The 60,879-nt window shown below is 32.9% G+C and overlaps 3 protein-coding genes across 4 annotated transcripts; 1 reads left to right on the top strand and 2 right to left on the bottom strand.

The window, feature by feature from the left end:
* The first annotated feature begins 4,390 nt into the window (after positions 1 to 4,390).
* Positions 4,391 to 32,640, top strand: LOC139500785 (hornerin-like). 2 transcript variants are annotated; one of them, XM_071289625.1, is made up of 6 exons: positions 4,391 to 4,506; positions 17,022 to 17,144; positions 18,131 to 21,912; positions 22,792 to 22,961; positions 24,296 to 24,372; positions 26,778 to 32,640. In XM_071289625.1, the coding sequence occupies exons 1-6, from the start codon at positions 4,488 to 4,490 to the stop codon at positions 27,614 to 27,616; spliced, it is 5,010 nt and encodes a 1,669-aa protein (XP_071145726.1). In that variant the 5' UTR covers positions 4,391 to 4,487; the 3' UTR covers positions 27,617 to 32,640. The 2 variants fall into 2 exon arrangements, with proteins under 2 accessions (XP_071145726.1, XP_071145725.1); XM_071289624.1 differs by having other exon boundaries at positions 24,218 to 24,372.
* A 5,662-nt stretch (positions 32,641 to 38,302) lies between these two features.
* Positions 38,303 to 43,124, bottom strand: LOC139501309 (uncharacterized). Its single transcript, XM_071290340.1, has 5 exons — positions 41,770 to 43,124; positions 40,637 to 40,774; positions 39,847 to 39,945; positions 39,235 to 39,326; positions 38,303 to 38,659 (listed from the first exon to the last, which is right to left on the bottom strand). Exons 1-5 carry the CDS (start codon positions 43,079 to 43,081, stop codon positions 38,360 to 38,362), a joined length of 1,941 nt encoding a protein of 646 aa, XP_071146441.1. The 5' UTR covers positions 43,082 to 43,124; the 3' UTR covers positions 38,303 to 38,359.
* Positions 43,125 to 52,535: 9,411 nt separating this feature from the next.
* Positions 52,536 to 58,797, bottom strand: LOC139500812 (uncharacterized). The gene has a single exon (XM_071289681.1). It carries the CDS (start codon positions 58,473 to 58,475, stop codon positions 57,012 to 57,014), a length of 1,464 nt encoding a protein of 487 aa, XP_071145782.1. The 5' UTR covers positions 58,476 to 58,797; the 3' UTR covers positions 52,536 to 57,011.
* Between the last annotated feature and the right edge of the window lie 2,082 nt (positions 58,798 to 60,879).

Here is a 60,879-nt window from a genome sequence, read left to right as displayed (position 1 = left end):
CCTGATGTCTCAAATATAATTCCTATCAAGGACATCAAGAATGCTAGTGTTTCTCAGTCACAATGCACGATATCAACTGGTGACGAAAGTCCAAGCAAATAAAAAGGATGCTTGAGAGTGGGTGCAATAGGATGGGAGGGGCAGCAATGAATAATTAAATGAATATTTGAAAATCTAGTCTACTTATATAATCAGAGACATATATACACGTGTATATATGTCTCTGTTATAATTAATACAATTTTTAAAAGTATAATTCTTTTTATTAAATCTTAAAGTCTCGGTTAATAAATATTCTGTAATTTAACAGATTTAGGGGGGACCCCCTTTTTGGGAAAAAAATTGGTTGCTAATATAGGGAATCACTGAAGCGTGACTCCAGAGGGCCCCTCTTAGACCAGTCAGTGGGCCCCGACTTATGAAAATTTCTGGATCCGCCACTGTTTAACTTTACTCATAATACACAATTTGCCATTTGTTCTAATCAAGGATTTGTATATTGAGAAAATTTTCCCACTGTACAAATCCTTGGTTTTTATGCATTAAGGTGTTAGAGTTGTAAAAAAATCATTTAAAAACGATTTATGTACCCAGACTAATATACCTATATAGGAAATTTTTTACAGCAAAGAAAAAAATACTGTTTTTCATGTCTGTTTAATAAAATGATAAAAATATCAATAAAATATAAAAATAACATGTTTTATAATAAATAAACCATTATACAATAGAAAATGATTTAAAAAAAGGAAAAAATATATAGATTCATTTTATTAAAACTGTATATATATAATCATGGTCTAATCCCACCCATACGAAAAAATACTTCATTTAACATGGAAGGTGGGACTAAACCATGATCATATATAGGATTCATTCTTTAAAAACTGTATATATATAATCATGCATGGTTTAATCCCACCCATACGGAAAAATACTTCATTTAACATAGGAGGTGGGACTAAACCATGATTATATATAGGATTCATTCTTTAAAAACTGTTTATATATAATCATGGTTTAATCCCACCCATACGGAAAAATACTTCATTTAACATGGAAGGTGGGACTAAACCATGATTATATATAGGATTCATTCTTTAAAAACTGTATATATATAATCATGGTTTAATCCCACCCATACGGAAAAATACTTCATTTAACATAGGAGGTGGGACTAAACCATGATTATATACAGGATTCATTCTTTAAAAACTGTATATAATCACGGTTTAATCCCACCCATACGGAAAAATACTTTATTTAACATAGAAGGTGGGACTAAACCATGATTATATATAGGATTCATTCTTTAAAAACTGTTTATATATAATCACGGTTTAATCCCACCCATACGGAAAAATACTTCATTTAACATAGTCCCATGATCTATAGTTTCCTACTAAAGTCCCACCGAATGTTATATATGTGGGAATAAACCATGATTTATAATATCCTACAAAACCATGATCTATAGCATCCTACTATAGTCCCACCGACTGTTATGTATGCCGGATGCGAGGACGGAATAAAGCGCATGACAAGAATACAATTTTCCTTTACTCTGATCATTTTTTTTCTCTCTGTGTATACGTAGTCTTAATTATGTTATGGATAATAGCAAATCTGCACCCTTTTTCAATAAAACCGAAATGCTAGTGAGAGCACAATTTTATATGCATGTGTGTTTATCCATCTTTATTATTGATTCTTTGTTCACATTAAAAAAAAATAAGCATAAAGTGCATATGCTTTACTCCGTCCTCGCATTTATCCCACTGTATAAACAATACATGACAATAAACTATGATCAAATTTATCCCGCTATCGTCCCATTTTATGTAATATATGTCCCACCGAATGATATATATATGTGGGAATAAACCATGATCTATAGTATCCTACTATAGTCCCATCGAATGATATGTATGTGGGAATTAACTATGATCTATAATATCTTACTATAGTTCCACAGAATGATATGTATGTGGGAATAAACCATGATCTATAGCATCTTACTATAGTCCCACCAAATGATATGTATGTGGGAATAAACCATGATCGGTATATTATCATACTATAGTCCCATCGAATGATATGTATGTGGGAATAAACTATGATCTATAGTATCTGACTATAGTCCCACCGAAAGATATGTATGTGGGAATAAACTATGATCTATGGTATCTTACTATAGTCCCACCGAATGATATGTATGTGGGAATTAACTATGATCTATAATATCTTACTATAGTCCCACCAAATGATAATTATGTGGGAATTAACTATGATCTATAATATCTTACTATAGTCCCACCGAATGATATGTATGTGGGAATTAACTATGATCTATAATATCTTACTATAGTCCCACCGAATGTTATGTATACATGGAAATAAACCATGATCTATAGTATCTTACTAAAGTCCCACCGAATGATATGTATGTGGGAATAAACCATGATCTATAATATCATACTATAGTCCCACCGAATGATATGTATGTGGGATTAAATCATGATCGGTAGTATCTTACTATAGTCCCACCGAATGATATGTATGTGGGAATAAACTGAATGATCAAAAGTAAATTACTATAGTCCCACCATATGTTATGTATGTGGGAATAAACCACGATCTATTGCATCCTAAAATAGACACAATGAATTTTATGTATACCGGATGCGACCTTATTTTAGGTAAAAGGTCAAGGTCATACAGTTCAGAGTGTCACATTGATGATTTTATTAACAAAAAGTGAAGCATGACCTATGCAGAGGTTACAGGTCAAGGTCATATAATAAAAAAAATAACTTTTATAATTTTTCACCCCAAAAAAATCCTATGTCACATGTCTGACCCGATATTGACCTTATTTTAGGTAAAAGGTCAAGGTCATACAGTTCAGAGTGTCGCATTCATGATGTTATTCACAATAAAACTGAAGCATAACCTATATACAGGTTAAAGGTCAAGGTCATACAATGATAAAATGCAATTTTAATAATTTTCCCCAAAAAAAATTCCTTGTCCCTTTTTAAAATAATATCCCCAAAATAAAAACCCTTTTCAAGGTGTTGGATTGAAGTAAGTGTCATACATCTGTAAAGTAGATATAGGAAGATGTGGTGTGAGTGCCAATGAGACAACTCTCCATAACCGTAAAGTGTTTGTTTTAAGTAAAAACTATTATGAACAATTATATATAATCATGGTTATATATAAACAGTTTTTAAAGAATGAATCCTATATATAATCATGGTTTAGTCCCACCTCCTATGTTAAATAAAGTATTTTTCCGTATTGGTGGGATTAAACCATGATTATATATAAACAGTTTTTAAAGAATGAATCCTATATATAATCATGGTTTAGTCCCACCTTCCATGTTAAATGAAGTATTTTTCCGTATCGGTGGGATTAAACCATGATTATATATAAACAGTTTTTAAAGAATGAATCCTATATATAATCATGGTTTAGTCCCACCTGGGACTAAACCATGGTTATGCCGAAATCATGTGCATGCCATTAATATTCCTAGGTAAAATTGTCCATGTCCTTTATTTCAAAAGATGAATTATAAAATATAAATGTTATGTCTCTGGTTTTAATTATGTTCAAGAGTTGTATGTGCATGTCATTTGTTTTAATAAGAAACAACGAAACTTTCCAATCTTAACTATAAGAAAATATGTTGTTGCATTATTTCCTATAACTTTTTTTTAATATAATCAAAATTACTAGAAAACAAGTTTTAGGACAAATTTTCCTAGGAAAATAAGTGCCAGACGTATTTTACCAGCTATGGACTTATTTTTGAAGGAAAATATGCCCTGGCCTACGTACATTTCTAGTAAAATAATGGTCATGTACTTGATTTACTAGGGAAAACATAGGCGGATCCAGGGGGGCCTGGGGGCCCCCTCTTCGTGGGAAAAATTTCGTTGATTATCTAGGGAATCATTGAAGCATGACTGGAGCGGGCCCCCCTTAGGAAACGTTCTGGATCCGCCACTGGAAAAAAGTCTGGCGGACAAATTTTACTACCCGCGGACCACTGTTTAATAGTTTATTTCAAACCAAAAGCAATACAGCTTATATGTTAAACTCAACTGACGTAACTAGTCACGCGAGCTAACTCCTTTAAAACTTTCCACAGTTTAACAGTTCACTGCAGAATTTAATAGTTCTATTCAACAACAGTTTGTTGGGAAAAAAAAGTTTTATGTTCATAAATTGCCGTATTTGCTGATAAAAGCTTAGTTTTACAATCAGTATAATCAATAATATGAGCTACCGAAAACATAGTCCCAAAGAATAACTCATTTGTGAAATTTTGTACGTCGTGTCACATGCTTTTAAAGCTTATAGTTTTGGGTCTACGACTAAATTATTTACTGCGAAGTTAAAATTAATGGGGAATTCGACGGCAGCGTTTTGCCGAAATTTGTACCATTAAACCAAGGCATTCTTGTTAAAGCATAATGTCTTCTGGTGCATCAGGTAATAATCCATTGAAAAATCAACAGGAATATGTGTCTCATCTGTCTAAAAACTTTTTAATGCACGCACAACATCAGCCCGATAAAATTACCATGTGGTATCTCAACTTTCTGTTTGCATTGCATTGCCACTAGTGTAACGCGTTCTTGTTAACTTTTGTTTTTGTTAATCTTCAGAATAAAAGTTTTCACATCGAGTTGTGGTAGCTTGTTAAAATTTATATGCTTTTGTATTTCCTATTTGCTCTCTCTCTATATCTTCCCATCGAGGAGTGAACCAATTTTTAAGTGTATACACTCCAGGCTCTAGCATATAATTTCCAGCAAGGCAGCATAGAACATGTCAAGAGTAGCAAAGATTTTAATTGCAATATTGGCATACATAATGATGTTTGTTTCTCATTGAATTACAAATCAATATATGTTAAAGGGGCACTAGCTGTCAAGTTCATGTTCACCGATTCTAATCAAATTCTCATTTGATTTGTAACAATGTAAATCATTTATCCAAACTATTTAAAGTCTAAATAAAACAATAAACAAGGCATATGCATGAAAATACGTTTCGTTTTCGTGTGTATTTGAGTCTACATGCCATCTAATTAATTATCGAGTTGACCTCTATAGTCATCCAATGACCATATGTGCGATGTAATCATAAATATAGATATAAATAGATTAAGCAAGCACATGCTGTTGAATTATTCTAGGTCTATTTAATTTCATATTACAGATAGAAAAATAAATGTTTATCATCGTTTTACCTGTATTAGAATGTTTATTTGTGGATCGAATCAGTCAATCAAATGATTTACCTTTGTTTCACTTTCAATGTTGACATTCTCTTCCTTTAAATAACTTTACACATACAATTCACGTGTAATCCATCTCAAGCTGAGGGGTTAAAGTTCACACGAATACACATGATACAGATTCTTGCAAGTAAATAAGTCATAATTAATGTTTTTTTGCTTATTTTGACAAAATTGAACTTTTTGGCTACTAAAAAAGAATTATTATTTCACTATGTGTATTTCATTACTGATTGAGCCAAAAAAAATCATATATTAGGTTTTTCATATATCTTGTAGCTAGTGCCCCTTTAAAGATGAATGTTGAGTCTGTACACACAGTCAGATTCATGTTTGCCCTTGTTCTTTGGCCCTGTCTTCTACAGGGCTTTTCATTGAAGCCGGTAGCCGGCGGAAATCCACCATTTACGCTGGCTTCAAGTGCCGGCTACTTCACTGACAAAAATATAAATTCAAAAAGAAAAAAATATCTTTTTCAAATGTTTACAGGCAGCCAAGAGACGGTCACGATAAACAAGGGATGAAAAGTCAGTGTTTACCTTGGGCTAAATTTAGTTCACATGAATTCAGGTCACTGATTGGTTGTCTATTTAAAGTCAGAATGCATCGTTTCTTTTCAAAGATAACAAGAGAGACGTTCCAATGGTCATTAAACGATAACAATAGAGACGTTCCAATGTATCATTTACTCGTGGGCTTTTTTTTTTGGCTTTAAAACGTGAAGACAATCAGATAGCTATATATATATAGGATGACAATCTTATGTTATGGAATAATTATAATATCAGTCAAATTAAAGAATGTGTAGTAGATCATATTGTTCAGAATCTGGAAAACAGTAACTTTTGAAGTTCATTTTTAGCCTTGCACAGCCCCCAGACCCCTCTGCCTTAAAGCACCAAGCTGTAATTACAATTACAGCTTGGAGGGCGTTCGGCACAGAATGCATGTTACAGCCACCTATAATTGTAATTAAGCCTACTACTTCAATTTCAAGGGAAAGCCCTGACTATTGTTGTATTGACATCATACAACAATCACTGTTCTATTGTCATGATTGTGGTGTCAGATACATTTTGCATTTCCTTTTATGACATCAAAATTTAATGGGAACTTTTGACATGTCCAGGAAATAAAATGGACTAATAGTGATACAGTGTATTGTTATGTCAATCAAGTGTTATGTTTGACGGGAATTGTAATATATTATGTCCCATATACATGTATAAACATGCAAGATATTAAATTCAACTTGTAAACTCTTTTTTCTTAATTTTATGATACAATCATAACAATGTTGCATGCAGCATGTACCTATCAGTCAGGAGTCTACTTCGTCAAAATTATCTCCCCATTACGCCAGTTCATTTTCATAATCGTAGAAATGGAAGCCATTGTAGGGATGACGCACTACCAATATTGCTCTTGGAAACCGATAAATATATCCACATTGCACCATTACGATCCTTATATGTCAGTTGTATTTTAAAAGACAAATGTATCAACTAGCTAATGAGCATCAGTTAATAATCTTGTCTGAATTGATTCAACTTAAAATTATTGTCTGATCGGTTGTCAGGTGGGATTTTCGAAAATTCATAAACATTTAAAAAAATTGTAATTAAATATTTTGTTGAAGGGCAGACTAGATTTTTTTATACGACCGCAAAATTTGAAAAATTTTTCGTCGTATATTGCTATCACGTTGGCGTCGTCGTCGTCATCGTCCGAATACTTTTAGTTTTCGCACTCTAACTTTAGTAAAAGTGAATGGAAATCTATGAAATTTTAACACAAGGTTTATGACCACAAAAGGAAGGTTGGTATTGATTTTGGGAGTTTTGGTCCCAACATTTTAGGAATAAGGGGCCAAAAAGGGCCCAAATAAGCATTTTCTTGGTTTTCGCACTATAACTTTAGTTTAAGTTAAGAGAAATCTATGAAATTTTGACACAAGGTTTATGACCAGAAAAGAACGGTTGGGATTGATTTTGGGAGTTTTGGTCTCAACAGTTTAGGAATTAGGGGCCAAAAAAGGGCCCAAATAAGCATTATTCTGGGTTTTCGCACAATAACTTTAGTTTAAGTAAATAGAAATCAATGAAATTTAAACACAATGTTAATGACTACAAAAGGAAGGTTGGTATTGATTTTGGGAGTTTAGGTCCCAACAGTTTAGGAATTAGGGGCCAAAAAGGGACCCAAATAAGCATTTTTCTTGGTTTTCGCACCATAACGTTAGTATAAGTAAATAGAAATCTATGAAATTTAAACACAAGGTTTATGACCATAAAAGGAAGGTTGGTATTGATTTTGGGAGTTTTGGTCCCAACAGAATAAGGGGCCCAAAGGGTCCAAAATTAAACTTTGTTTGATTTCATCAAAATTGAATAACTGGGGTTCTTTGATATGCCGAATCTAACTGTCATGACTGTGTATGTAGATTCTTAACTTTTGGTCCCGTTTTCAAATTGGTCTACATTAAGGTCCAAAAGGTCCAAAATTAAACTTAGTTTGATTTTGACAAAAAATGAATCAGTTAGGTTCTTTGATATGCTGAATCTAAAAATGTACTTAGATTCTTGATTATTGGCCCAGTTTTCAAGTTGGTCCAAATCGGGGTCCAAAATTAAACTTTGTTTGATTTCATCAAAAATTTAATAATTGGGGTTCTTTGATATACCAAATCTAACTGTGTATGTAGATTCTTCATTTTTATACGACCGCAAAATTTGAAAAATTTTTCGTCGTATATTGCTATCACGTTGGCGTCAGCGTCGTCGTCGTCGTCGTCGTCGTCGTCGTCGTCGTCGTCGTCGTCGTCGTCGTCGTCGTCGTCGTCGTCCTGCGTCCGAATACTTTTAGTTTTCGCACTCTAACTTGAGTAAAAGTGAATGGAAATCTATGAAATTTTAACACAAGGTTTATGACCACAAAAGGAAGGTTGGTATTGATTTTGGGAGTTTTGGTCCCAACATTTTAGGAATTAGGGGCCAAAAAGGGCCCAAATAAGCATTTTCTTGGTTTTCGCACTATAACTTTAGTTTAAGTTAATAGAAATCTATGAAATTTTGACACAAGGTTTATGATCACAAAAGGAAGGTTGGGATTGATTTTGGGAGTTTTGGTTCCAACAGTTTAGGAATTAAGGGCCAAAAAAGGGCCCAAATAAGCATTATTCTTGGTTTTTGCACCATAACTTTAGTATAAGTAAATAGAAATCTATGAAATTTAAACACAAGGTTTATGACCATAAAAGGAAGGTTGGGTTTGATTTGGGGAGTTTTGGTCCTAACAGTTTAGGAATAAGGGGCCCAAAGGGTCTAAAATTGAACTTTGTGTGATTTCATCAAAAATTGAATAATTGGGGTTCTTTGATATGCCGAATCTAACTATGTATGTAGATTCTTAATTTTTGGTCCCGTTTTCAAATTGGTCTACATTAAGGTCCAAAGGGTCCAAAATTAAACTTAGTTTGATTTTAACAAAAATTAAATCCTTGGGGTTCTTTGATATGCTGAATTTAAAAATGTACTTAGATTTTTAATTATTGGCCTAGTTTTCAAGTTAGTCCAAATTGGGGTCCAAAATTAAACTTTGTTTGTTTTCATTAAAAATTGAATAATTGGGGTTTTTGATATGCCAAATCTAACTGTGTATGTAGATTCTTAATTTTTGGTCCAGTTTTCAAATTGGTCTACATTAAGGTCCAAAGGGTCCAAAATTAAACTAAGTTTGATTTTAACAAAAATTAAATTCTTGGGCTTATTAATATGCTTTATCTAAATATGTACTTTGATTTTTGATTATGGGCCCAGTTTTCAAGTTGGTCCAAATCAGGATTCCATATCAAGTATTGTGCAATAGCAAGAAATTTTCAATTGCACAGTATTGCACAATAGCAAGAAATATCTAATTGCACAATATTGTGCAATAGCAATTAATTTTCAATTAGAGTTATCTTTCTTTGTATAGAATAGTAGTTGATAATATATGTTGGAAATTTGCCAGACATGACTATGATGTCATTTTCTATTTTTATTTGCCAATAACTTTATGTAAATAACTTCATTGGAAATTTGCCAATATAAAATGTTGCTGATGAAGCTTTTTTTCCTTATCTTATCTAAAATGTTTTTAGATAATGTATGTTGGACATTTGCCAGACATGACTATGATGTCATTTTCTATTTTTATTTGCCAATAACTTTATGTAAATAACTTCATTGGAAATTTGCCAATATAAAATGTTGCTGATGAAGTTATTTTTATTGTTTTATACAATAAACAATGTATATTCACTTTTACTACCAACCAATCTTTACCATTCAGTGATAACAAATACTTTATTTTACATTTTAATATTTTATGATGTATTTAAAAGAGTAGTTATTGTTGCAAACTCCATTAGAAATTTGAATTGATATCAGTTTTGGAAAAAGGGAAGCGGGGATGTGAAAAAAAGGGGGGGGGGTTTAAATTTTTCTCATTTCAGATTTCATAAATAAAAAGAAAATTTCTTCAAACATTTTTTTGAGAGGATTAATATTCAACAGCATAGTGAATTGCTCAAAGGCAAAAAAAAAACTTTTAAGTTCATTAGACCACATTCATTCTGTGTCAGAAACCTATGCTGTGTCAACTATTTAATTTTAGATTTAAAAAGTTTGAAGAAGAAATCTTTAATTGATTTGTAAAATCTTGACATTTGTTTTGTGTAAAAAAAAACCATGTAATGTCAAAAATTTGATCACAATCCAAATTCAGAGCTGTATCACGCTTGAATGTTTTGTCCATACTTGCCCCAACTGTTCAGGGTTCGACCTCTGCGGTCGTATAAAGCTGCGCCCTGCGGAGCACCTGGTTGGTCCTGTTTTCAAATTGGTCTACACTAAAGTCCAAAGGGTCCAAAATTAAACTTAGTCTGATTTTAACAAAAATTGAAATCTTGGGGTTCTTTGATATGCTGAATCCAAAAATGTACTTAGATTTTTTATTATGGGCCCAGTTTTCAAGTTGGTCCAAATCAGGATCTAAAATTATTATATTAAGTATTGTGCAATAGCAAGTCTTTTCAATTGCACAGTATTGCGCAATGGCAAGAAATATCTAATTGCACAATATTGTGAAATAGCAAATTTTTTTTTAATTAGAGTTATCTTTCTTTGTCCAGAATAGTAAGCAAGAAATATCTAATTGCAAAATATTGTGCAATAGCAAGATTTTTTTTTTAATTGGAGTTATCTTTCTTTGTCCAGAATCAAATTAAATCTTTGTTATATACAATATACAATGTATATTCACTTTTTACTACCAACTGATAAATTAAAATAATCTTTACCATTCAGTGATAACAAGCAGTTTTTTTTACATCTTAATATTTCATGATGTATTTAAATGAGTAGTTATTGTTGCAAACTCCATTAGAAATTTTAATTGAGATTAGTTTTGGAATAAGGGAAAGGGGGATGTGATTAAAAAAATTGGGTTCAATTTTTCTCATTTGAAATTTCATAAATAAAAAAGAAAATTTCTTCAAACATTTTTTTGAGAGGATTAATATTCAACAGCATAGTGAATTGCTCTAAGAGAAAACAAAAAAATTAAGTTCATTAGAACACATTCATTCTGTGTCAGAAACCTATGCTGTGTCAACTATTTAATCACAATCCAAATTTAGAGCTGAATCCAGCTTGAATGTTGTGTCCATACTTGCCCCAACCGTTCAGGGTTCAACCTCTGCGGTCGTATAAAGCTACGCCCTGCGGAGCATCTGGTTAGTGTATGAAGACTATAAACCCTAGTAATCACACACAAAAATTTAGAATTTTCTGAAGATATGCATTTTCATCATCCAGCTTGAAAGACTGTCGTCAAGTACTTTCAGTAAAAAAATAGCTATTCAAACACACCTTCTCTGTTTTTGTGACTCATTAGATAGGTATTTCACATGACCCATATCTTTCATCTTTTAGTACTGTGATTTTTTTGTGTTATAAAGTCAACCTGTAGCTTTAACTGACTTGGGGTAATTGTAATTGTAATCGTTAATCAGCTGTAATTGATTACAAATTTTCAAGTAATCAGTGTAATCATTAATCAGCCAAAAATCTGATTACATGTAATTTAATTTAATCAATTACTTTTCAAAATACCCTGTAATCATGATTACTTTTTGATTACATTCTCATTACAATGAAAAAAATCTAAAATTGTGTTTTTGGTCATTAAATGAACCTCTTTGTTCATATTTGATAAATTTTTAACATACTAAAATGGTTTGGTTACTTTAAGCTTGTCTACTTCAGTAAAAAATAAACTGTTACAGTATTGAAAAGTTATCATTAGCCTAAGCAGAGACATATAATACAATTATATACCTTTTATCTTGGTAAAAGATATTGTACATACATGTATATTCATCGTTTTATAATGATCTTCATATTAATATTTGATAATAACTGTTATATATTCAAGTAATACTTTTCTTTAACCCTGAATTATAATCTTTTGTTAATTTTTGTGATTTTTGTCAACTTTGAATTGACAGGTAGGAGACTAATTAAGGTTTGTTTTTATTGCAATTACCAATTGAGTATAGCTGTAGGGAAATATATATGATAAAAAATAAATCAGACATGAAAATTTATCTAATTAGCACAAACTAAATTAAAAGTTGGACAAATATGTTGTTTAAACTTTTTTTTGTATTTGGACTGGACGTGTAAAATGCAATGGTTTTTAATACTTTAATACATATTGTTTACAATTTGATTAAACATTTCTATTAAAATTTAACATAGTTTTAACTGGAACAAATGTAACTTTATTTCATCCATATTTAAACTTCCACAAACTGCAACTTGGAATACATATAAATTATGAAAGAGGTCAGAAGACAAACAAAAAAACTCTTGATTATGATATATCTTTATTAAATTTAATTCAAAATAATTTAGAGATCATTGGTGATCAAGTGTAATGTATATATATGTAGTGAAATTTGGTGTTTATTTAAATAGATGATGTTTAATTTGAAGTTATCATTTTATAATTGAACCAAATAAAATACGTTCTCAAAAATGCTATAGTTATATTAAACGTTTATTTATTCACATCATTCAAAATGTTTTGTTTTTAAATTCATTGTAATCAGATGTAATCATGATTACTTTGCCAATGTAATCATTAATTTAATCAGATACTTTCAGAAATGATGTAATCATTAATTTAATTTAATCGTACAAATGACAAAGTAATTGTAATTTAATCAATTACATTGAAAGTAATCGGACCCATCTCTGAAGTCTGCTTTAATATATAAAAATGATAGAATCTGAAGCGAGACGATGTATGAAATATTCTTACTTTGTACGATATCAAGACAAAATACTCAACTCAAACACGCCCTAACATAAAAAGGTGCACTCGATTTTCTCTTTTCGATACAATTGTTACCCATTTTTTGGAATTTTTTCTTCAGTCACATAATGGAAGGGCAGACACGTAAATTACTGAACTAATAGGTTGATATGTTTTCCCTCCGTGGTAATTTTTTCATTAAAATCGGAGGTTATGCATTTTCTTCATCCAACTTGAAAGATACCCATGTCGTCGACTTGATATCTAATTGTTCTGCTTAACTATGTTCTAGATAAATTGAAAACTTATGCAAATGGTGTTTTTAAAATAAAGCACTTCGTAAATGAGAAGAGAATTGCAATTTTGTTTGTTTCTATCAACTTTTAAAAATTTTGTCACTATAGTAAACAATACAGTAAACATTTATCGCCTTCTCTAACAAAGAGCTTCGATTCTTTTGTTCTATTTCAACCTGGTTTCCGACTGCCTATTGCATACATATAGTTTCAAAAACAATCGTTTTTTGACAATTTGATAACATAAACATGATAAAAGGGACCTGACATTTTGAAATTTAGTTATGCAGGCAGTATATTATGCCATAATATACATGAAATATAGCCCAAGTGGATTTTGCTTTTTCCACCTGCCCACCATGGGCAGCCCACCCGTGCCCACTCTAGCTATAATCTCTTTTTTTGTAAAAATATTGATTACAAATGCTTATCTGCTTTTTTCAAGTGATTGTACTTGCAAATCTTTACATTAAACAAAAGAAGTTGCATGCCCACTCCTATGGGTGGGCAGAGTGGACAAGGTAGAAATTTTGTCCACCCGGTGCCCACTCCCATGGTGGGCCGGTGGACAAAGCAAAATCCACCCGAGCTGTAGCTGTATATAAGAAATACAACCATGATTTTGAAAAGTAGTTTCGGTCCCTTGACCCAAAATCACATCTGCTCCCATTCTCTTTCTCACCCTTTCACATTCACACCACACAGGTAGGCACCCTTTTAAAGTTCTTGTGTTGAATAAGTTTTTAATCATGCTTTAGTTTTTTGTTAAGCTTGCTTGCAACTTTAAATTTGTTGCAGAAAACTCGACATCTATAGGGATAGTGATCAAGCGGCGGTGTTGGCTAACTTCTTAAAAGCTTTATATTTTAGAAGGTGAAAGACCTGGGTGCTTCATACATTGTATAAATATGCCTCATGTTACGAAGTTTCCGTCAGTAACATGTCCAATGTCCTTGACCTCATTTTCATGGTACAATGACCACTCGAAAAAAAAGTTCAGATTTTTTGTGATGTTGAATTCTCTCTTATTATAAGTAATAGCATAACTACATTTGATATGTGCGTACCTTGCAAGGTCCTCATGTCTGTCAGACTGTTTTCACTTGACCTCGACCTCATTTCATGGATTAGAGAACAAGGTTTAGTTTTGGTGGTCAAGTCCATATCTCAGATACTATAAGCAATAGGTCTAGTATATTAGGTGTATGGGAGGACTGTAAGGTGTACATGTCCAACTGGGAGACGCATCTGACCTTGACCTCATTTTCATGGTTTAGTGGTTGTAGTTAAATTTTTGTGTTTTGGTCTGTTTTTCTCGTACTAAATGCAATAGGTCGTCTATATTTGTTGTATGAAATGATTGTAAGGTGTACATGTCTAGTGGGCAGATGTCATGTGACCTTGACCTCATTTTCATGGTTCAGTGATCAAAGGTAAGTTTTTGAGTTTTGGTCTTTTTATATTTGGTGTATGGAAATATTTTATGATCTTTATGTCAGTTGCGCAGGTTTTATTTGACCTTGACCTCATTTTCACGTATCATTGCTCAGTATTAAGTTTTTGTGTTTTGGTCTATTTTCTTAAACTATAAGTAATAGGTCAACTACATATGTTGTATAGAAGCATTGTTAGCTGTACATGTCGGCCTGGCATGGTTCATCTGACCTTGACCTCATTTTCAAGGTTTATTGGTCTTTGTTTAGTTATCTTGGTTAATGTTAAGTTTATGAGACAGTTGTAATAAAGCTTTATAGTTAGGACTATCAACATAATATCAATGATTAGTATAGAAGGTGAGACATTTCAGCCTGTGCACTCTTGTTTTATAAAATAAAGAAAATACCCTTTTTATGCCCCACCTACGATAGTAGAGGTGCATTATGTTTTCTGGTCTGTGCCTTCATTCGTCTGTTCGTTCATCCGTTCGTTCGACCATTTGTTCATCCCGCTTCAGGTTAAAGTTTTTGGTCGAGGTAGTTTTTGATGAAGTTAAAGTCCAATCAATTTGAAACTTAGTACACATGTTCCCTATGATATGATCTTTCTAATTTTAATGTCAAATTAAAGAATTGACCCCAATTTCATGATCCACTGAACAAAGAAGAAGATAGTGTGAAGCTCAGGTTAAAGTTTTTGGTCAAGGTAGATTTTGATGAAGTTGAAGTCCAATCAACTTGAAACTTAGTACATATGTTAACTATGATATGATCTTTCTAATTTTAATGCCAAATTAAAGTATTGACCCCAATTTCACGGTCGAGTGAACATGTAAAATGATAGTGCGAGTGGGGCATCCGTGTGCTATGCACACATTCTTGTTTTTTATTGATTTGAAATAAGATAAAGTGCACTGCGTACATGTATGTGACATTCTTAAAACCTAAACATATTTTCTTTTGTGAATTATTTTGACAAAATGGATAAAAATTATTCTCATGATGATCAAAGACTCAGTCATTCGTCTTTAAGACTTTTAAGAGAAAGGCAGAAGATTTAAAACGGCTATCAAAATTGTCACAAACTATTACATGTATTAAAAAATCTTCAAAAATTTCATTCAAGAAAATGCAAATATTGTGATATATGCATCTAAAAATCATCTGCTATTTCAACCAGCATTTAAATAAAAAATTAAGATAAGAAACAAACAGATCTGAGGGGCAAATGTGTGGGGTGTGAAACAGTGATACATTTATACATGTTGAAGCAGGTGCCACTTAAATCTACAACTAGACAACATGAATTCCTCAGGGCTCGACATTAACGTTTGTCCGATTGTCCGGGACAAGTAGACACAGGTGTCGGGCAAGTAGATTCACCATACTACTTGTCCGATGGGACAAGTGAAAAATCAAGGTCAGATAAAAATAGATCAAATTCAAGACTTATACATTCCCAAAAATATGAATGATTGTTTTATTGATCATACTAAATGAAATAATTATTCATTGATTGAACCAGAGACATATAAAACTTGTATAATATGTCTCTGATTTGGAGTATTTGAACATGCTGGCAGCCATTGACCAGGGGGATATAAGTAAGGGGGAAAAAACCAATGTTAATGTATCTTCTTAGTATAAGCTTCTTTGAATTAGGAGCACCTCCATATGGAGTTTTACCTAAACTTTAAAATATTAAATTAAAGTATGTTTCATTTGATTTTGCTTTTATGCATAACAATACATTAAAAGAGGTTTTATTTGATAAGATCTATGATATAAAATTTAAGATAAAAAAAAAAAATCAATCTAAAAAGGCAGATTTTTTAGTGAAATGTGTATGTACTTTATAATCATATATCAATGTATATACAAATCAAAATAAATTGTAAAAGCTTGTTTTGACATCATCAATAAATTAAAAAGGTTTACTCATATACATGTTCAAGATGGCCAAGTGTATTTACATCCTTGGTTTAACCCATACCACTCCTAAAGAATGAATAGGTCCATAGGGGAACGTAGTGGTTTGGGAAGAAATGATGATTTAATGATTGACAAATGATAGTGACATTGAGTCAGAGAACACAGTCTTGCAAAAAATCTTTCATTCTGAAATAATGAAATGTATTTTGATGTGGTATTCATATAACATTACAAAATGCTCCTTTTATTAGGTACAATCAAAGCCCAAGTGTTATTATTGCATAAATCATCAATATGTTAGATTTTCAATTATGAATTCGGGCAAGTGAGTTAAGAGTTCGGACAAGCTGATTTTCTTGCCACTTGTCCGAAGGGACAAGTTAGAAAAAATGTTAATGTAGAGGCCTGTTCCTATAATATTTAAAATTGGTATAGATATAATGACACATTAGTATAATTGTTTTACTACAGTCCTACATTTATTGTATCATATATGATGATTTTTTTCTGTACCTGTAGTAAAACCATTATCTTCAAGACTTTCAGTTAAAATTCAAATGTGTTCAGTTCTATTTCTGTGCATCCTTAATACTTTCATGATCGGTGATTTTTTTGTTATTTATCTATACATGCTATAAATTTTGTATATAGTCTTAATTTTATTATTCTTTTAATTAGGAGGCTATGCAACAGCAGGAGGAGGAGCTGCCCCACCCCCACCACCACCCCAGGGATCTGGAAATTATTCACAATATCAGCAACCAGCTAGTGGATATTCAACTGACAACTATTCATCATCAGGTATAAACATGGCCATGGAGTTTAGAGATTATCATTTTCATTTTCATTAGAGAGTATCATTTTCATTTTGTTTAGAAAAAATCATTTTCATTTTGTTTAGAAAAAAATAATTTTCAATTTGTTTAGAAAAAATAATTTTCATTTTGTTTAGAGAATATTATTTTCATTTTGTTTAGAGAATATCATTTTCATTTCATCATTGTTCATTTTGAAAATACCATTTTCATTTTGTTTAGGTTGTGAATTAACTTTCTTTATCATGTTTATAATGGTTTTTGAAAACCACCTGCTAAAATAACATTCAAATAACAACTCAAAACAAAATATGCACCTTAATTTCATGGATTGATTTTTTTGGGATCACATTTTATATCTGCATTGTACCATGTGATGTCTTCAGGAGCTACATCTTTGTAATACATTTTGTAAACTATGTTTTGCATAATTTATGAATATATACGATTTGATTTTACATTTGATATACTCTACCATTTTACCCTGTCTCTAAATAGATATAATGTTGTATTAAGGTGGTACCTAACACTACAGGGAGATAACTCTTTAAAATCAGCTAAACGTTTTAATTACGTTGTGTTGTGAAGGGAATATTAAGCGTCCCAATGATCAAAATTAGTGTTTGTCAAACTGCTATGTAACCAGTGTAATTTTTCAGATAAATTGGTTGGTTCAAATGTTTCTAAAATTTTATATTTTTATCGAAAAGTAATGGTAAATACTTTGTCAAAATTGTATGAAATTTAAATGAGCCAAATTAATTTTAGTTAAAGTGTTGGGTACCACCTTAAGAGGGATGGTATTAATAATTAGGGCTGGTCAAGAAAATACAATGCTAACCTGTGGATAGCAAATTATATTTTTTTCCTATGGGTAGTCAGTCTTTGACTGATCTTATATATTTCTACAGTACTACAGAAAATAAATGATTTTGCAGTAGTTAGATGATGGCTGATTAATTTATTTTTTAGGATACAATTATTATTCATCTAACCAATATCAAGGACAACAGCAACCACCCGAGCCACCAGTGCCACCCACAACAACACAGAGCCCGTCACAATATTCCACATCAGCAACATCTTACTCAACATCATCATCAGCACCAACAACAACACAGTATTCAACAGCAGCCACACCAACAGACTCACAGTACTCAACATCACAAAGTCAACAGTATTCAACAAGTGGTAGTAACTCACAACCTTACTCTCAGTATAATTATTCTCAATATGGCAATTATACTCCAGAACAATATCAACAGATGTGGGCTAATTATAACCAGTATCAACAAAGCTCAACTACAGGCTATCAACAAGCAGGCCAAACTCAAGCAGTAACGACAAGTAGTACTACTCCTACTCAACAAGCACCTGCCCAGGCTACTGGATACCAGCAACAAAGTCCTGCTAATCCACCCTTACCAACAACGCCAACAACCCCTGGTTACCCACCACCCAGCCCAGCAGGTCAGCCGAGTTCAACTCCAGCAGCTGTTCCTACAACCAATGCAAGTACTACACCAACTAGTGGACAACCATACCAACAAGGCACAGGGTATCAAGGATCAAGCTACCCACCAACGAGCTATCAACAGGGAAGTAACTGGTACCAACAGGGACAAGGCAATTATGGGTACCAGTCTAGTTCAGGCTCTGGTTATCAGCAAAGCTCACAGCAAGGAACAAATCAGCCACCACCACCTCCAGATAAAACAAAAGAATCAACACCAGAAAAAGCTACTTCATCTTATCAAGGATATCAACAGGCAGGAAACAGTTACGGCTATCAACAGTCTGCTCCAGGATACCAGCAGGCAAAAGGCACTGAAAGCTATCCACAGGCAGGAAATTATCAGTCCCAGAGCAGTAGTGGATACCAAACTGCTTCAGCTTCAGGTAATACAGGTTACCAGCAGACACCAGGGGCTTCTGGTTACCAATCAGCACCACCAGTAGCTACAGGATACCAGCAGCCACAAGGTTCCTCTGGATATCAAACAGCTCCAGCCAGTACAGGTTATCAACAGACTCCAACTTCATCTGGTTACCAAACTGGACCTGCAAGTACTGGATACCAGCAGCCACCTAGTGGACCTACAAGTACAGGATACCAACAGCCTCCTAGTGGACCTGCAAGTACTGGATACCAGCAGCCACCTAGTGGACCTGCAAGTACAGGATACCAACAGCCTCCTAGTGGACCTGCCAGTACTGGGTACCAGCCACCTCCTCCAGGACCAACTGGTTACCAAACAGGACCAGGAAGCACTGGATATCAGCAAAGTCAAGGAAGCTCTGGATATCAGCAAGGACAAAGTAACACTGGATATCAGCAAAGTCAAGGAGGAACTGGATACCAACAAGGACCTGGTGGATACCAGCCAGGAGAGGTCAAGGGAAACACAGGATATCAGCAAGGCTCTGATGTCTCTGGCTACCAGCAAGGACCTCCTAGTAAACCTCCATACCAGCAAGGATCTGGTCCTGGAGGCCATAAACAGGACCCTACTGACTATCAGTCCAGTTATCCAAAAGATCCTCAAGGATATGGCACCCAGCCACCAATCAGTGATTATAAGGACAATAGTTCTAGTTACAGGGGTAGCAGTTCAAGTTACCAGCAGGATGCCAGATACCAACAAGGCAGTAACCCACCTGGAAGTAGCTATGACTACCAACAGTCAGGTCCTCCTACTGATTACCAACAAGGACAAAACTGGAACCAAGGTGACACAAAGCCAGGGTCCAGGTGGGGAAGTCAAACTGACACAAAGCCAGCATCTAGATGGGGTGATCAAGGGGAAACAAAGCCAGCGTCGAAATGGGATCAAGTTGATCCAAAGCCAGCGTCTAGATGGGGGAATCAAGGTGATGCAAAGCCAGCATCAAAATGGGATCAAGTTGAACCAAAACCAACATCCAGATGGGGGAATCAACCACCGGAATCAAATTATGACAAACATGGCCCAAGTCCATCAAATTATCCTCCAGGAAACCAAGGACCAACAGTACCACCGAGTACTCAGAAGCCAGGATATGGTGATTATCAACCACCACCACCAGCTAGAGCTACAGGCTTCAAACCAGATAATTTTCCATCTGATGATATGTATGATGATGGTCCACCAGATACAAGTGACAAACCATTTATGACAGGCATGGTCCCTTCACAATATTCAAGAGATGATGATAGATTTGATCGAAGAGGACGGGGAAGAGATTTCAGAGGTGGTCGAGGTGGAAGGGGACGTGGTTATGATGGACCTGATGATCGTGATAGTTTTGGACACAGAGGTGGTGGTCGTGGTGGACGAGGTGGTAGAGATCAAGACGATCGCTTTGATAGAGGCAGAGGCATGGGTGGTGACCGTTTTGCAGGACGTGGTGAAAGAAGGGAATCGGAAGACAGATTTGAAGGTCGAGGCAGAGGAAGAGACTTTGGCGGAGGAGGACGTGGTCGTGGCGGATTTGGACATGATGATGTGGTAAAAGGAGAATTTGATGATAATAGAGGAAGAGGGAAAAGTTTACTTGGTGAGTTTGCAGGTGACAGAGGAAGAGGAAGTGATTTTGGAGAAAACAGAGGGAGAGGTGGAGACTTTTTTGGTGATAACAGGGGAAGAGAAGGCGACCTCATGGGAGATAACAAAGGCAGAGGTGGAGATTTTATGGGAGATGCTAGAGGTAGGGACTTTGGAGATAACAGAGGAAGAGGTGGTTTTGGAGGTGACAGAAGAGGTGACCATAGAGGTGGATTTGGGGGTGACAGAAGAGGTGGTTTTGAAAATGACAGACGAGATGGATTTGAAAATGACAGGAGAGGAGGTTTTGGAGGTGACCACAGAGGTGGGTTTGGAGGTGATAGAAGAGGTGGATTTGACAATGACAGAATGGGTGGATTTGAAAATGATAGGAGAGGTGGATTTGACCCTGACAGGAGAGGTGGATTTGGAGGTGACCGAAGAGGTGGATTTGAAAATGATAGGAGAGGTGGATTTGGAGGTGACAGAAGAGGTGGATTTCATGGTGGAAGAGGGGGCGGAGGAATGAATGAAAGGGAAAGATCTTGGGACAATTCTAGGGACAGAGACAGTTCAAGGGACAGAGAACACTCTAGTTCAGTTAGAGCTTCAAGTAGGTCATTTGGTGGAAGGAAAGACAGTTTTAATGAGAACGAAAATAAGAATAAAATGGACATTGGTAAGGAGGACAGACAAGCTAAACGCAAAACAGAGAATGTGTCTTCTTCTCTTGTTGAAGATAAAAAGTCCCAACCTCCTGTCAAGATAGCTAAAGTTGACCCTCTAAAGCCAGATAAGGAGAAGAAAGATGTTAAGGAAGAAAAGCTGGATGACCTGAAGAAAACAGAAGAAGAATTGAAGAAAATAGATGATGAACCAATGGAAAGCAAGGGCAATTATTCGGATATTGATGAAGCAGAACTTGACAAGAAGATTGAGGCCATGAAACAACCATTGTACTGTAAACTTTGTGAAACAAAATTAAACAATGCAACACAAACAAAACAGCATTACGAGGGCAAACCACACATGAAGAAAGTTAGAGCATACAAAAATCAGGCAGCACTGGATGCCACATTGGCAAAAATAGCAGCAAAGAAAACTGGCGTTCCTACTGATGATAAAAAGACTGTTGAAAGTGGAAAAAAGGGGGATGGAGATAAGAAAGCTGATGAAGTCGCCAAGAAAGATGAGAAAGACGAGAAAAAGGATGCTGATACAAAACCAGGGGTATGTCTTGAATTTATTTTGTTAAAAGTTATATCTCAAGATTTCAAAGTTTGATTTGGTAAATTGTATATTAGAAAATAACAGAATATGAATAATAAGACACATAGGGTGGATACAATTCAGACAACAACTGTTCAATAAAAGACAACAAAAAAGAGCATCAAATGGTCACAGTATTGTTCCAGATGACATCACTGCTAGTTTCAAAGATTTAAGAAAATATCAAATTATTTAAAAAAAAAAAATGGCATTTTATTATCTTAGTTTGATCTAAACCTGTAATTAATTAAGGCTTGTAACCATAATTTCTATATTGACTCTCTACTGTAAGCCAAAAAATCAGCATAGATAATTAATTAATTGAAGATGTCACCTTTAGTGAGCTAAGGATTTACATGAGATATTACTTGTCCAATTCTTTTATAAAACTGTTGCCTCACTTGAGGCTGTGGTTTTAAAGAACTGCAATAAAATTGAGAATGGAAATTGGGAATGTGTCAAAGAGACAACAACCCGACCATAGAGCAGAATTGGTCTTCCATGCAGCTAGAAACTCCTGCACCCGGAGGCATGCTTCAGCTGACCCCTAAACAAATAGGTATACTAGTTCAATGATAATGGACGTCATACTAAACTCCAAATTATACACAAGAAACTAAAATTAAATATCATACAAGACTTACAAAGGCCAGAGGCTCCTGACAGGCGCAAAATTAGGGCAGGGTTAAACATGTTTTATGAGATCTCAACCCTCCCCCTATACCTCTAGCCAATGTAGAAAAAAAACAAACGCACAACAATACACATTGTATAACTAATAGTTTAAGAGAAGGATGAGTCTGATGAAAGTTTGATGATTAATACTATATGTTTTTGTAGGATATAGACTTTCCAGATACTTGTGATATATGTGAGATGGCATTCCAGCACCCCTCAATGGCAGAGGCCCATTTCAAGGGTAAAAATCATAAAAAGAAGATGTTAAAGTTAGAAGGCAAACAAGATGTAGGATTTGAACTTCTTGAGGAAGATGCACCACATATTTCCAAGTAAGAATATTAAAAGAAATGTAGAGACAATAAAATGGTAAATATAGCCAAATGAAAATGGTTGTAATGTCTCGCACTCAAGAAAATAATGAAGAGCAGAACCCATACTATATACTAAGTAAAGTCAAAATAATGTGGACCATGCAAACTATAAAAAAGAAGATGTGGTATTATTGTCAATGATACAACTCTTCTCAGGAGGCCAAATAACACAGAAATAAACAACTATAGATCAATGTACGGCCTTCAACAATGAGTAAAGCCCATACCTCATTGTCAACTTTAAAAGGCCCCAAAATGAAAAACGTAAAATTTAAAGTCTGGCTGATGTCTGTCTAGTACAAAGCAGGGATTATATATATTCCTATCACATGAACTTGTTCTTGACCTGAATAGGCATTTAATTTGCCACTGAACTTTAAACAGTCATCAATCATAATTTGGATTTTTTTAAATATTTATTTTATTAAATAGTCATGTGCAATAAACATATACACTTTGATGCACTATCACAAATTGAAAGTTGATTACCAGTATGGTGTTGATTAAAACAAAATCCAGTTAGGGAGAAAGTATGATAGAGGAGCACTTTTGACCCCTTGAATTGGAAAATCAAAATGTACATGTACTATAAATCTAGCAAATAACATCATGCAGATTCTTATAAAACGTAAGTCTGTAATTTTATTTTTAAAATTTTGTCTCTTCCATAAAAAAGAAGAACATGTGGTATGGTTGTCAATGAGACAACTCTCTACAAGAGACCAAATGACATAGGAAATTAACAGCTATACATCACAGTACAGCCTTCAACAATGAACAAATAAAATAAAATTGAGAATGGAAATGGGGAATGTGTCAAAGAGACAACAACCCGACCAAATAAAAAACAACAGCAGAGGGTCACCAACAGGTCTTCAATGTAGCGAGAAATTGCAACACCCTGAGGCGTCTTTCAGCTGGCCCCTAAACAAATATATACTAGTCCAGTGATAATGAACGCCATACTAATTTCCAAATTGTACACAAGAAACTAAAATTAAAATAATACAAGACTAACAAAGGCCAGAGAAGCCCATACCTCATAGTTAGCTCTGTTATATACTAAGAAATTTATTGTTTGTGACAAGGTACCAATTTAACATTACTCCCATTTTATGAAACCTCTCATAAAATAATAAAATTTTCTGAAAAATGCCTTTAGAGAAATTTTTTAGAATTGTTTTTGATTAATTTTTGTGGTCTTGTTTTTGTAGGGAAGTAGAAATATTTAAATGTTGTTTATGTAATCATCAGACAATGTTTGAAGACAATATATTTGAACATTTAAATAGTGAAAAGCACAGACAGAAAGCAGGACGTGGTCCACTGCCTATGTATGGACCTGGTGGGAAAATAACATTGATTAAAGGTAAGGTTATAGTGGTTAGTTACTTAATCCTCTTTCCCCCTCTGCAGGTGTCAATCGAAGAGCTATCTGTAGTGGTAAGGCAAAAGATTTATGTTTTTGAACTCAACAATATGTGTAATGCATTGGCAATATTTATTTTCTTGGAGTACACATTTTAGAATATTGATTTTATTGAATAAAATGTTAATGTGTCGTCAATAATGAATGAAATTTGAAGAATCAAAATTATTTTAATTATTAAGTGTCAGAAATAACCATTCCTTGCCCTCTATTATGTGAGGGCCTTACATAAAAAGATAAAATTTGTAGGGTTCAATGCACTTCTTTTGTGATCCCCCCAAAAAAGAAGAAAATAGTTAATTACAAAAATATTAAGAAAAAACAACAAAAGAACACACCAACACTTCACTCCTTCAAAAACAAACCTGTGATTAAACAACCCTCAGACCTTAGAAAGATATACAATTTTATTATAGATAGAGATAAACTGTAAACAGCAATAATGTTCAGCAAAGTAAGATCTACAAATAATTTAACATGACCAAAATTGTCAGTTGATCCCTTAAGGAGTTACTGCCATTTATAGTAATTTTTTAACAATTTTTTAACAATTTTCATAAATTTTTGTAAATTTTTGTAGATTTTTTGAAAATATTTTTCACTGTAATTACTGGGCCAAGTTCATTATAGATAGAGATAATTGTAGCAACAAGAATGTTCTTTAAAGTAAGATCTATAAACACATCATGATCATCAAAACACAATTTTGTTATGAATTTATCTGTGTCCATTGTTTAATATGCACCAAGGTGAGCAACACAGGCTCTTGAGAGCCTCTAGTTTTTGTCGAGCCTGCAACTTTTGTTGCAGAAAGCTCGACATAGGTATAGTGATCCGGCGGCGGCGGCGGCGTTAGCTAACTTCTTAAAAGCTTTATATTTTAGAAGGTGTAAGACCTGGATGCTTCATACTTTGTATATAGATGCCTCATGTTACGAAATTTCCGTCAGTCACATATCCAATGTCCTTGACCTCATTTTCATGGTTCAGTGACCACTTGAAAAAAAAGTTCAGATTTTTTATAATGTTGAATTCTCTCTTATTATAAGTAATAGGATAACTATATTTGATATGTGCGTACCTTGCAAGGTTCTCATGTCTGTCAGACAGTTTTCACTTGACCTCGACCTCATTTCATGGATCAGTGAACAAGGTTAAGTTTTGGTGGTCAAGTCCATATCTCAGATACTATAAGCAATAGGGCTAGTATATTTGGTGTATGGAAGGACTGTAAGGTGTACATGTCCAACTGGCAGTTGTCATTTGACCTTGACCTCATTTTCATGGTTCAGTGGTTATAGTTAAATTTTTGTGTTTTGGTCTGTTTTTCTCATACTATATGCAATAGGTCTACTATATTTGTTGTATGGAATGATTGTAAGGTGTACCTGTCTAGCGGGCTGATGTCATGTGACCTTGACCTCATTTTCATGGTTCAGTGGTCAAAGTTAAGTTTTTGAGTTTTGGTCTTTTTATCTAATACTATATGCCATAGGTCATCTATATTTGGTTAATGGAAATATTTTATGATCTTTATGTCAGTCGCACAGGTTTTATTTGACCTTGACCTCATTTTCACGGTTCATTGCACAGTGTTAAGTTTTTGTGTTTTGGTCTATTTTTCTTAAACTATAAGTAATAGGTCAACTATATATGTTGTATAGAAGCATTGTTAGCTGTACATGTCTGCCTGGCATGGTTCATCTGACCATGACCTCATTTTCAAGGTTCATTGGTCTTTGTTTAGTTACCTTGGTAAATGTTAAGTTTATGTGACAGTTGTATTAAAGCTTAGCTTTATACTTAGGACTATCAGCATAATATCATTGATTAGTATAGAAGGCGAGACATTTCAGTGTGTGCACTCTTGTTAAATCTGAAATTTAATGATTTATTTTTAGAAGACTTATAGAACTCTAATGGGCTATACATGTTAATGTCAGAGAGAGTAAGACAGTGGATTATTGCTGATGAAATATAACAATGTTAGAATCATGGGATAAGAAATAAAACAAATGGTTACCATTCCAGTTACAAAAGACGTTAAAATTCTGATTTTAATCTAACAAAACATACTGAGTAAAAAAATCAGCAGACATTTAAAGGGTTACACTTCACTTTTTCCAAGGACAATTGTTCTGTGTAGATACCTTTAGAATAAACTATATAAAAAAAGAAAAGATCAATAGATATAGGAAGATGTGGTATGAGTGCCAATGAGACAACTCTCCATCCAAATAACAATTTATAAAAGTAAACCATTAATTTTTTTTTTTATATTCACATTCAAGTTTAAACAATCAACAGATACTGTATGCATTAAAGAATTTTAAATTATTTTTTAGACGATGGACCAAGTTTGCTTGGCCCAGGTCCACCTTTAGGAGGGCATGGTCATGGCCCAAGACCACCAATAAATAAGGGCCAAAGACCACCATCACTCTTAGATATGGATGAACCACCTCCTAGAGCTCTGTTAGACATGAGACTTAACAGAGGTGGTCCTAGGAGACCTAGTATAGAACCTGGACCTGGAATGATTGATAACGCTCCATCTAATAGGTCTCCATTGTTTGATGGCCCCCCAAGGCGATTTGATGGACCAAGGGGTCGTGGTGGTTTTGATGGACCTAGAGGTCGTGATGATTTTGATAGACCTAGGGGTCCTCCTGGATTTGATGTACCTAGAGATTTTGATGGGCCAAGAGGTCCTGGAGGCTTTGATGGACCTAGAGGCCCTGGGGGCTTTGATGGACCCAGAGGTCCTGGAGGCTTTGATGGACCCAGAGGTCGTGGTGGCTTTGATAGACATAGAGGACGTGGGGGCTTTGATGGACCAAGGGGACGTGATGATTTTGATAGACCTAGGGGTCCTTTTGGATTTGATGGACCTAGAGACTTTGATGATTTCGATGGGCCGAGGGGTCGTGGGGGTTTTGATGGACCTAGAGGCATGTTTGATATGCCCCATGATAGATTCCGTGAACCATTCAGGGAAAGGCCTCCTTTTGATCTTATGGAAGTGAGCGATGAAGAAGTGGACCGTGACCCAAATCCCTTCAGGAGTTTGGAGAGAAGAGAAAGAAAATCCAGAAACTTTAGAAATGATGATGTGCCATTTGACCGTCGCAATCGTAGAGGTCCAATGGGTCGTAGAAATTCAGCAGATGAAGAAATGTCATGATTCATATTGTAACACAAACATGTATAGTAGAAGTCATTTTACTGTTTAAGTACCATTCATTTAGACATCTGCCATTCACATACATCTCAGGTGACCATTGTCCAAATGTTAACACTACATTCAAAATGTAAAAAGAAAAAAAATACTTTTCTGTTTGAATGGTTGAATTGATATGTGGGGGTTTTCATCTAATCACTTAGAATTTTAATTCAATTTCATGGTTTTATATTTTTGTACAGATTTTTCATGTATGTTTGACATAAACATTGGCCCATTTATTTCCCAGAAAAAGCAGCTGCAATCATTTAAAGGTTTCATTATCTAAAACACATGTTCATTTGAGCAGTGTTATAATGGTCACTTTGTCATGTCAGATATTCTTTAGTTACTGTATTTACATATATGTCCCTTTCCCACGGAGTATCAAAACATAATTTTATTTCTTTTTATTCATCATTGTTACTAAGTATTGTAGAATTCCTTTGGGATACTATATCATAGCACCCCTCGGATACAAAGTATCCTAGAATTCCTGGGTAGTAGCAAACTATAATTGTCACATTATGAGAGAAATATTTACCAATGAAGCTGGAATAATGTACTCTTAAAGTTGGGATGTAAATTTTGGTTTTCTTCAACCTAAGTAGATAAATGAATCCACCTTATCAGATATAGCTTGATTTGTCATTACCAGAGATATGAGAACAATGTATTCAAGTAGTTGATTAAAAAGTCAATCTTTCGCATCCACAATTTGGCTGAATCTGACTCCTACTACTGGTATGCAGGAGTGCTCTTGATATTAAAGTATTGACATTTTTTTTAATTTATTCATCATCGAACTAGACTGGCATCAAATTACCTCATGTGTATAGATTGTTCTATGCATATGGCATTCTCATATTTTCACCCCTGTGGTATGTCTGTTAAATTTATTAAATTACTTTTATAGCCTATATAGTTTTTATGCAAATTTATGGCTATTCAATTAACTTGGATGTAGGAGGGAAGGAAGAGAGCTTTAAATTCCATCAACAACAAACATACTAGGAGTAATTTTACCCTTAATAGTACATTTATTCCAAAAGCCCTTGAGTTCATTTTTAATTCGTTTTCAGTTTTAGTCCATAATTAAGTCCATCGTAACTTTTTAAAAGTGTTTGTGACCAAAATGTTGTCAATTATCCAGGTTATTTTTAGGGTTTATTTTGTATTGAGATAGTGGGTGTGTCAAGGGATACCTTATTTAACTATGTAATTTTGAATGATTAATTATCATTACAAATTGAGGAAATTACATCTATTTTGTGTTATATATAGTAACAAAAGAATTCAAGATATAAAAGTGGGATTTTTGGTGTGTATGTATTGGTTGAATTTACAAAGCTGATAAAAATATTTTTGTTGTTTGGGTTTCAACATAGTTGTACATTGTGTTATAATTCTGTTATGATTTTTAATTAAGCTGTATTTAATTGATGTGTTATCACAAGTTGATATTTACCTAGTAGGCAGTAGGCTGAAATAAATATTAATTAAGAACTATCTGTAATGAAGGCATCTTGTATCCTCCAAAGATATGGATATTTATTATTTTTTATGTGACTGAGCCATAATCTTTTTAATGCTTGACAATGTTATATGTATAATTTTGAATTGTTTTGGTGAATATATGGTTATTTGTAAGAAAGGTATATATATATGTGAGTCATTAAGAAAGAAATATTCTTATTATAAGTTTTTTTGCTATTTAAAATAGCACATAACTATGATGGTTTATCATATGATAAGGGTCATTCATCACCATTTTTTTCATTTTGTTTTTTTATTCTTTGCATTCAAATTAACATTTTAATGAGGTGTAAATTAATGTCTTAAATTTAGTTTGAACCTCAATTTACAGTTTGAACCCAAAATTGTATAGTGCTTAAACAAAAGAAACCATAGATGCATGGTTATGTAATATTAAAATTCACGAATTATTTATATGAAAATTAAAGTATATGAGGCAGATACGCGTTAGGCAGTAATCAAAGTATATATATACCGGTGGTAAAAATGATCATATAACTGGAAAACACTGAATTGAATAAAAATACAGCATAAACCTTGAATTTATTTATCAATTATCTTGCAACTGCAGGTCAATTCTATTTTAATTTAACCAAGAGCAAACCAAAGCAACATCATATTGAAGGTACCATTATAAAGATGAATGGTCTTTCTCTTAAACAATATATATTTCCAAGTGTTTGTCTTTCCCTGATTTATGGTTTTTGTCGAGCCTGCAACTTTTGTTGTAGAAAGCTCGACATGGGGGTAGTGATCTGGCGGCGTAGGCGGCTAACTTCTTAAAAGCTTTATATTATAGAAGGTGGAAGACCTGGATGCTTCATACTTTGTATATAGATGCCTCATGTTACGAACTTTCTGTCAGTCACATGTCCAATGTCTTTCACCTCATTTTCATGGTTCAGTGCACATGACTACTTCAAAAAAAAGTTAAGATTTTTTGTAATGATAAATTCTCTCTCATAAGTAATATAATAACTATATTTGGTATGTGCGTTTCTTGCAATGTCCTCATGCCCGTCAGACAGGTTTCACTTGACCTCAACCTCATCTCATATAAGTTGTATGGAAGGACTGTTAGGTGTACATGTCCAACTGACAGGTGTCATCTGACCTTAACCTCATTTTCATGGTTCAGTGGTCAAAGTTAATTTTTGAGTTTTGATGTATTTTTCCAATACTTTATGCAATAGGTCAACTTTATTTGGTGTATGGAAATATTTTATGATCTATATGTCAGTTGTGCAGGGTTTATTTGACCTTGACCTCATTTTCATGGTTCATTGCTAAGTGAATTAAGTATTTGTGTTTTGGTTTGTTTTTCTTAACTTATAAGCAAGAGGTCAACTTTATTTGTTGTATGGAAGAATTGTAAGTCGTACATGTCTGCCTGGCATGGTTCATCTGACCTTGACCTCATTTGCATGGTTCATTGATCAATGTTTAGTTTTCTTGGTTAATGTTGAGTTTATGTGACAGTTGTAAAAAAGCTTTATATTTAGGACTATCAACATACATTTGTAATATTGATGATTAGTAAAGAAGGCGAGACATTTCAGCGTGTGAACTCTTGTTAATTGGATACCTTTTTACTGTTTTTTTTAAAGATTTATTTTTCTTTAGATAGTATCTTTTATAATAACCAATAAAGCAACTTTGGTTTAAGTATCTAACATTTTAAAACAGTTCTTGAACATTAGAACATGTTGAAAGAATTAAACCTGAAATGACATCTTTCAAGAAAATTGATAAATACATGTATGGTTTATTTTGTGAAATGAACTTTAATCCAGGAAATGGATATCAAAACAAAAGGTTAGAAGCACTTCTTGCCGTTTAATAGAGAAAAAAAAACATATTTTTGTTTCTTAAAAAAGTTGTCTGTCTATTTTGAATTCCTCCATTGTAGGTCATCAATACCATTCTCAAAACTGATCTTGAAAATAAAAAGTTATTAAAAACAAAAATTCATGTACTGTTTTATTTTCATGTTAAGTGACATCTTAAAAACAATATTGAGTGTACATTTATCACTGTATAATTAGAAACTGAAATTTATTTGTATGAGCATGTCCTCAAATTTTAATAAATAAACTAACATATTTGTACATTGTTCAAAAATACAAAAACAAATCTTGAATTTACCAAAATCTGTTTTTTTTATAGCTGTTTGGTATGAGGAAGTGATTCCGTTTACATTTTTGCGCAACTGTAAGTGAAACACGAGACAGGAACAAAATTATGTTTAAAAAAGTAAAAAGACACTAACAGTGCAATAAACATTTAAAATGACACACATTGCCATGGCCAAAAGAAGAGTTATGCTGGAAAGACTAAAAAAGTCCTAACAAATACCACTCAAGTTAGAACAGTTCAAATCCAAACAAATTTGGGATGGATTCTGGTGCTTTGGATTGTTATTGGTTTCTGCTTCACCTCATTGCCGTTTTTATTCTAATAATTTTCATTATGTACAAGATTGCATCTACCATTTTGTAAAACATGAAAAGTAGGAAAAAAGTTATTTGGAGCATTTGCACTAGATGTGGATATTATATTTATAGTTCATCAAGTCAGAGACATACCTTAAACTATAAGAATGATTGATGTTAATCTGTTTGGTAATTAACCTATATTTCTTTGTATATGCAGCATTAACGTCCTGTTTTGTGAGTGTTTTTAGTGTTACCGTCACAAATACAAATGGGAAGATAATCTGTGTTTGATAGTGTTTTGTTTATGTAATTGTCACAATAAATACAAATATAGGAAAAACAAGAGTTGTTTGGGTGTGTGTTGTTACTCATAAAATACAAATAAAAAAAGAGATTTGCCACAATAAATAAATATTTATTTTTGTTGAAATGCCCATAGAACATTTGTATACAGTGAGTTAGCAATATTGCTATATCCTCTTTGTTTAATGCTGGTTAATATTATCAACATGGTCTTTATTTTTTAAGATGTATGCAATGTTTTGAGCCCGCCATTGGTTTAAGTTTAGCTATGATGTTAATTTTGTTTGTACGCTGTTATTGGGATTGATAAAACATACGAGAAAGTCAAATATGCCTTACGATGTCACACAGAAAAAAAAGCAATCAGAACACTTTTACCTACATTAGCAGGCATAGATCATTGAAAAGAAGTTTCAAACCTGCATTACAAATTCTTCTACATTCTTCAACAAAGGCCATTTTATCGTAAAACTTGTACACTTCTCAGCAAACCTCATGGTCTCATTTCTAGTTATACACTGAGGTATATTATATATTTATATGCAGCTTATTGGGTTGAACTAAAATGTTTGTCAATATCTAATTTCAATCTTTCATATTGCTACTTGTTAACCATTTTTATGATACACCATTATAAATTGTCATTTAAACCTGATGTAAGATCTCTGTTTTATTGTACAACATTGGTTAATAAAGTGTTGTTATTATAATTTAGTTACTTTGCTTTTCTGTTTATTTGTAAATCAAGACTTGGGATTAAGGAATGGAAGAATAGAAAGTCGCTTAAATTTTCCAAGTTAAGAGTAAATTATTTTACAACTTCTTTCAAATTTGTTATGGCATACTCATGATCAGTTCATATTGACATGTTTTATTTTTACATTGAAATTTAGGACTTTTAAGGGTCCCATATTAATGTGAATTCAAAATAATTTTGCTTTTGCGACAGAATCAGTATGCATAATCTGAACCAATGTAAGCTTGTGCTGCAACTTGCAAGTTGTGAAGAAAACTTCAAATGGTTTATTGTTGTGAAAATTAATGAAGGAAAGGTTTGGTAAAAATAACAAACCTTATAATCGAATTTCAATAGTGTTATAATGTAACATTTCTTGGAACTCCACAAGTGATCTCAATTCTTTGTTTATTTTAAAATCACATTAAGGTGGTACCCAACACTTTAGCTAAAATTAATTTCGGTCGTTTAATTTTCTTAAAATTTTGACAAAATATTTACTTTGACCCTTTTACAAAAATATAAAAATTTCAAAAAATTTTAACCAACCGTTTTATCGGAAAAATTACACTGGTTATATAGCAGTTTGACAAACACTTATTTTGATCATTGAGAAGCTTAATATTCCCTTAACAACACAACGTAATTAAAACGTTTAGCTGATTTTACAGAGTTATCTCCCTGTAGTGTTAGGTATCACATTAATAAGTGTTAGAAACAATTTTCTGACATGACAGTATATGACAAGAATAACTCATAACCAGCACTCTATATGGCCAGCACCATGATTTTTTCACTCGTGTGAAAAATAAGCAGTTATGAACAAATGCAGCACTGTTGTAAAGATTGAGTTCCTTGTAATAACATTGACATTATCAATCGGGGAGAAATTTACCTTTAATCTGGCTGCTGATTTTGTATCGAAATAGAAGATAAATAAATCTCATATTGGCTACATTTATATTTGATCCTTTTATAGGTTTTAATAGTTATCAAAGGTACCAGGATTATAATTTAATATGTCAGACGCGCGTTTCTTCTATATAAGACTCATCAGTGATGCTCAGATCAAAATAGTTATAAAGTCAAATAAGTACAAAGTTGAAAAGCACTGAGGACCCAAATTTCAAAAAGTTGTGCCAAATACTGCTAAGGTAATATAATATTCTATTAAACCCGATAACAACGATTTGTTTTTGGTTGTAGAGTGTCGAACATCTATATCAATAATTGGCCTGTCAACACTGAAGTTTTTAGTTTAAACCCCTGGTGAGACAGTTGCAATCATGTTGGAATTTTGATCGATGAGGATTTCCAGTTTTTCTGTCGAATGTTGGTCGTTCTCTTCTGATTTGTCGTTTCTTCTAATAAAAATGGCAGCCATAAGACAATAACAAACAAATCCAAGGAGTAAACAAAGACTCACAAAACCAAAGGACATTATCATGAACAGTTATAAATGATAAATAAGAAACAACACGAACTCCACTAAAAACCGGGAGTGAAATCAGGTGTTCCATAAGGGTAAGCATATCCTGAACCGTATACGGCACCTGTCGTGTTATTTCAGTTCAGTAATGATGGAAGGTTATTATGACTGAGGAAGAATATCAGATATGATTTCTGACACACTTTTGTCATAATGGCCAATCAGCTCATTATGGCGACCGTAAAATTTCTTGAGTTATGACCTTATTTTGATTTATTCATAGCCCTGTCTTAGCCAAAAGTGTTGAAAGTGGCATTAACCACCAACAAACTGTCATCAAAATATAGGTATATAATTTTAGATCTAGCAAGGATAATTCCAAGCCAAATATTCTAAATTTGAGGATAGAAGTTACTTTAATTTGTATGAAAAGATATAGTGGGTGGCTATATGACAAGGCATGAATTATAAAGAAATAACATAACAGTACTTCTACTGCTGAACTGTATTAGGAGAGTTAATAATAATCTTCATACCATGAACTGAAAAAACCAACAAGAGCCAGCATTCTCGAACTGACGTGTGGTAATCTACACACACAGAACAATTGGTTCTACAATGAAAACCGTGAGAGGATCTTCAGGTTGTGCATGAGTGGAGCAATTATCACCGCTTCAAAAGGTATGTACATTTCAAAATCGCAACTTTCTAATAAAACTGATCAAAATATTGAAAATCGGAGAATGCTATGGGTGGTGAATACTTTAACGAAGATGTACATGGAGTTAAACTCCTACAAAATCAGTTACCCCTCGAGAAATTGGCGAAAAAAATGACATTTAAATTTTGAAATGGTTCTATCAACAGATCTACAAGTTCAATTTTTTTTCGGTCAATGGGTATGAATCTCGTTTTGGGCGGCGTGAACGCTGTCCGAAGTTGATAGACTTCTTAATAAATCTAAAACCTACAAATTTTATAGAAGTTTAACTCCATGTATAACAGTAAATGATACATGTATCTTTTCGTTAAAGTATTCACCACAGCATAGAATTCTCCGGTTTTCAATACTTTGATCAGTTAAATTAGAAAGTTGCGATTAAAAAATGTACATACCTTTTGAAGCGGTGACAATTGCTCCACTCATGCACAATCTTAAGATCCTCCCAATTGTTCTGCGTGTGTAGATTACCTGCCGTGACTCTTTGATTTCAATTTATTATTGTATTTACGTCTCATCTTATCAATACAATCGCCAAATGCATTTTATTATATACTTAAGCCAATCTATACAAAATCGTGTTGGAGAATAGCTGCTACATGTAATAACATTCAAATACTTAACTTGACAAACATGAATTATATAAGCATTCTAATCATCACTTTGATATTTACAACTGTTCATACATTAATGAAGAAACCTATGCTGGTGAAATAATTATATTTGCTTATGAAACTGATGAAGTTAATTACAAATTCTATCATCCAGTGCATGACAACACCATAAACATCAGCAACTTTTATATCATGAAATTTAGACAAGGAAAACTAGTTTCAAATTTACATTTAAAATTGATGGAATAAAATTGAGAATGGAAATGGGCAATGTGTCAAAGAGACAACAACCCAACCATAAAAAAAAAAACAACAGCAGAAAGTCACCAACAATATATGAATATAGTCCGAAATGTTTTTAATTTCTAAAATCCTTATAAAGACTCCCAAGGTCCATGCAAATCTCGAAAAGTCTATCAAGCATCTAAGTAATATTAGGATTTCATTTACAGAATTCAGAAAATGCCTGTAGCGGGTCAGGAATATGCCAGTTGTTATCCATTCGTTTGATGTGTATAAGCTTTTGATTTTGCCATTTGATTAGGGACTTTCCGTTTTGAAATTTACTCGGGAGTTCGGTATTTTTGTAATTTTACTTTTTACAATGCGATAGCGTAAACTGTAGTGGAAAAGTTATGGGCATTTAGAACTGTCAGATTTGAAGTTTTTTTTTAATTATCAGATACCGTGACTTACACAGGCAGTTTGATGTTTTAACCTTGACAATTTTTGCATCAAACTGCTGCATTGATTAAAATGGTAAATCGTTAACAAGACCTACATACAATTTAATCTACATGTACATACAAAAATGAACGTGAAAATGTTAAATATTTGTTACTATAGAATTTCGGATTGCAGTAGTGGTTTCTTGTGTGTTAACTATTATTCAAAGACATTCATATCATTTATAGGTATTGTGTAGATTATCATGATTTCCATAGTTAACAGCATCAAATTGTTATGAAATACTAGTAATTCGTTTGGAAATTGATGCGATTGTCATACAAGTGAGAGTTTTGGCGCTATAAAACCAGATTAAATCCACCATTTTCTACATTTGAAAATGTCTGTACCAAGTCAGGAATATGACAGTTGTTGTCCATTCGTTTGATGTATCTTATCATTTAACTTTGCCATTTGATTATGGACTTTCTGTTTTGAATTTTCCTCGGAGTGTAGAATTTTTAAGAATTTTTTTCTATGTGTTTTGTTTTTGTTGCACTTTAGTGTTCCTGTTGTTTTCCTATAATAGTTGACGTGTTTCCTCGGTTTTAGTTTGTAACACATACTTGTTTTCATCCAATCGACAGTCCGTCTCTTTTGTAGAATTGCAATTAACATACATGTAGTTGTAAGAAACAATGATCTTGCATTTGTGACGTAAATTCCTAGATAAATATTAAAATCAATTCAAATATCCTTTCTGTTATTAACAGTAACAGACATATATTGTCGAAATGCGCATCTGGTGCAGAAACATTGGTACCGTTGATGTTTCAAATCACAACTAAGACCACCATTATTCCTTAAAGTCATAAGAAACCTCAAATTGATAAAATTATTAATAATGCATGTTTTTTTATAACTCAATGGATAGTTTTCATTATAAAACTTATGTACATATACTTTTTTCTGAAGAAAATTCTTTAATTTGTTCATATTTAGAAAAGTTTACTTTATTTTAATTGCTTCCTTCAAGGAAGCAATTCCATGAAGCAATTCCCCGACATATTTTCCGTATGCAAAGTGACCTCAGTGTGACCCATCTCGAAAAAATCCGGTGATCGCAATACGCATGGGTGTCCTTAAAATAAACTATTATCTGAGTGTTCATGTTAAACACGTGCTCAATATCCATGCTTTTTGTTGCTTGTTGGCAAACAGGTGACAATCGTTAAACTTCGGCTTCAAAACACGAACTTTAATCACCTGCCATATTTTCACAACAACACTGACCGATTGAAAAAAAATTGACGATTATACGAAATTTATGCGAAAGAAATGATAAAATCGTGCACAGAAGACTATGTTTATGATGTTTGTATGCATTGGATCAAAAATTAGAATATCATTATTTTTCACCGGTCACTCGTTTATGACTTTAAGTTATAACCTTATAATATATAAGTGCACCAAACTGCGGGAATTACTTGAAATTCATACCGGGCAATGGATCAGTAAACGGGATATCATAGTGAGAAAATTGAAGGGTAATAGATGAGGTTCTGGGAAGCATATGCTATTTCTGCAGTAGATCTTTATAACGCAATTCAAAATTACTGTAATGACCATATGAACATTAACCATAATTGTTGATACTATAAACAACACGCAACTAACAAGTCAAAGCAAAACTGAAATAAATTGGTACAAACACGAAAACATCAATATCCATTATATTTCATTTAAATCAACGACGGATATTCTTGTAGAGTAGGGAGCAAACATAATTAGTTGCTTTATGCCAAGGAGTAAGCGTTTCATCCAGATCTATTGAAATAACTACGTAAAAATACTATATCAATTCGATAAATCAAAAGAAGGAGAGAATACCTTGAATAAAGATAAATTGGGTAACGTCAGCAATCGTTCCACAATTCACCGACAGACAACATCAAAGAAAATGCATTCTCCTAATCGTCTGTCCGTTAAATTTTATAACCAACAATACTATACAAGTTTCCATAGATTATGAAAGAGAGGAATAGTTTAATCCTCGTTTTACTAAACAGGGGATCAAATATTGTACAAACAAAAAATGACCAATTTTGTGTAACTAAAGGTCAATTTAGATCGCTCGATTTTTCTCTTCGAGAGTAGGCCAGCCAGTAGCAATATTTAGATATTTCAGCTACAATAATATAAGGAGACAATTATAAGAAATCAAATATTTATAAAATATATAATAATTGTATAATAATACATGGTTCTTATATCACTGTCTCCTCAAACAACACATTTCCCTGTGTTCTGTAACGTCTTGATGACGACAGATCCGACAAACTCTGGAAAGAACAATGAGGCATTGTGGGATCGTCAGGTTGAAAAAGATGCGCATGCGTCCATGCTGGAGGCATTCCTTCCTCTGCGTCAAATTCATATAAAGGCTTCTGTTCCAGTTCAATAGGGTGAACGATGGTACTACGACGTCTATAATTTAATTCTGGGGCCACAGAAACGACAGAAACACGTTTCCCTAGTAACCAGTGAGTGCAAATTTTCTTTCCATTCTGAAATATTATAACAGAAAGCATTAAAAACAACTTTAGATATGCTCAAATAATTTAAGTCCAACGTCATTATAATTGATGATTTTTCAGATAACTATTTGATTAAATATCGAGAACCAAATTTCCGTTTGATAAGATTGTGTGAATGTGTATATCAGCAGAGAGTAAGATTATAGTCGAAATTGGAAAGACCATTAAAAGCATCTAATTTGTCTAGAACTTCTAAAGAATGTTTTTACAATACAGAAATAATCTAAATATTTGCATTTGCTTTTGCTTTAAAACCAAATTTTAGTCGTGAAAGATAGTACTGACAAACAGGACAGAAAGGTAGTAGAACACAAACTTGAAGCCAAGAAGAAACGAAGGGATTTTGTGTATTTAAAGAAGCCGATACACAGTAGTGACCTTTAATTGATTAGATACGTAAACGAGAGATGTGGCAGTGAAATGATTGGCAACTGTTTGACTTTCAGGAAAGTTTAAAGCATCAAATGTAAAATGAAGACAATTGTAGGTCGATTTCAGAGGTGAATACTCCGTTCCAATAATTTCAACATTACATTACAATATACCTTTAGATCTATATAACCCCTTTTCTGTGTGTTGTAAACTCGGTCTCGTGACAATAGTTTGTATGTATTATCACTAATCTGTATTTTGTTTGCTAAAATGAAAAGAAAACTACATAAAAGTATTTGCATAGCATAATACATTTAGATTCATAAACTAAGTTACTAAATACGGTTTTAATGTTTGAACCAATGTCAGAAAATATTTGACCATAGTTGTAAAAAATATATGTTACATTGAAATATAAAATTATATTTTAATATTAATATCTTCATGGCTTTGCCCTTGCAAATATAACATAGTGTATCTCTATAACAATCTCTTTAAAATCTGAATGTGGTTAAAATTGTATCTTTAAAACAACTAGTTTGCTATGTGTGGTCAATTAAAGTTTTTTTTTAGTTTACGATGTTATAGAATAAACATTTGAACACTGAATTGTTAATGCAAAGGTGTTGAAGGCCACCGTCTTGAATTATTTTCGAGAAATAAATTATGTATTGTATAACAATTATAGGAGTCATAACTATCGAGAATTGGATATCGTTTGATCTCAACTCCTTATTTATTTTTTGACATACAATAAACACAGAAATAAGCCAGTTATAACTTACGAAATGAGGATTTCTGTAGTGTCTGAACCGTTTTCAGTATACCACCATATATACGGAATCTTGTCTTTGGATGTGTTACAATGGAAGCGCAACTTGAATCTATAAAGAAATAATATATACGATAACAAGAACAAACGGTCCTCAAATGAGTATAGCTTCAGATGGACTAACATGTGTCGTGTCTCATTATTTCAACAAATTTGTTTATGGCTGTTGATATGTGTTCGCTTTTCTAATGCTTTTTGCTTATCCCTTTTCTTGATGTCTAATATATATACCTCGAATTATTATACTGCATGTAATATCGTGAAAAGGGGCTATTACCATTAAACTTACCCAATGTCATAATTTGGTCCTAATTTAAAAACTTCTATACTGTCAGGCATAAGGCAGTTATCAAGTAGTCCGTTTCTATGTATGTTGGCATTTGTTTTTATTGTACTTCAGTGTTTCTGTTGTTCCAGTGTTTTCCGTTGATAGTTGATGTGTTTCCGGCGGTTAAAGTCGGATTTTTTCTCTTTGTGGATTTATGACTTTTGAACCGCGGAATATCACTGTTGCCTTCATTTACCTACACTGATCTTTTTTTGCTAGATCCATCGAACAACAAATAATTTGACGCCAAAATTTGGATCCAACCATTTGGATTTCTAATGTTGTATTTTAAATTTTGTTTGTTTGTGTGTGTTTCCCTGCGTTATGTAATTTGACCTCACGCTAAGCAAATACAAACGAGCATGGCCTAAATACGTGTACAAGTAGAACAAAACAACAATGAGACAGTGCCTACCTGTATGAATACCAATACGTAGGCGTAATTTGCAATCTGGAACACTATCTATCTCTAAATCTCCACATGAAACACTGACATCTAAAGCCATATTGGCTATATGTGACGCATGATAACATCTTTGCTCTTCTGTAAAACCTTTATAATGAAACAAAATGGTATTATAATTCAAAAGGTAAAAACCAGGCGAGGTAATTTTCTTGATGAGGAATGATTTTTCTGTTAATGGGATTTAATAAAAGCAAATATAAACTTTTTTCTAAATAAGTTTGCTATTTTGTGTTTGTATATATGCTTATTTTTTCCTTGATCTTCATTTCTAAATTGAAATTATATGACTCACTATCGATATTTTAAATGTAAAACCCTATAAAACACACCAATAAGTATCAACTAATACACATTGAGACAACAAAAAATACACTGATTATTAAAAAGTCCAAAAATACACATTTAGAAATCAAAATTACAAAATGAGTATTTGTACAATTTTACCCGTCGAAAATCAAGAATTGTGATGCCTTAATAAGGTAACACGTATTTGACCTTTGAAAGTATTTATTCACACGTTGGCCGTTTTTGACCTTCTTGTGTGCTTTACTTCTTCGTGTGCCTGTTTTACTCAGACGGTGAATAATAACAAATTGTTGAAACTAAACGAAATGGTAAACACTTTTTTAATCAACATAACAAAAACAAAAAATGAATACCAACTTTAAATAACCTTAAAAAGAAATCATTAGACAAATTTTCTAGGGATGGCATAATAAAGTACTGTTATCGAATTTTAAGGAGATATTTACGTCTTTTCTATCAATTTTACTCAGTCTGTTTACTGGATCTATAATCTGCTATGCATTGAGGAAAGTATAAAAGATACGTGCATTATGTTTTTCATTACTTAAATTTCGTTGAATATGATCTAAATTACATTCAAAATCTTGTAATTCTAAGAAACTGCCGTTCAAGACAAATAAAATTTTAATAATTTCTTAATTTATCGCCGAAAAATACAGGAAAAAAACTTTGGATGATGAAATTATATCAATAATTTCCAGTTTTTCTTTAACGATAATCTTTTTAAAAATAAATGTTAATCAAGTTACCCATATAAGCATTTTATAAATGGTCACCTGAAATGACTGTGTATGATGTGGTTCCTTTCGAGGCTATGAAAACATCATAGTAAGACGCTCTGTCATCTATCAGTCGTGTCATATATGTCACAACGTTAACAACTTCGTTTGCTGACAAATAGTTTAACAAACGATTAAAGTTTGCAATGTCAATCATCATCACTGTGACCTCTTGATAGTAGGGGTCATCAACAGTGATATCATCGATTCTTCGATGTACATGTTTAGACGAGCTGCATCGCTCTCTGCGTGAATGTCTCATTCTTATGTCTGCAGGTGTTGAATGCCCATAATTAGCACCGTACCATCTATTGTTAGAAATATTTGTTGTTGAAGACTCTCTATGAAATACTTCATCTGAAAGATTCTCATAATCGGGTTCCCTGTAAGATTTTTTCTCTTTGAAATCAAAGTCAAAATCTAAAGACGAAAATAATTGTCTTGGAATTACGTCTGATAAAGTATCCTTGAAAAATTCGTGTTCATAATTGATTTCTTTTTCTAACAGGTTATCACAATATTTCAAGTCGTCTACAAGTTCAAGTTTACATTTATAGACAACAGCGAAAGCAGCTACAATAATAGAGGCAAACAGTACAAGCAAAGTAATCATGGTTAAATATTTCTCAGCTTGATTAACACGTACTTTCTTGATCAGAATTTCCTGATGAATCATTTCATGAGTAAAAAATAGTGCTTGAAGAGACACATTGATAGATAGATGAGAATCTATCACTTCGAAGCATGATTGATTATTACTAGGAACAAAACTGTCAATTAACGGATACTTTTTGATAAAGTCATTTACAGCCTCGATGATAACAGTTGTATTGTCTGCAAAGTCTTTGAAAAACAAGGAAGACATGTGACCTTTGGCATAATTCATATATCTGAAAAAAGAATCTATTCTATCAAATTCTGTATGAAAACGACAACCCATCAAGAGCAAATAATAACATTCACGAAGAAATGTAGATGCTCTGATTCCAGACGCTATTCTAACAAGCGGATCTTCAATTTCAGCAAATACGTCTGACGTTAAACGGTTTACAAGTGTATTAACACGATGGTCTATGACAAGGAAAAATAGATCGAAAACAAACAATGTATCTTCATAGTTTAAAGTTCTCATGGTATCGTTATGGCAAGTTTCCAATGTTAAGACGGACAAAATAGTCTCATTGGTCAGAAGGTATCCATGGTAATACTCATAGAGATCAGCCACCATAATAATAACTGTTTCTACTTGTTTTTCCGTCATATGACCATGCATTGCAATTTCAAAGAAAGAGTGCAATTTTTCATTCATTCGGAGAATTGTCTGTACATCAGCGTCAACTGTCTGCAGTAATTTTTCACTCTAAAAAATAAAATGAAAATATAATAATGATAGTAATGATAATTATAATGATAATAATAATGAGAATGCTAATGGTAATGGTAATGGTAATGGTAACAATAATGATAATGGTTAATAATAATTATTGTAATCATAATCATGATAATAATGAAAATGATAATAATGATAATATTGATGATGATGACGATAACAATAATAATGATAACTATAACAATGTTTATGATGATAATAATAACGATCATTACTATAATAATGATGATTATGATGTATTTAGAAAATGATGTGATGCATAAAAAATAGGATAGGGAGAAATAAGGGATCTTGTTAATTGGATAACGATCGTTGTAGTCATGTCTGTGTTTAGCTGTCAGTAACTGTGATTACTCAAAAGCTTTACTCAGTGTCTCTTTTACTATGGTATGTATAAAGATATGCTGCCATTTCCGTTCTGTGTTTTCGTTAGATGGTATCTGTTTTTTTATCGTATTGTAACGTAATATTATTATTTTGGCGGTTTTTTTTAACATTGCCATATCATTGGGAGGTTTGGCTAGCAATAAAACCAGGTTAAATCCACCATTTTCTACATGAGAAAATGCCTGTACCAATTCAGGAATAAGATAAAACAATTTGATTAACCAATCATGGTGCCCATAATGTGAGCTATACAATCAAATGAATTACAAAATAAAGCACAGAAAATGATTAGAATGATTAGAATGATTATAGTACATTTAAACTATAAAAAAACATGAATACACATTGTAACCTAATTATAAAGCAAGTTATTGACAAAACATTTAACAGTTGTCATCTATTTGTTTAATGTGTTTGATTAGGGTCTTTCCGTTTTGAATTTTCCTCGGTGTTCAGTATTTTTGTTATTTTACTTTTTACATCATGCTAGAACTCGGTGTTTCGAAGGTGAACAATTAAGTCGTGGAATACAAGGTCCTTTATAATATTATGTTAGTTTCAAATGAAAGAAATATTATGGAATAGAAGGACTTGTTTTACTGGAAAAAAATATTACAGTGTCTATTCTTAAATGGAAAAGAATATTTGTTCGTAACGGAATAAAAGGAAAAGAGTACTTGTTCCTGATGGAAGAAAGGTAGTAGAATACTTTTTCCAAAAGGAACAGGTATTGTAGCCTTGTCTATATGTAGGAACCCATTTACTGTGGCATGTCATCTTTCTGACTTTGTCATTTCTCGGTGAAGTGAGTGTATTGAGCGGAATGAAACGACTGGGTAATCCGGGTACACCAATCAGTAAAGAAAATTACAAATTACAGTAACACACAACAACTGTGGAATATCATTTATTATAATTGAACTCTAAAAGGATCGAGACAGCGTGCGTGGAAAGATTGCGTTCAGAAATAACCAAAAAAAAGAACTGTCAATATCAGACGTCAACAATTATCAGAATGCTAATAGGTGTTAGCATGGTTAAGTAAAACTTTTCTTTCTCACTGTTTGAGAACAAATTGTTGTTTACACACTAAATGAGGGATGGGAGAAATGAATGATACAATGTGAACGTAAACAATCTTCATAAAATATGTGTTAATGAGACAGCAACTCGAAAACATAAAATCTAGAAAATTGCCGCCAAATTATGACATGATCTCAAATCATACACAAAGCTGTAAGTCGCAATTAGTCTTTATAATGCTTAAATATTTAATGAACAATTTGCAAAATGTATCTATAATATCTACGATTTAACTTAAACAATGCTTTTTACGTTTAATAATAGTTTTCCCCTGCAAATACCCATTAGCACTCATACCCCCATCTTCTTATATCTATATATGTATTTATGAATTTAATTGATACACATCGTCTTCATGCAGTTGGTTTTCTTTACAATTTAAAAATATTCACTTACCGTATTAGCTTTTTCAAGGCTATATATACTGATTCCACAAAAATAAAAACCAATTAATATAAAAACAGAATACAGCATGATAAACATTCCAAGTTTAACAATCTTATTTGGCTGTTTATAGGATCTGGACACTGACATTTGCTTTGAAAGCTTTCCTGCAAATAAGTGTTTTGATTATTTAGATATGCATGAACCAAACTAAATTCAATTGTATCAATTGTTCATTTCAAACAAAATTTCCGGCGACAGTTCTTATTTTAAATATTCTAATGTCCATAAGTTTTTTTGTTATGTTGCTTGAAGTTGTATTAGAAGGACGGTTTAGCCAGTTGCACACATGATTTATTGACAAATAATGCTTTAACACTTTTGCAAAAACAGGCATTGTGTAAAAGTTTGTTACCTTTATTTTTCGTCGTACAGAAAATGCATAAAACATATGCTTCTAGACGTAGTTTTAGCAAACAGAAATCAATTAATCAATCTATCAAGTTTGACCAAATTACGATTTTTAAACTACAGTGGTTTTTTTTTTTTTTTTTTTTTTTTTAGCTATGACGTTTTTAAAAGGATTTCTGTTGCAAATCTGAAACTACGGTAACATATTTTATTTCCCTCAATTCGTAGGTACTATTGAATATGACAACTTTATCAAATCATCGAAGACCTTTTCGTGAATGTTAAAATGGGGAATACGTGCATGTAACAATGGTTTTCCATTGGTAAATGTCTATTCCCGAGGTTATTAGTTTTAAGCCTCGTGCTCACACGAGGAAAACATTGCAGTTTTTGTTTTCTTGTAAACTAAAAAGTATATTTACTTTCCACGATACGAACACAGTAATTTTATTCACAGGATATTTTTATAAGTCTTTAATGGTAGAATTATGAATCTTTTACTCTGTTTGCTGGTCTCATGGTAGCGTGCTCTAGTCTGCTGGTTGATGTTTAGAGATCGATCCCCTGTTTGTTCAAACTTATAAAGACTTTACAATTAATAGTTGCTGCTTCTCAGCTAAGCACGCTGTATTAAGAGTAAAGACTGGTCGGCTAGGTGTCTAACAGTGGGTAGGATAACATGTCCTCTTGCGGACTTTTACCTTGTGAACGTTAGATATCCGGCTTAACGTGTGGGTCTAGTACAAAAGATGGTTAATTTTTATTCAGCAGAAACCTGTTCTTGCCCGGAAGATGTAACTGAATTCACAACAGCAGTCGACCACCACCTCTTAAATTCTAACACTATGGAAACATAGAAAAATTGTTCTTTTCTTATATTATAAATCTTCGTACCTTTTTATTTGATCAAATAATTAAGAATATCAACATTACCTTCAAGTTTGAAGAGGGTATTTTCTAAATCTTTTCTAGTTGTACTTATATCGCTAGCAGCTATGCTGAATTTCTGTAAATGTTGCATCATCTTGAAACTGTTGACAAAAATTAAAAAAATCAAAAGATGTACAATCCATTTCAATTTAGATGTTGTTTTCATTAAATATCATTGTATCCATAAGATACATTAAATACAAGACGTACAAGTTTCCAAACTTCTATTGGTTTTATTTGGTCATGTGAACTCAATTTCGTAGATACAATAATTGGGCTAATAGGCTGAATCATAAAGATCTTTCAAGGTACTTTTTAATATTTTTTTTAACAGAATTACCTGAAAAGTATGAAATCACAAATTTAAAACTGTAGGTCATAAGTTTTTTTTTTAACCTTGAGCAATGCCGAATGGTTATTGGATAGATTGACAGATTTGATGTTATTCGATATCAATATTGTATCCAAAACACATCTGCATAAAGATTTCGAACATCGGTATACTACTTTTGCATTTATTTATACACCAGTAACTACCTAAGCTTGATGTTGAATTTATTAATAGTTATCAATGGTACCAGGATTATAAATTTTAATACGCCAGACGCGTGTTTCGTCTACATTAGACTCATCAGTGACTCTCAGATTACAATAGTTATAAAGCCAAACAAGTGCAATGTTGAAGAGCATTGAGAACCAAAAATTACAAAAAGTTGTTCAAAATACGGCTAAGGTAATCTATTCCTGGGATAAGAACATCCTTAGTTTTCGAAAATATCAAAGTTTTGTATCAGGAAATTTATAAAAATGACCATATAATTGATATTCATGTCAATACCGAAGTGCTGACTACTGGGCTGGTGATACCCTCGGGGACGAAACGTCCACCAGCAGTGGAATCGACCCAGTGGTGTAAATAGTTATCAAAGGTACCAGGATTATAATTTAGTACGCCAGACGCGCGTTTTGTCTACATAAGAATCATCAGTGACGCTCATATCAAAACATTAATAATTCAATAAAATCAACTTACCTTTATCGTTACAAAACCGAACTGAACAAAATCAAAACAAACGTCTCCTCCAGTCAAGTTGGTATTTGTTTATGTGAAGAAAACTCGATATGAGGTAAATACAAAACGGAAAATGACAGGGCAAAAGGAAAAATCAAAAGCTCAAACATATTAAACGAATGGATAACAACTGTCATATTCCTAACATGCTACAAGCATTTTCTTATGTAGCAATTAGTGGATAAAACATGGTTTTAAAGCTAGCTAAACTTAACCCAACTTACCTTTCTTGTTACAAAACAGAACTGAACAAAAGCAAAACAAACGTTTCCTACAGTCAAGTTGGTATTTGTTTATGCGAAGAAAACTCGGTGTGAGGTAAATACAAACTTGGTCAACGTGTTAATGAAACGGCAGATCATAGTTTGTTACACTGTTTTTGTCACATTTCGTAAATAAGTGATAACTGGACCCATGATCGTCTTTATATTTTCTCCTCATGATCAAAACCTTTTGGTATCATGAGTAATTTACATTTTCTATTTCTGTCGTTTATGTAAAATTGAGGTATGTTTAATTGCAAATTAAATGTATAATTAAATGTGATAAATCAAAAAAATGTTAAAAGTAAACAAACAAAAATTCCATTTCAAATTTTACTATAAGAATGTATGTGTATCTACATTTGAAAATACATGTACCAAGTCGGGAATATGACAGTTGTTATCCATGGTTTGATGTGTTTGAGCTTTTGATTTTTCCATTTGCCTATAGGGACATTCCGTATAGAATTTTTCTCGGAGTTCGGTATTTTTTGTGTTCTACTTTTTTTTTTTTATATATATCTTGACAATTAACGCGGCAAAACGACCGAGAACTAAAATATTTCGTCTTCGAATATCGAAGTTCTCTATCCTTGTTTGCAGCAGTGCTATTTGTTCTTTCGTAGAGAAGTATTTTAATTACGAAAAAAATTAGACTGAAAATAAATGAAGAAGAATTGATCACATAAATAAAGGTTTCAGATGATGATTATTAAAAGTAGTGAATAGAACCAAAGATTTTTACAATAAGACTATACAAAACCTTGCTAGAACAAAAGTACCAGTGTATCAAAATTTTAGAAATTTGAAGATATGACATTTGTTTTAGAAGAGCTTTCAAGTCGCGGTTTAATTTTGTAGAAATGACGGTAATAAAGTTATGTTTTATGTATATATTGTGTCCTAAACGTCTCTAATAAATCTTTTTGAAGAATGATGCATACATAATATTGGAAATGATTAACTGTGTTATTCTTTCAATCTTATTTTGTGTTAGTTTTTTTTTGTGTTTTTTTGCGGGGGATTTATTTTCGCAAAATTTTCTGAAGCGAATATAAATCGTCGGGAATAAGTAAAACTTGAATCTCCCCTTAATTTTACTACATCAAATGAATTTGGAAATCGCATAATTAAATCGCAGCAAAGTGGGATAGAAAACAGCAGCACGAGAAATAAAGTATCCGCGAAAATTAAGTTGATTACCTTAGCTGTATTTGGCAAAAATTTTAGGAATTTTGGTCCTCAATGCTCTTCACCTATGTACTTTATTTGGCCTTTATAACTTTTTTGGATTCGAGAGTCATTGATGCGTCTTTTGTAGACCAAACGCGCGTCTGGCGCAAATACAAAATTTCATGCTGGTATCTATGATGAGTTTATTTACAACCACTGGGTCGATGCAACTGCTAGTGGAGTTTTATTTCCCCGATGGTATCACCAGCCCAGTAGTCAGCACTTACATGAATTATCATCGACATAGTCATATTTATATATTAACTGTTTACAAAACTTTTGATTTTTGAATAACTAAGGCTTTTCTACCTCATGAATAGATTATCCTAGCTGTATTTATACATTTATACACAATTTCAGTATTTTTCTGAATAAAAATCAAAATAAAGCATGTTCTGTATATTTTAACACCCCATTTTTCTCTCATCTATTTTTGTTCTAAAATATGTCTCTATTTTAATATAGTTTTTGGCCTAGTATTCTGAGATTGTTATGTTAACACAACTCAGAGCCTCGTACACTGAACTGAACTTTAAAAAAAAATACAATTTTCTAAGGACTGACATTAGGTGACGATTGGCGATAACTTTGTCATACTTATATTGATTCTCTATGAGGTAGCCACAACTGTGAAAGTAAATGGCAGTCTTGTGCGTTACATAGCCAAAATGTAACTATTAGATAACTGATACATTTCTTATTTTCCACAACGATGTATCTGCTGTCTTCTGTACACTTGTTAACCATGTTAACCTATTAGCCATTTTCATAATTCTAGGACCTACGAATTATGAAAATGGCTAATAGGTTTACATGGTACATCACGGGTTCATGAGGATCGTTCATTAGCACTAATGATCATTTATGGTACCTTGCTTTCCTTTACTCAACTTTATCCATTCCCTTTTAGGATGATTTGTTTTCTTCTGTTTTCTGGAAAACCTATAATTAGGAATTCAATATATAAATAGGAAGGTAGAATTATCTATATTTACCTGAGTTTATATACCTGTCAAATAAATGTGCACGCGCAAATGTAATCGAAAGCTGCGCGCAAACGTATTGTACCGACAATAACGATCTAAATATGACATTCTATGTCTAATCATAGATAGTCGAATCAAGTTAGATTATATTTCGGGCCATTATACTGTTAAAAAATTGTACTGTATAGTGTACGTTTATATAAGAAGATGTGGCATGCCCTGCTATGATTGCCAATGAGGATCAATGAGACAACTCGTCCAAAAACTGCATATAATAGTACGGGTTATGTTCTAAAAAGGTAGTGGCTATTTGACCGGCACCGGCAAAATAGAAAATTTGCTATTTGACCGACACCGGCTAAATAGCAAATTTGCTATTTAGCCGGCGCTAAATAAAACTGTTAATTGATGTGATTAGTAGAGAATAAAAAAGCTTAATAATAACTTAAAATCATTTTATCACAATATCAAGCATTAAAAATACAGTACAATAAAACATAAAAGATTTTTATAAATAAATAATTTATAACTTTATAATTATTATTAAAAGCATGAAAACACATTTGTAAAACATTATTAAATATATTTTTTCTAAAATATTTATAACAAAATGTTGATTTTCAAATTTAAATCTGTGTAAAATCTATGGTTTAAATATTCTGCCAGTGATAAATATAGTGTTATGCAAAACTACATCATAAAACAGATATGACTGACAATATTAATAGTTGTTTGCTATGAATTTCAAATGGACACATGATTTAACATTTGCAATTGTTACAAAACCAAATCTTTGCCTTTTGAAGTTGTTTAGTCAAGCACAAGATAAATGTTTCCACTCAAAACAGGAACTACACATTACACTGGCTTCCTTTGAATCTACATCTTGTGTGCATATGTTACATATGTAGATAGGGTTCTTTTTCTCCTCTTTATATACGCTTTAAACAGCCAGGGGTATAGCTAGGCCAAAATGATGTGTACTCAAAGCCGGGGGTAAGTCATATGGCGAGGGGTCTTGGGACCCCTCAAGGCCCCTGGAAGCTCTGGTGTTAATAGTGAAAAATTCTGCATTCTCGCAATTTCCTTGAACTTAACATGACCTCATAAAAATCATATAATAATTTGAAGAAAAAAAATAATTAGAGAAAAACAAACTTTTAATTTAATGTGTATTGGGTTGAGCTAGATTGGATAATAAGGAGCAGCGTCTGTGCAACTTACATGCTATTTTCATACGATCGTCGTATATTGGTATGACGTTGGCGTCGTCGTCGTAAAATCGTCGTAGTCGTCGTCGACGTCCGAAGACATTTAGTTTTCGCACTCTAACTTTAGTTAAAGTAAATAGAAATCTATGAAATTCAAACACAAGGTTTATGGCCATAAAAGGAAGGTTGGGATTGATTTTTGGTGTTTTGGTCCCAACAGTTTAGGAATAAGGAGCCAAAACAGTTATCAAAGGTACCAGGATTATAAGTACAAAGTTGAAGAGCATTGAAGATCCAAAATTCCAAAAAGTTATGCCAAATACGGCCAAGGTAATCTATGTCTGTGATAAGAAAATCCTTAGTGTTTTGGAAAATTCTAAATTTTGTAAACAGGAAATTTATAAAAATGACCTCATTATTGATACTCATGTCAACACCGAAGTGTTGACTACTGGGCTGGTGATACCCTCGGGGACGAAACGTTCACCAGCAGTGGCATCGACCCAGTGGTGTAAAAAGTTATCAAAGGTACCAGGATTATAATTAAGTACGCCAGACATGCGTTTCGTCTACATAAGACTCATCAGTGACGCTCATATCAAAATATTTATAAAGCCAAACAAGTACAAAGTAGAAGAGCATTGAAGATCCAATATTCCAAAAAGTTATGCGAAATACGGCCAAGGTAATCTATGCCTGGGATAAGAAAATCCTTAGTGTTTTGGAAAATTCTAAATTTTATAAACAGGAAATTTATAAAAATGACCTCATTATTGATATTCATGTCAACACCGAAGTGTTGACTACTGGGCTAGTGATACCCCCGGGGACGAAACGTCCACCAGCAGTGGCATCGACCCAGTGGTGTAAAAAGTTATCAAAGGTACCAGGATTATAATTTAGTTTTCAAGTTGGTCCAAATCATGGTCCAAAATTATTATATTAATTAAGTATTGTGCAATAGCAAGAAATTTTCAATTGCACAGTATTCTGCAATAGCAAGAAATCTTCAATTGCACAGTAGTGTGCAATAGCAAGAAATTTTCAATTGCACAGTATTGCTCAAAAGCAAGAAATCTTCAATTGCACAGTATTGTGCAATAGCAAAAATTCTTCAATTACACAGTATTGCGCAATAGCAAGAAATATCTAATTGCTCATTATTGCGCAATAACAAGAAATTTTCAATTTATGACTTCACTTGTTCTTGATTTATTATAAATGGTTTTATCTAATACCAAATTAATGTCTCTAGTTCACCCATAAACTCTTTAACACAGAAATTATAATAATGCCTTGAGTTGCTGTCTCATAAGCATAAACCCAAATCTCAATTTCTAAAGAACAAATGTCTGAAGTTTGTAATAAACTGTAAGTGTGATGAGATGTATATTAATATATATAAAGACTAAGTACTAAACTATTATTTATTCAAGAATCTAAAAGTATATGCATTTATTTACAATATGGCAACTGGGGACTTATACAACTGCAATTAAAACCAATAATGTATAATGTTCTATCTCCATATGCAAAGGGAGATAACTCTAACTAAATCTTGAAACTTGGAATTGAGATAATTTTTCATAGATTGACTAAAAATTTTGTATCGAAATAGCCATTCATAAAATAGATGAAAAAGTAAGATTTTAACAAACAAATATAAAAGGTTCATAAGTATATTGTTCCAACAATACATTGTATAGAAGTATAAACCAAACAAAAAGTGGTATAAAATAACAAGATGTTTAAACCATACGTCAGTATGGTATCAAAAATAGGATGTTTAGACCATACGTCAGTATGGTGTCAAAAAGAGGTGCTTAAACCATACGTCAGTATGGTGTCAAAAAGAGGTGCTTAAACCATACGTCAGTATGGTGTCAAAAAGAGGTGCTTAAACCATACGTCAGTATGGTGTCAAAAAGAGGTGCTTAAACCATACGTCAGTATGGTGTCAAAAAGAGGTGCTTAAACCATACGTCAGTATGGTGTCAAAAAGAGGTGCTTAAACCATACGTCAGTATGGTGTAAAAAAGAGGTGCTTAGACCATACGTCAGTATGGTGGCAAAAGGTAATTTAAACCATAAGTCATTATGGTGTCAAAATAAGAAATTAAAACCATATGTTAGTATGGTGTCAAATGATGCGTTTAAACCATACGTCAGTATTGTGCTATAGAAAGGTAACCAGGCCATACGTCAGTATGGTATCAAATATGTAATAAGTATCAAGGAACAATGTAAATTAAACCATACGTCAGTATGGTGTCAAAATGAGGTACAAAGACCGTTAAAATAAGGTATTTAGACCATACATCAGTATGGTATCAAAAATTGATTCAATTGTAAATAATATTTGTTATTACAATACAAAGAAAATAAAAAATTAATAAAGTAAAATAATGACAAGCAATTGTAAAATTCTAATAATAAACAAAACAAAAAGTATATAACACAATCATCACACTATGTAACAACATATATAACATCAATGAAAGTCCCCATGGCACTGACAGCAAGGAGAGTGGTGGGGAGGTGGTGGCAAAAAGCTGACCAAAACAATAGAAGTTCATGTATTCCTTGCATCAGATATCATACACCAACATCGTGAGAAGTAATGACGTAGCAATATAGATAAGAATGGAATGTGCACTGTGACATCATAGACCGTGTGCAAAGATAATTAACTACCAAATAGAGTGAGATGACAAGTTCATAATAAACTCCAATTATAATAAATATAATTTTAATTTTATGACTTCACTTGTTCTTGATTTATTATAAATGGTTTTATCTAATACCAAATTAATGTCTCTAGTTCACCCATAAACTCTTTAACACAGAAATTATAATAATGCCTTGAGTTGCTGTCTCATAAGCATAAACCCAAATCTCAATTTCTAAAGAACAAATGTCTGAAGTTTGTAATAAACTGTAAGTGTGATGAGATGTATATTAATATATATAAAGACTAAGTACTAAACTATTATTTATTCAAGAATCTAAAAGTATATGCATTTATTTACAATATGGCAACTGGGGACTTATACAACTGCAATTAAAACCAATAATGTATAATGTTCTATCTCCATATGCAAAGGGAGATAACTCTAACTAAATCTTGAAACTTGGAATTGAGATAATTTTTCATAGATTGACTAAAAATTTTGTATCGAAATAGCCAAATACAGATGCTTGCAGCTGTAGCCCCAAGTTGAAATAATGAGAGGGATAAAAATCAATTCACTCCTTGCTGTCAGTACAAATTTTAATTGTTCAAAGTAGAGGTCATTTGAATTTGAGCTTGTCTAAGTACATCTGGAGAGGTATGAATATATTTGGTATAACAATCTGAGGACCATCGTCCCAAAGTTTGAATAAGATGATCTTCCAGTCGTGCTTTGTGTGCAGTAGTTGCAGCACCACTTCTGAATGAATGACCATTATACTTTTCGCTGGATAATCCTAATTTGTCTAATGTACATTTTACATGAGAAATGAAAAAAATTCTTGACAATGGATCACCTTTATTAGTAATAAAAAAGGACTCAGAATTGCTAAAAATACTCATTCTGAGTCTATAGTATTTTTGAAGTACTACTACAGGACATATATCTGTATTGTTTTTGAACAAAGGAATAGTAATACCATACCTAAAAGGATCAGTCTTAGATTTCTTAAGGTGCACAAATAAATAATCATTTGATATTTGAACATCACTCAGACACAAATTTGATTCATGATCAAATTTTTTTGTATCATTAACAGAAAATTCACCACATCTTAAAAACCCGAAAAAAGCTGTTACACATGCAGCTTCTATTAAAACATCTGTATAACTATCAAAAATACAATTGCGTAGTAAAAAACACATTTTGTATAAAATATCAAATGTTATGGGTAAACGAATTCTCTTAGGCATAATGGCATGTTTCTTTTTCAAACCTACTAATACTGATTTTAATTTTGGCAATGGTTTACCAACAAAATTCTCTAATGGATTAACACCCCCTTTAAGTAAGTAATAGAAACGTATACCACATAGGTAGGATTTAATGGTGGAATATCTCAGATGTTTATTAGATTCGCAATAGGCTATGAAACGCATCAACAAGTTCTCAGAAACTGGTGGTAACTGGAAAGTTGACCAAGTTGATCCTTGTAATTGTAAGAACTTAAGATAATGTTCATATCCCACATTGTACAAAGCTTTAGTTGAATCTGCAACAGCGAAAGTTTGTAAATTTTCTACTGCGATGTCCAAATAATCTCTTCCAGGGTTGGACAAGGAGTTCCTGCTTTCTCTCCCTCTGGTGCTAACTGATGAAATTTGTTCATCTGTAAACGAGATAAAGAGTCAGCGATTAAGTTCATTTTTCCAGGCACATGTTCGCTGTAAAATTCAAAGTTAAATTTTGCTGCACACATAACAAGACGTCTCATCAGTTTCATGATTATTGGATCTTTTGACCGACCTTTAGTTAGAATAATAACAGACGCTAAATTGTCACAGTGAAATAAAATGCGCTTTTTATACCATCCTTTTCCCCATAAAACAGCTGATACCACGATAGGATATAACTAAAAAAAAGCGATAGATAGAGTTTTATCCGAAATAGTTGGGAGGTCTGTAGGCCAAGTGTCACAAAACCATTTTCCTTGATAAAAACCTCCAAAACCAATAGTAGACGAAGCATCCGTAAATAAATGCATGTCAGCTGCAGATGTTAAATGAGATTCATAGAACATGTTAATTCCATTCCATGTTGACAAAAATTGTAGCCACATTGTTAAATCAGATTTACACTCTTTATTTAAATGGACGTAATGGTGGCTCTCTTTGACAGAACACATCAGTCTATATAGGTAAGTAACAAAGGCTCGACCTGGCAGAATTACTCTAGTAGCAAAGTTAAGATGTCCAAGTAATTGTTCAAGTTCTCTACGCGTACAAGATTTTTTATCTAAAACAAAACTTATAAATTGTGTGATTCTCTCAACCTTGTCTAACGGAAGTCTAGCCTGCATATTAATTGTGTCCAAAATAATGCCTAGGTATTCTAGTTCACAAACTGGTCCAACAGTCTTCTTACTTGACAAAGGAATATTAAGTTTGTTAAAAATAAGGCTTAACAACGCCATTGTTCTTTCTCCACAATCAGAAGGTTTGTCTACAGTTAAAAAGTCATCTAAAAGATGGAAAATGACTTTGATATCATAATTGTTCTGAGCTATCCAGCACACACTTGTAGATAAAGAGTCAAACAGACGGGGACTAGAACGACAGCCAAAAGGTAAACGAACGTAATGATAGTACTGACCATTCCACTTGACACAAAAGAGATTCCACTGTTCTTTTTTAATCGGAAGTTGTTTGAACGCATCTGAGATGTCCACCTTACAACATAGGGACTTAGAACCATATCTTTGAATCGCATTAATAGCATCATCAATTTTAATGTATGTCAAGGAACATAGGTCTTTATCTATTAAATCGTTAACACTGTAGTGCTCATCTAAATTATGAGGAGATGATAAATCAATTATAAGCCTTTGTTTTTTGGAATATTTGTGTGTAGCAATACCCAATGGACTTACTCTATAACTTAAAAAAGGGGGTTGAGAAAAAGGGCCCTTTAAAAAACCTTTATCAACCTCCTGTTGTAACAAATTTGTGACTACTTCAGGATTTTTCCTGGCAGTTAAAGAATTTTTACATTCATAAATAGGTAAATTTACATCTGAAACTAACATATCAAATCCATAACGAAGGCTGTTACATAAAAAGTTCACAAAATGCCTATCTGGATGATTTAAAAGTTCCCTTTCTAATTGATCAATGTTTATAGGTGTTGACGGAACATCTGTTGTATCAATAGAATCTAGTCATTTTGATTTACTGTTGGGCTGTCTAACTGGGAATGATTTGTTATGTTCCTGTTGGGTTCCTGGCATAGATTTATTAGTGGAACATTCAAACTTCTCATGGGTTTTCTTGCAGATTTTACACACGTGAGCATATCGGCAATAAGGTTTGACACAACCTTTGGGTTGATTAAAATTATTACAGATTTGCATTCCATCATGCACCACAATATCTCTTCCATATTTATCCTGTGTAGGTTGAGTTTTAGAATTTTGATATCCCCTGTTATTCCCACACATAGATGATTTGTGAAGTGTTGAAGAACAGAAATTGCACATATTAACTGTAGATCCAGCACAAACCATTTGTCTCAATTCTAAATCACCCCTTGACCAGTCAATTTTTATATTGTGTTCTTGTAACATGATTGAACATTTTGCGCTAAACATTTTATGGTATTCAAAAAATTTTCCTGGCCACACATTTGCGGTTTCAATTATGTGTGATAGGTAGCAATCCAATTCCTCTGCCCTGTTTGGAAAAACTTGACACATAATTTTTTTGAATCTTCCAAAAGCTATAATGAATTCGTCTAAAGTTAAATTCCGTTTTAATCGGTCATCATTTTCCTTAAACTTTTGCTGATTGGGTGTTTCATAGTTTGGAAGTAGAAGAATGTTTAAGTTTATGTCTTTACCTGAGATGATTTTGGTGCGAATCTCTGGAGAAACCATATCAACTCCGGAAAATGCTGTGGCAGGATATCCATGTTTTGTCATTTGCATGTGTTGGTTTTGCATGGAAAAGATAGGAACTTGTGATGCAAAACTGTTCGGAAAATTCATCTGATTGGGGTTTGTTTGTGTAAATTCTCCCAACGTAGGGTTTTGAACACCAAATGTGTTTTGGTTCACGGGTAAAGTTGATCCAGGCCCGGGGTTAAAGTTCATGGCGGAATGCAAGTTGAATTTATTATTATTAGTCTGTTTTGGAACACCGGCAATAACTTGCTGACATAATTGCAAAGTGTTGTTAACAAGAGCATAGTCAAGCGTGTTGAGATCAGTCCTGGGCGGAAATGCGTGGTTTTGATGCGCAGAAGCACCTATTACTGGTAAAGGCGTGGGTTCCACTGTATTCATCCGCGATGTAGATGCTATCGGAATTAAGCTAGAAAATCCGGTATTTTGAGTATTTGTAGGTGATAGAATAACATCATCTTCTATATTTGGTGATAAAGACGTATTTACAGTAGCACTGATGTTGTTAGTTTCAGTATTTCCATTGTCAGAACTTTCCGGACTACTTTTTTTATTATCCAAGAAAATACGCTTCAATTGTTTATTAGTGAAGTTTTCGGATATTTTAATCCCTAGCAAAGCTAATTTCTCTTTCAGCTCTGTTGAAGTCCAATTATTCGGATTATTAGGATCTAGTTCTGGACCACGTGTCCTTTTCCTGGTATCCCTTCTTTTAGAAGCCATAACGAGACGAACGTTTTACACAAATAATTTGTCCAATATATTAACATCAGACTAAAATCAAAGTTATTCTATATGAAGAAGTCCTTCTTGATGTATAAATAAACAAAGTACACAGTTTCACGTCAAAAACCTGACAAAAAAGCTGACCAAAACAATAGAAGTTCATGTATTCCTTGCATCAGATATCATACACCAACATCGTGAGAAGTAATGACGTAGCAATATAGATAAGAATGGAATGTGCACTGTGACATCATAGACCGTGTGCAAAGATAATTAACTACCAAATAGAGTGAGATGACAAGTTCATAATAAACTCCAATTATAATAAATATAATTTTAATTTGAAATATTCTTTGAAAATTTGAGTTATCTTTTTTTGTCCAGAATAGTAGTTGAATCAACTTAAATCATTGTTTTATACAATATACAATGTATATTCACTTTTACTACCAACTAATAAATTAAAACAATCTTTACCATTCAGTGATTGCAAGCACTTTTTCACATTTCAATATTTTATGATGTATTTAAATGATAAATAATTGCCTTCTAAAAAACTGACCGGTAAGTTTTTATATTGTGTTTTAATAATTGCAACTGATCGTTACCGCAGAAGCTGAATAAAAAACCTGAGGTATATTTAATACAATCACAAAGTTACTAGGTTATAGTACATGTATTGTAATTATGTGTAACATAAGTGTCGGGGGGCTATACGTTACCGTCCCCTCTTACGTGTTGATTGAACAAGTGTCCGGCTCATCCGGACATGCAAAGATTCGTTCCATTAGGAATCGGAGCTCTGGCAAATAAGACCAACAATATATGTTCAGATACTTTAATATTCTAAATATAATTTATTCTTGTATACATGATGAAGCCAAAGCATCATGTATGTAATTAATATCCACAAGGCCGGTCAACTTGAGAGAGCGGAGCCATGATTTCCGCAGCTCGGATCCTCTTGGTCTAATTCCGACCCTGGACAAAATGATGTTTCTCAGTTTTATAAGTGTACTCCTTTCACAAGTACATCTTAGTAGATATAGTTCATCCATAAGAATGGCAAAATATTCTACAAAATACCCAGTAAGTCATCCATAAGAATGGCAAAGTATTCTACAAAATACCCAGTAAGTCATCCATAAGAATGGCAAAGTATTCTACAAAATACCCAGTAAGTTGAAGAAAATATTCGCAAATCGAGGGTTTAAAGACAATTTAAAAACCCGCATGCAATCATTCAAATTTCAGACCAAACATATAAAATCGATGTCGTCCATAGGTATTGATTCTAACCTTTACATTTAAATTTCCAGACAAATTGAAAAATCATGAAAAATAAAATTTTAGTAGTAAAATGGTGAATGCTCAGTTTAAAATGCTACTGTAGAATTCCGGACAATTTTAATTTGGGAGGTTGGTGAAAAATATTTCCATTGAATTGATTTTTTGACTTTACGGAACAATCCATACTTTTACTAAATAATCTATTATATGAAAATGCATCTTCTCTTATCAAATGAAATAATATAATGTCAAAAGAGATGTTCACTATTGATCAAGGGGTTCGTCAAGGAGTCAAAAGAGATGTTCACTATTGATCAAGGGGTTCGTCAAGGAGGCACATTCAGCGCTGACTTATATAAAATCTACATTAATCCTCTGCTTAACATTTTAAGTACATCAGGTCTTGGTGGAAGAGTAGGGAACATAAATTGTTGTGCTCCTACATGTGCTGACGATGTAGCACTTGTCTCGAACAACCCTCTAGAACTACAAACCATGATTAACATTGCTTTGGATTTTAGCAAAAGAGAAGGATATTTATTACAGCCTACAAAAAGCGTTGTTATTCCAGTAAAAACATGCCGTATGAAATTGAAGATGGATTTTGGAAATTAAATAGAAAAACATGACAATCGTTTCGAGCGCCTCACACATAGGAATTCAAAAATCTGACAAAGATTCTGCTGACTCAACAGTAAATGAAAATATAAAGAAAGCACGTAGAGCGATGTACAGTTTAATGGGTACAGGCCTCCATGGAGAGAATCGTTTAAATAGTAAAACTTCAATATCATTGATAAGAACATATATTCTGCCAATATTAACTTATGGTTTGGAAATCTTATTAACAAAAGGAAAAATACTAAATAATATATCTATTCAATATAAAAAATGGATCAAACAAATTTTGTCTTTAAATTCCAATGTAGCTGATTCTGCAGTTTATACCTTATCTGGTTTACTCCCTATAGAAGCTGAAATCCATGTCAAAGCTATCAATCATTTGGAAACATATCTAGAGCGAATTGTGATTCAATTGAATGGCGGCTAGCCGAAAGACAGTTACAGATAAAACCCCATAATAGTTGCAGCTGGTTTATTGAAGTCAAGG

This window comes from Mytilus edulis, chromosome 13 (genome assembly GCF_963676685.1).
Source record: "Mytilus edulis chromosome 13, xbMytEdul2.2, whole genome shotgun sequence".
NCBI classification, from domain to species: Eukaryota; Metazoa; Mollusca; class Bivalvia; order Mytilida; family Mytilidae; genus Mytilus; species Mytilus edulis.
This window is presented reverse-complemented; position numbering and strand designations above follow the sequence as displayed.

Excerpts from the sequence above, each read along its gene's own strand:
- LOC139500785 (XM_071289624.1), top strand. Across the intron at positions 21,913-22,791 it reads ATGCTGATACAAAACCAGGG|GATATAGACTTTCCAGATAC; the intron begins GTATGTCTTGAA and ends ATGTTTTTGTAG. Across the intron at positions 22,962-24,217 it reads GATGCACCACATATTTCCAA|GGAAGTAGAAATATTTAAAT; the intron begins GTAAGAATATTA and ends TTGTTTTTGTAG.
- LOC139501309 (XM_071290340.1), bottom strand. The coding sequence starts at position 43,081 with ATGAATGAAAAATTGCACTCTTTCTTTGAAATTGCAATGCATGGTCAT. Across the intron at positions 40,775-41,769 it reads ATCATACACAGTCATTTCAG|GTTTTACAGAAGAGCAAAGA; the intron begins GTGACCATTTAT and ends TTCATTATAAAG. Across the intron at positions 38,660-39,234 it reads GGGGTTATATAGATCTAAAG|AATGGAAAGAAAATTTGCAC; the intron begins GTATATTGTAAT and ends ATAATATTTCAG.
- LOC139500812 (XM_071289681.1), bottom strand. The coding sequence starts at position 58,475 with ATGGCTTCTAAAAGAAGGGATACCAGGAAAAGGACACGTGGTCCAGAA.